This window comes from Eleutherodactylus coqui, chromosome 7, assembly GCF_035609145.1.
Source record: "Eleutherodactylus coqui strain aEleCoq1 chromosome 7, aEleCoq1.hap1, whole genome shotgun sequence".
In the NCBI taxonomy this organism is placed as follows: Eukaryota; Metazoa; Chordata; class Amphibia; order Anura; family Eleutherodactylidae; genus Eleutherodactylus; species Eleutherodactylus coqui.
The window spans coordinates 94,892,759-94,949,609 of NC_089843.1; the positions used below are offsets into that span (position 1 = coordinate 94,892,759).

The following is a 56,851-nucleotide window of genomic DNA, read 5'->3' on the forward strand; positions in this document are numbered from 1 at the left end:
ACTCAGCGCTGAGCCAATAAGGGGGCAGGTCTGACTCACACCCACTGCAGGCCGGCCGCGCGGAACTCCGGCTGCCGGGAGCAGGTAAGTATATATATTTTTTTTATTTTAACACTTTTCTGGATGAATTGCAGGGAAGGGCTTATATATTTAAGCCCTTCCCGACAATTCATCCCACACTCGCCCGCAGCGCATTGCTTTCAATGGAGCGGGCTGTATTGCCGGCTCTATAGAATGCAATGCGCTGGACAGCTCCGGCCCGTTTCTAATGAAACGCGGCTAGGAGCAGATTTTCGGGCGATTTTCGGGCACCGGTCACGCGATTTGCGGATGCGCATCCGTCATGCGATCCGCAAATCGCGCGAAAAAACGCCCGTCTGACTAAGGCCTAAGGGCTGAGTCACACGGGCGCATCGGCGCCCGTGTTATTGCAGGTAGCAGACGGCGGTACCTGAAGACGGCCGTCTCTCTGCAGCGCCGGAGGAAAGAACATGTGACCGGCTTTATTGCTGCAGAGAGACGTCCGTCTTCAGGTACGGCCGTCTTCTAACTGTCAGTCACACGGGCGCATCGGCGCCGGTGTACGGGTGCCGATGCGCCCGTGTGACTGAGCCCTTAGCCTGCTTCCAGACCTCTATCTCAGTATCTGTGTGCTGGTTATGCTGAGAGCTCTGTATGGACAGTGTATCTCCACCACAATGCATATTATTTGTGTTCAGTGGAGTGCTACTAACTTTTGTTCGCAAGCTTTGTAGCATAGAGCAGTATTATCTTTAGCATGAGATACAACAATATTGAACAATAGTCAAATCTAATCCTGTAGTTTTCCTACCAAACTCTGAGAATGATCTCGCTGAGATGGGCTTTTATAGTGCATTGGGAATGTTACATGTAAACACTGCTCCGGTGCTTATGCAGATTTTTAATCACTTTGTAGTAAGAGTTTCTGATTCCTCGGCTCAGCCAGTCCTCACATTTGAGAACTCCTGATTCCTGGGCATGCCTGTGCCTGTCAAGAATTATTAGATCAGACCTGTAACGTCGGGCACAGCACAAAACATTGGTGTGATTCCAATGCAAAAGTATTCTCTTTCCAAGTGCTGCTTGGCTATCTAATTAACGAACGTGTGGGAACTTGAGACCTTTCACATGACAATCATTTTCCAGAATTCTTAAAATTTTCATCTCATTACATCCAATTTAGACAGGATTTACATTGTTACCAGGTTTTAGTTTAAATATACTGGACGACCCTTATGTTCGTGACACAGACTGTTTTTGCTTCAGGCAACATCTAAAATGAATATCTACTGGGAAATGTATCACAATCTTTACACCCGCCTTAGGGCATAAAAAGGTGAGAATTTTGTTCCATTCCATATTTGCACTAAAAACTTGTTAGTTTTTAAGCCTTTTCAAAAGTGGCAAGAAAAAGGTGGAGTTTTGTGGGAAAGATTGGTTACCTGCATAGTTTTACCATGACTTGCTCGCAGTAGGCATAGATCATAATCACCTTTAGGGCTCTTTCCCACGAGCGTATATCTGCCGCATGAGTTACAATAAAATCCTGGGACTATTAGAGGCAACCTCCCAACTGTTGTAAAAAGCAGACTGAGGTCTCTTTCCTGATATACTCTGTGATCTGATGCTTTGGATTCCAATGCATCAAATCACATGGCCGTATTCCTGAGACATAAAAGTGTCCGGCCAGGCCAATAGTCGGGCGTTTTTACATCGAGCTCAAAAGATAGTCTTGGAACTATTTTTTGGGCCAAGAATACGTCGTCCACTGCAGGGGCTCCTAGGGGAACCCATGGCAGGGCCGGAGGTGAGAAGGAATTTAGCAGTGTGGCTGCCAAACTCCTTCCTTCTGATCTCCTCCCCTGTGCAGGCTCACCTCTGCTCTCCCCCCTGCTCGTTCTTTGCAATAGGAGGGGGTGGGATTGGGATGGAGCTAAGCGTCGGCCCATTCAGCCTCCTCCCATTGCTGGCTGTGGACAAGGGGCGGGACATAGGCGGAGCTAAGCTCCCACCCTCTCCCTGCCCCTTGTCCATAGCCATCAATGGGAGGAGGCGGGCTGGGTGGGCGCTTAGCTCTGCCCCCTTCCCACAGCCAGCAATGGAAGGAGGCGGAACAGGCTGATGCTTAGCTCTGCTCCCTCCCATTGCAAAGAACTAGCGGAGAAGAGAGCAGAGGTGAGCCTGCGATGGGGTGGGAGGGGAAAGGGGCGATGGCATGATGACCTCGGCGCATATGCCCCGGGGTCCATGCCGTGTGAGTGGGCATACAAACAATAGATTTGTGCGCTTGTTCACGAACTTCTATCCCCCAGATGATAGCATATATTGGCCGGCCGTGAAAACGCTGGCTGATATACACTCGTGGGAAAGAGCCCTGATTCATATAGTGTATAAATATTACACAACACATTACAACACTTGCTATTCGGTTCTGTCCTCATTGGGGCTCACAATTTTTAAGTTCACCTATTAGCATGTTTTGGAGTGTGGGAGGAAAACAGAATAAACCCATGCAAATTCAATACCAGCCATTGGAGGGGTTTTAACCCAGGAATCGAGTGCTGCAAAGCAACAGTGCAAACCACTGAGCCACCATAATTTCAATTACTGGTGCAACAGCAATCAAAGATGCGCCAAATTTAAAGTGGCATGTGGCACTTAAAGGGGCTGTGCCAATAGCGCGACTCCTATTCATATGCCCTGTTAGGCCAAATAGACCTCATAGAGTGTCGTCCCAGCTTGGAAAACCTTTCTATGACCCAGAATAAAGAGCTACTGAATAAGTGCGGCTCCTGTTTCGGCAGACCTTCTGCTGTCCTGGTAGTATACTACGGCCAAAAATGTCTTGGAGGTAACCGATCATGTGATGTTGTTACCATCAATTAGTGAGTGTCCGTTTATTGGATGTTCCTAGTCATGTATAAAAACCTTTCTGTGACAATGGAGTAGCATGCCTTGGAAGAAGCCAACAATAGTCGAAACTCAAGTTGGATTGATGGAATGACTGCAACATGGACTCGACATTCATCTTGTATGCTGGTTTATTGAGCACTCTTGTGAGTAGTAATAGAAAGAAATGTTGATTTTGTCTGGCTTTGTGTCAGACTATATTGTACTATTCTTCCGTATATGCCTAGCAGAGAAGGGGAGCGGCTGTTAAGGTGGCTCAAGAATTTTGAGACATTGCTTGTAGTGCCTATGAAATCTTCTCAACATTGGAGGAGCGCAAGTACTATGATTGTTAAATCTTAAAGTAGTTGGAATTTCTTAATGCTGCAATCACGGTTTGGTTTTGGTGTATTCATCCATAAGTGTTTTCTCTAGGCGGATGGTTGAAAGCCTATTGTGTTGTTGCTGAGATCCCATATGTTGGCATTAGACATAGCGGATTCTATCATCATTGAGTAAGATTTCTAGGATTCGACAAGGTACTGCTTCCATGGAAGGGGTTGCAGGTACTGAAGTGGATGGATCTGTCTTATCAGATGTAGCTTTAATCAGTTGGAAACAAGCTCCCCGCTATTTGTCATACGCATGGACATCGATTTTTATCTTTCACAGATAGTCAAGCTCATGCTAATGATTACAATCGGACATTCCTTGTTTGACCTCTTCAAGTATTTACAATTTATGACATTCTGTTGACTGGTATTGGTGCACCATTTTGCCTACCTGCAATAGGGACTATGGGGACCTGGAAATCAGACAAACAGTGATGAATTGTCTCTCTACTCCCTACTGTCCATTCCGTACTGGAGATGATAATCCCGCCCACCCAGAAGTAGTCATCTAGACAGCTGAAGGTTTCGGCCTTGCCTTCCCATCTGTTTAGCTGTGTCTAGAAGCTGAAGAATATTTCATAATAGTTTGGTGACAGAAATGTGCCCAATGGGGCACTATATTATAGAAACTCTTCAGGCAGCCCTATATGAGGAGGAGCATGGATGGCCTTATAAGTCTACTCACACACCTTCTAGATGCTCTCCTTAAGGAGAACAATACCCTTCCCGACCCACGTCATAGGCCTCTCACTCAGCCGAGCCAGAATCCTACTGCACACTGAGTGGCAAACACCCCGAAAGAGCTGTCTGTGTATGGATTCTGGCTTGGCTTTCAATTCCCAATCATTGTTATAGGTCTTATCTAAAAAGTCTGACATTGATTTGCAGGAATGCTGCCTTCCAATGGGTGGCGCTGCAGAGGTATTGTTCCATCTTCCCATTTGCAGAAATCTCCTTCACATTGTGCAGAAATGTTCCATGATGAATTTGCAGCGCTTAAAAAAAAATTGCTGTATATTTATTGTTCAATCAGTTTTAGTGAGAGATTTTTTTTAGATAAAATAAACATATCAAGAAGGTCACGCAGGACCTTGTGAAAGAAAAAAAAATATATATCATGTAATAATACATAACTTTTATGATATCCAGATTTAGATTTACTACCTCCATCGAGGAGTTTAAAAGGGGACTTGATGTCTTTCTGGAGAAGAAGTATATTACAGGATATAAATATTAGGTTAAGGGTCAATCCTGGTATATAGGCAGGTAGGAACTATTAGGGGTTGATCCAGGGAACAGTCTGATTGCCATTAGGGAGTCGGGAAGGAATTTTTCCCCCAAAAGGGCTAATTGGCTTCTGGCCTTGGGGTTTTTTGCCTTCCTCTGGATCAACACAGTAGGATAGACAGGCTGGACTAGATGGACAATGTCTTCATTCGGCCTTACATACTATGTTACTATGTTACTATGTATGTTACCTAAGGTAGTACTTGGCCCGACCATAAAATTAACTCCTATCCTTACCAATATAATGAAAGAAGAAAGAGAAGAGAGAAAAAAAAAAGGTGTATGTGTGTGTGGGGGGGGGGGGGGGGGGGGGGGAGTGAAGACGTAAAACAAGAGAGAGAAGGGAGGGGAGAGGGGGAAGCAGGTAGGTTTAGTATTGTTAACCCTGCCCTTCTGATGGCCCACAGATGGGTCCTGCATTCATCATACCTAAGAGAACAAGTCTTGGAACTCTGTAGAGGACTCTATCCAAATTCTATCCATGGCTGCCATACTGACAGGAATGTATCTGTTTCCCTCGCATTCTCTGCACACAACTCCTCCATGTGACCCAGGTGTGACATCTCTTGCTGTCATTCATACATAGAAGGAACATGAGTAGTCCGCCAATGGCGCGGTATGACCACCCTAGCAGCCGCCAGGCAAAATCGTAGTAAAACTCTCTTTTGGGATTTAATTGAGGCTGGGAGTACAGAGAGGAGGGCAAGGTGGGGTGTTATCTATTCTCTTATGTTGTATTAAATTGTATGCGGAAAATACTTTGTCCCAGAAAGGTTTTATCATGCTACAACTCCACCAGACGTGGATCATACTAACTCTATCGGTTCCACAGCGCCAACAAGCTCCGAGACTGAAGGGAATATAGTGTGGAGACAAGTAGGATATCTGTACCACTTTGATAGTATCTTGTAGCTTTTTTCCTTAGCCGCGCAGGCTATAGACAGTTTGTGTGTAAATATAAACACCTTCTGCCAGTCACTCTGGGGGATCGTGACTCCCAAATCCTGTTCCCATGCTTGTTTAAAGCTAGGACCTGTGTGATAAGTCTCCTGGGTCAGAAAGCCATAGATCAGGGACATTGTATGCGCCAGAGGGGACTACAATGAAAACTATTTCTCAAAGGGTGTTAGTGCAGTACCAAAAGAGCAGCCATCTTATTGGGCAGAGAGAAAAGATCGCAGTTGATAATATTCTAACCAGGAGAGATTGAGGTGAACAAATCTTTTCCTGAGCTCCTGAAAGGACGGAACAGAGGGGCCAGTAAGAATGTGGTGAACCCGAGGGTCTTTCTGTCTTTCCCATCCCAGGAAACGATCTTGGGTATTACCTGGCGGAAATGCCGGGTTGCCAAAAAGCGGAGTTAGGGGACTATCCTCTATAGATAGGATATTTTTACGTAATTTTGAATCCCAAAGTCTAATCGTCCCCTTTAGCGGATAGTTTGAGGAGACAGCAGTGGCCCTATCGCTGGGTCTTATCCATGGGAGGAGTCTTATGGGAATCGGGCAGTCGACTTGTTCCAGGAGTACCCATTGCTTATTAGTAGCATGGTATTGCCAATCTAAAAGGTGCGTTAGGACTGCAGTTGTATGATAGAGTCTGAAATTCGGCAAACCTGCCCCATTAGTCTTAGGGTATGATAAAACTCTGATTCCCAGTTACGGTCTCTGTCATCCCCATACAAATTTGATCAGGGCTAATCGTAATCTGTCAAAGAACGATACAGGAGGTATAATAGGAACTGCCTGAAAGATGTACAAAAACCTGGGTAGTATATCCATTTTAAAAGTATTTATTAGAGATGAGCGAACGTACTCGTCCGAGCTTGATACTCGTTCGAGTATTAACGTGTTCGAGATGCTCGTTACTAGACGCGAGCACCACGCGATGTTCGGGTTACTTTCACTTTCATCTCTGAGACGTTAGCGCGCTTTTCTGGCCAATAGAAAGACAGGGAAGGCATTACAACTTCCCCCTGCGACGTTCAAGCCCTATACCACACCCTGCAGTGAGTGGCTGGCGAGATCAGGTGTCACCCGAGTATATAAATCGGCCCCTCCCGCGGCTCGCCACAGATGCATTCTGACAGAGATCAGGGGAAGTGCTGCTGATGCCGAAGCTGCTATAGGGAGAGCGTTAGGAGTGATTTTAGGCTTCAAGAACCCCAACGGTCCTTCTTAGGCCTCATGTCCACGGGGAAAATCAGGCCCGCTACGGATTCTACATGGAGAATCTGCAGCGGGTCCCTCCTGCCCCGCGGACATGAGCGCTGAAAATAGGAATTTAAAAGAATTTACTCATCCGGAGCGGGCGGGGAAAGTCTTCTCTTCCTCACGGCCGGATCTTCTTTTTCGGCCGGCGGATGAACTCGTCACGCCGGCGGCACGTCGCCGACGTGCCGCGCGCATGCGTCGGGCACATCCGCCGAGCCGAAGCAAGAAAGATCCGTCCGTGAGGAAGAGAAGACTTTCCCCACCCGCTCTGGATGAGTAAATTCTTTTAAATTCCTATTTTAGGTCTCCCGCGGATCCGGACGGCTTCCATAGGCTTCAATAGAAGCCTGCGGGAGCCGTCCCTGCGGGAGACCCGCACGAAAATGGAGCATGGTCCAGATTTTTTCATGCTCCATTTTTAAAAAAATCACTTTTATTGACCATCCGCGGGTATTTATCTACCCCGCGGGTGGTCAGTGCATCCCTATGGGGTGCGGATCCGCGGGCAGGAGAAGAGTTAAAATCTGCTGCGGATTTTAATTCTTCTTTTTGCCCGTGGACATGAGCCCTTAGGGCCACATCTGACCGTGTGCAGTACTGTTGAGGCTGCTTTTAGCAGTGTTGCACAATTTTTTTTTTTGTATATCGGGCGTGCAGAGCATTGCGTCCTCAGTCTACAGTCATTGTACAGAGTATAGGGCCAGTACTGGTGAGGCAGGGAAAGAGATATACAGGCAATATAGGCAGTGGGCTTTTTCAAAAAAAATTGGGGAAAAATACTATATTTTGGCTGCCTGTGACCGTCTTCAGTTTACTGCGTGTCTGCTGGGGGTAGTAGTCCTAATTAATACGCAGCTAAGCGTTACAGCAGGCTTGCGCAAAATTGTTTCCTGGCTCTGCTGTCTCCGTTACATCACCGCCGTCATCCCGCTAGAGGGAAACAGTATACATAATACTATACGCTGCCTACAGTATCTATCTGCTGGGGGTAGTCGTCCTAATTAATACGCAGCTAAGCGTTACAGCAGGCTTGCACAAAATTGTTTCCTGGCTCTGCTGTCTCCGTTACATCACCGCCGTCATCCCGCCAGAGGGAAACAGTATACATAATATTATACGCTGCCTATAGTATCTGTCTGCTGGGGGTAGTAGTCCTAATTAATACGCAGCTAAGCGTTTCAGCAGGCTTGCGCAAAATTGTTTCCTCGCTCTGCTGTCTCCGTTACATCACCGCCGTCATCCCGACAGAGGGAAACAGTATACATAATATTATACGCTGCCTATAGTATCTGTCTGCTGGGGGTAGTAGTCCTAATTAATACGCAGCTAAGCGTTTCAGCAGGCTTGCGCAAAATTGTTTCCTCGCTCTGCTGTCTCAGTTACATCACCGCCGTCATCCCGACAGAGGGAAACAGTATACATAATATTATACGCTGCCTACAGTATCTGTCTGCTGTATCAGCTCAGCATTTTCATAAAAATTGAAGCAAAATACTTAAGGCCTACTACTGGCCTTTGGCCACTTGACTGCTTCTGCGCTGTGAATTCCACTAGCTCAGTGATACGCACCTACGTCTCACTACAGGCGTGCGCAAAATTGTTTCCTGGCTCTGCTGTGCGTTCCATAAGGGAAGTCAGCCTCCAACCACAGGCCAATAAGCGGCACATTTAATTACAGCGTTCTGTTTCTGCACTACTGGTAATACAGCATGCTGAGGGGTAGGGGTAGACCTAGAGGACGTGGACGCGGGCGAGGACGCGGAGGCCCAAGTCAGGGTGTGGGCACAGGCCGAGCTCCTGATCCAGGTGTATCGCAGCCGACTGCTGCGGGATTAGGAGAGAGGCACGTTTCTGGCGTCCCCACATTCATCTCACAATTAATGGGTCCACGCGGTAGACCTTTATTAGAAAATGAGCAGTGTGAGCAGGTCCTGTCGTGGATGGCAGAAAGTGCATCCAGCAATCTATCGACCACCCAGAATTCTGCGCCGTCCACTGCTGCAACTCTGAATCCTCTGGCTGCTGCTCCTCCTTCCTCCCAGCCTCCTCACTCCATTACAATGACACATTCTGAGGAGCAGGCAGACTCCCAGGAACTCTTCTCGGGCCCCTGCCCAGAATGGGCAGCAATGGTTCCGAATCCTCTCCCACTGGAGGAGTTTGTCGTGACCGATGCCCAACCTTTGGAAAGTTCCCGGGGTCCGGGGGATGAGGCTGGGGACTTCCGGCAACTGTCTCAAGAGCTTTCAGTGGGTGAGGAGGACGATGACGATGAGACACAGTTGTCTATCACTCAGGTAGTAGTAATTGGAGTAAGTCCGAGGGAGGAGCGCACAGAGGATTCGGAGGAAGAGCAGCAGGACGATGAGGTGACTGACCCCACCTGGTTTGCTACGCCTACTGAGGACAGGTCTTCAGAGGGGGAGGCAAGTGCAGCAGCAGGGCAGGTTGGAAGAGGCAGTGCGATGGCCAGGGGTAGAGGCAGGGCCAGACCGAATAATCCACCAACTGTTTTCCAAAGCGCCCCCTCGCGCCATGCCAGCCTGCAGAGGCCGAGGTGCTCAAAGGTCTGGCAGTTTTTCACTGAGAGTGCAGACGACTGACGAACAGTGGTGTGCAACCTTTGTCGCGCCAAGATCAGCCGGGGAGCCACCACCACCAGCCTCACCACCACCACCATGCGCAGACATATGATGGCCAAGCACCCCGCAAGGTGGGACGAAGGCCGTTCAGCGCCTCCGGTTTGCACCCCTGCCTCTCCCCCTGTGCCCCAACCTGCCACTGAGATCCAACCCCCCTCTCAGGACACAGGCACTACAGTCTCCTGGCCTGCACCCACACCCTCAACTCCGCTGACTTCGGCCCCATCCACCAATGTCTCTCAGCGCACCGTCCAGCCGTCGCTAGCGCAAGTGTTGGAGCGCAAGCGCAAGTACGCCACCACGCACCGGCACGCTCAAGCGTTAAACGTGCACATTGCCAAATTTATCAGCCTGGAGATGCTGCCGTATAGGGTTGTGGAAACGGAGGCTTTCAAAGGTATGATTTCGGCGGCGGCAGCCCCGCGCTACTCAGTTCCCAGTCGCCACTACTTTTCCCGATGTGCCGTCCCAGCCCTGCACGACCACGTCTCCCGCAACATTGTACGCGCCCTCACCAACGCGGTTACTGCCAAGGTCCACTTAACAACGGACACGTGGACAAGCACAGGCGGGCAGGGCCACTATATCTCCCTGACGGCACATTGGGTGAATTTAGTGGAGGCTGGGACAGAGTCAGAGCCTGGGACCGCTCACGTCCTACCCACCCCCAGAATTGCGGGCCCCAGCTTGGTGGTGGTATCTACGGCGGTGTATGCTTCCTCCACTAAACCACCCTCCTCCTCCTCCTCCTCCTCCTACGCAACCTCTGTCTCGCAATCAAGATGTGTCAGCAGCACGTCGCCAGCAGTCGGTGTCGCGCGGCACGGCAGCACAGCGGTGGGCAAGCGTCAGCAGACCGTGCTGAAACTACTCAGCTTAGGAGAGAAGAGGCACACGGCCCACGAACTGCTGCAGGGTCTGACAGAGCAGACCGACCGCTGGCTTGTGCCGCTGAGCCTCTAACTGGGCATGGTCGTGTGTGACAATGGCCGTAACCTGGTGGCGGCTCTGCAGCTCGGCAGCCTCACGCACGTGCCATGCCTGGCCCACGTCTTTAATTTGGTGGTTCAGCGCTTTCTGAAAAGCTACCCATGCTTGTCAGACCTGCTCGGAAAGGTGCGCTGGCTCTGCGCACATTTCTGCAAGTCCCACACCGACGCTGCCACCCTGCGCACCCTGCAACATCAGTTTCATCTGCCAGTGCACCGACTGCTGTGCGACGTGCCCACACGGTGGAACTCTACGCTCCACATGTTGGCCAGGCTCTATGAGCAGTGTAGAGCTATATTGGAATACCAACTCCAACATGGGCGGCGCAGTGGGAGTCAGCCTCCTCAATTCTTTACAGAAGAGTGGGCCTGGTTGGCAGACATCTGCCAGGTCCTTGGAAACTTTGAGGAGTCTACCCAGATGGTGATCGGCGATGCTGCAATCATTAGCGTCACCATTCCTCTGCTATGCCTCTTGAGAAGTTCCCTGCAAAGCATAAAGGCAGACGCTTTGCGCTCGGAAACAGAGGCGGGGGAAGACAGTATGTCGCTGGATAGTCAGAGCACCCTCCTGTCTATATCTCAGCGCGTTGAGGAGGAGGAGGAGGAGCATGAGGAGGATGAGGAGGAGGGGGAAGAGACAACTTGGCCCACTGCTGAGGGTACCCATGCTGCTTGCCTGTCATCCTTTCAGCGTGTATGGCCTGAGGAGGAGGAGGAGGAGGAGGAGGATCCTGAAAGTGATCTTCCTAGTGAGGACAGCCATGTGTTGCATACAGGTACCCTGGCACACATGGCTGACTTCATGTTAGGATGCCTTTCTCGTGACCCTCGCGTTACACGCATTCTGGCCACTACGGATTACTGGGTGTACACACTGCTCGACCCACGGTATAAGGAGAACCTTTCCCCTCTCATACCCGAAGAGGAAAGGGGTTCGAGAGTGATGCTATACCACAGGACCCTGGCAGACAAACTGATGGTAAAATTCCCATCTGACAGCACTAGTGGCCGAAGGCGCAGTTTCCGAGGGCCAGGTAGCAGGGGAGGCGCGGAGATCAGGCAGCATGTACAGCACAGGCAGGGGAACACTCTCTAAGGCCTTTTACAGCTTTCTGGCTCCCCAGCAAGACTGTGTCACCGCTCCCCAGTCAAAGCTGAGTCGGCGGGAGCACTGTAAAAGGATGGTAAGGGAGTACGTAGCCGATCGCACGACCGTCCTCGGTGACGCCTCTGCCGCCTACAACTACTGGGTGTCGAAGCTGGACACGTGGCCTGAACTCGCGCTGTATGCCCTGGAGGTGCTTGCTTGTCCTGTGGCTAGCGTCTTGTCAGAGAGGGTGTTTAGTGCGGCTGGGGGAATCATCACAGATAAGCGTACCCGCCTGTCAACCGACAGTGCCGACAAGGCTTACACTCATCAAGATGAACAAAGCCTGGATTTCCCCAGACGTCTCTTCTCCACCAGCGGACAGCAGCAATACCTAAACAATACGTAGGCTGCACCCGCGGATGGAAGCATTGTTCTCTATCACCATCAAAAACGTGGATCTTTTAGCTTCATCAATCTGTGTATAATATTCATCCTACTCCTCCTGCTCCTCCTCCTGAAACCTCATGTAATCACACCGAATGGGCAATTTTTCTTAGGCCCACAAGGCTCAGTCATATAATTTTTGTAAACAATTTTTATACGTTTCAATGCTCATTAAAGCGTTGAAACTTGGACTTGAACCAATTTTTATTTTAACTGGGCTGCCTCCAGGCCTAGTTACAAATTAAGCCACATTAACCAAAGTGATTAATGGGTTTCACCTGCCCTCTTGGTTGGGCATGGGCAATTTTTCTGACGTACATTAGTACTGTTGGTACACCAATTTTTGGGGGCCCTCGCCTACAGTGTAATCCAATAAATTTTTTGCCCACCTGCATTAAAGCTGACGTTACATAAGCTGTGCTGGGCACTGCAATGGGATATATTTATGTACTGCCGGTGGCTTCCTGGCACCCACCCATGCTGTCGGTCCACACGGAGTTGTAACTGCATGTGTCCACTTCTAAAGAACCCCAGTCAGAGTGGGGCATGCAGTGTGGGCCGAAGCCCACCTGCATTAAACATGAGATTACCTCAGCTGTGATGGGCAATGCAATGGGATACATTTATGTACCGCCGGTGGCTTCCTGGCACCCACCCATGCTGTCGGTCCACAGGGACTTCACAATAGGGAGCTGTACCTGCCTGTGTCTATGAATTAAAAACCCCGGTCAGGTTGGGGCATGCAGTGTGGGCCGAAGCCCACCTGCATTTAATCTGACGTTAGCTCTGCTGTCCAGGGCACTGCAATGGGATACATTTATGTACAGCCGGTGGGTTCCAGGGAGCCACCCATGCTGTGGGTGCACACGGAATTCCCATTGCGGAGTTGTACCTGCCTGTGACTATTTATAAAAAAACGCGGTCTGACTGGGGCATGCAGACACCTTGACAGAATGAATAGTGTGTGGCACATAGGTTCCCCATTGCTATGCCCACGTGTGCAGCTCCTGATGGCGGTGGCACAGGATTATATTTCTCATTGCTTCTGTACAGCATTGTGGGCTATCGCCCCGCCCCTTTTAAAGAGGGTCGCTGCCTAGCCGTGCCAACCCTCTGCAGTGTGTGCCTGCGGTTCCTCCTCATGGCAGACGCACTTATAAATAGACATGAGGGTGGTGTGGCATGAGGGCAGCTGAAGGCTGCGCAGGGACACTTTGGTGTGCGCTGTGGACACTGGGTCGTGCAGGGGGGGTTGGGCAGCATGTAACCCAGGAGAGGTGGCAGCGGAGTGTCATGCAAGCAGTGATTGTGCTTTGTTGGAGGTAGTGTGGTGCTTAGCTAAGGTATGCATTGCTAATGAGGGCTTTTCAGAAGTAAAAATTGTTGGGGGGGGGGGCACTCTTGCCGCTATTGTGGCTTAATAGTGGGACCTGTGAACTTGAGATGCAGCCCAACATGTAGCCCCTCGCCTGCCCTATCCGTTGCTGTGTCGTTCCCATCACTTTCTTGAATTTCCCAGGTTTTCACAAACGAAAACCTTAGCGAGCATCGGCGATATACAAAAATGCTCGGGTCACCCATTGACTTCAATGGGGTTCGTTACTCGAAACGAACCCTCAAGCATCGCGAAAATTTCGTCCCGAGTAACGAGCACCCGAGCATTTTGGTGCTCGCTCATCTCTAGTATTCATCCGTCCAAACCACGACAGGTCTTTAGTGGCATACGAGGAGAGGTCTTTTAATGTGTGCTCCAAGAGGGCCAGATAATTCAAGGGAAACAATTTGGAGCGGTCTGTTGGTATAAGTACTCCCAAGTATTTAATGGTCTTCTGTTGCCCCTTAAAAGGGAAATGTTCTGTGATATGTTTTTCCTCTGCTTGTATCAGTGATATGTTTAGAGCTTCTGTTTTTGAATAATTTATTTTAAAGTTGGATAGATGGCCAAACCGCTCAAACTCTTGTATCAGGGAAGGCAGGGTGATACGGGGCTGGGTGATGTAGAGTAAAAGGTCATCAACATATATAGAGCTGTCTTATATTGGACTCCCTCTATTTGCAGGCCCTGGATATCAGAATTTTTCCTGATTGCAGTTGCAAGGTGTTCCATCACCAACACATAAAGTAATGGGGATAGGGGACAGCCCTGTCTGGTGCCGTTTTTAATAGGAATAGAGGAAGACAATCTGCCATTCACTCTGATCCTAGCTGTAGGGCAGGTGTAGAGGGCAAGAATTCTAGCTAAAAATTTGGGACCCAACCCTATTTGTTTAAGAGTCTCTCAATCATTGATCACCCTCACTGTAAGAAAGCTTTTTTCTAATATCTAATTTGTGTCTCCCTTTCTAGTCTTTCGTTGTGCAAAGGACAATAGGGCTGATCCCTCTGCACTGTGACAGCCCTTCAGATATTTGTAGACCGCTATTAAGTCTCCTCTCAGCCTTCTTTTTTGCAAGCTAAACATTCCCTGATCCTTTAACCATTCCTCATGGGACATGATTTGCAGACCGCTCAGCATCTTGGTAATGCTTCTCTGAACTTGCTCCAGTTTGTCTATGTCTTTTTTAAAGTGGGGTGCCGAGAACTGGATACAGTATTCCAGATGAGGTCTGACTATATGCAATACATTGCGAATTAAAAGAAAACTTTTAATTGTACTTTTTGTGCACAAGGGGCCTATTTATATGTGCGTGCAAGACACACCTACCCTGATCTAAAAGGCTTATGAGGTCCACATGTTTTCTGTTTTTCATGGAATTGTGCAGTATATTGTGCACTTGCGCACTTCCCAATATGCAGAAAGAAAGAGCATGTTCTATTTTTTTGCATCCATGACAATGAATTCATTAACATCAATGGGTTTTAATCTCTACACATTGCGAGCATATATTTTATGCATACAAAAACACATGCAAATATAGTCATCTGAAGGAGCCCTAAGGTAGCATGTACAAAACCATACTGTAGGTACATTTTAGCATCCACATTATTAATAAGTGTCCCAACCTGACCACGGGTCTAATGACCCGAACGCCCAGCATTATAGAACCCTGTGATGCTCTGAATTTGGGTCAGTACACCAGTGGCCAGACCAGGACACTCGACTGCAGTACAGTTGTGTGATTGTGGCCAAGTCACATTAGTGCTCCTCTCAAAGTTGTCTGCAACCTTATTTCCCATAGAGATATATTATAGTTACTGTGATTACAACATGTCCAAATGTCGCCATTTGCTCCAGCATTAAACCATAACTCCAATATTAACGAACTGCTAACTTATCACTGAGACATGTCAGAAGACAGCTTCATTAAAGCAGAGCCGCCTAAGGGTTTATAGAAAGCAGTTTAGGTGCTGTCAAGCTATAAGCTAAAGTACCAGCTCGCCTCACCTTGAAGATCGCTCATCCTTGGCTGACGGCTAGTCCCCTCAATACACATGCATGATTGGATCAGTTGAGCATTCCCTTTGGAAGAAATGAACAAACAACCTGCTACCAGATACCTCAAAAATTCAATATGCCCAATCCATGTACCACTTCTTCCTGTATCAGCCTTTGGGGAAACAAGGGCATGTTGACAGCTGACATGCTGGATCCTTTGTACTCCAAGGATAGAACTGCTAACAGGTTGTTTCTATATCAGATTGTTGACGGATCCTACTAAAGTGGAAAGTATCATATACTGTGTTTTGTTTGTTTTTTAATAATGAAACATATACTTTGTTTTTGTTTTCAGAGCGTTTATACAATTATACAATTTATTTTACATGATTTTTTCAGCAGGCATATTGCCTTGGCTGCTGACCAGGAAACCACAGTTTAGAAATGTGCATTATAGCAACCACGTGGACATAAGAAACCTCTTCCATTGACTTCTATGGAATAGTATTGTGGGCATGCACTGTGACATGTGCAGAGGTTACTGTATAGAGAGAGGAGTTGGGTCCATTACCTATCGTCAATAGTTTATCCTGTGTTATCTTTCTCCAGATATACACTCCTTGTCAAAAAAAAATCCCTCCCCTAGAAGGAATTGTCGGAACCGAGTGAAACTTTCTATATGTGATTGTAACGTTGATATCAGTAAGTGATTACAATATCAGAGCTAAAGGAGAATTCATTGTGGAAAACTAAACTCTTAAAGGGAGACTTTAGTACCCTGTTGTACCACCTCAATATTTGATATGGGTGGGCATGGAAGTATGCAGGTTCTGTATGGTATCCTGCGGCATATCAGTCCACATATGCTGTAACTGAGCCATTAGCTTGTACAAACTCATAGGCAGTCGAAGTTGGCGTCCCAGATGGTTCCATGCATGTTCTATCGGTGATAATTCTGGTGAACGGACAGCCACAGAAGTCTGACAATCTTGTGGGGACATTCCTGTAACACCCTTGTGTGGGCGTCTGAGTATTATCCTGCTGGAAAATGCCTCTTGGAAGCTGATATGAGAGGAACACGTATCTATCTGCAGGATATCCTGAACATATTAGTGAGCGGTCATTATCCCTCGTACCACTAATAGGGATGACCAACTATCAAACGCAATGGCCCCTGGGAGCATCACACCAGCAGTAGGGGCAGTGTGCCGCTCCACAGCAATTGATCGAGGTGCTCCCCTTAGGTCTGTAGACATGAACATAGCCATCATCAGTGCCCAAAAAAAACCTGGATTTGTCGCTGAAGTTCCACTCTGTAGCAGTCCAGTTTTGTCGTTCACTACACCACTGCAAGCGGAGGCACGTGTCAAAGGCAGTACGTTTAATGGGAGCCATGAGATCGAATGTTCTCTTGCCAAGCATCTGGAAATGGTTCTGACAGACATACGGGCCTGTAATGATGGTGCCACTTGTTTCTGGATGGCGGACAACAAAACAGTTGGAGCTGCTCGTGATTTTCGGATAATCCACTTCTGGTGGTCTGTATAGATGTCCTGAGCCCGGTCACCTTCTGTGCCCACACCCATCCACTGGTTCCAACACCTCCTAACAGTCTGGTCAGAACGGACCAGGTGGCAGGCAATTGATCAATACAATCATCCAGCTTCTTGCACTCCAATACGGTATGCCCCTTCTCAGTCTCTAGTAATGGGGTGAAATCTCTTCAATAATATCATAGATGTGTCTACTGGTCAACAAGCTCTACAGAAGGAGTAAAAGAGGTCTCTACACACAAGGAGCCTCTGAGAGCCTTTTCATAGGCCAAGGGGGGAACCACTTTTAGGGCCTCAGGTGACAAGACTGTTCATCTAATTACTCCACAACTCTAATCATTTGTATATCTGCCTGAGATGTAACTGCATGCCGAGTTTTGCAACCAAAGCACAACTCCTTCTAGATGCTTGACTGTTTTTTTTTACAAAGGGTGTAGTAATAGAAATGTTACCTGTCATTTTAATACTGTCTGTGATGATAATGGAATGGCTGCTGAAAACTTCTCTCTACAGGACAGGAAGCGTCAGCCTGTTGTAGTCTTTGTGGGCAGCGTAAAAACATCAAGGTTTGAAGGTTTTTAATATCATATAATAAAAACAATAATAATATGTGTGACACAGAAAGGTTTAAAAAAAATCACCAAAAAAGTAAAAAAAATATGCTTAACATAAAAGCTTGATTTAAACAAAAAGATGATGCCCTTTAAATCAGCAGGATCTGCCAATCTGATGTACATGGCCAGCTCTAGAGATGTACCAGAAGTAAATAGAAGCAGTAGTATCCATTAGTGACCTTTGTCTAACAATGACTGTATCTGTGGTGAAGCAATGTACAAATCTCTACAAAGGCTTAGCAATATAATTCTGTAACTGTGCATGTCTATGAAAATAACGGAGAAACAATTTACACGAGGTTTGGCTCAAAGTTTACAGATCGGATCTTCATAGCGACATATTTCAGGGAATACCACCATCCGTGCCATGTGTACCAAATAATCCCGTCATCTGTCTGAGACGTGTACGGTCCTTTGTAGTACAAACCATTTAGGTTGGTAGAGTGACACCTGGTGGAAGTATGACAGAAGCAATTCAATGCAGCGGCAAGGAAAGAGACATGATACAAAGAGTCAGTGATATAAAGGCTTAGTATTTATTACGGTACATATTGATGTAATCATGGAGAGTAAATCAACAAGTGTCATATTTGTGTTTTAGATTGTTTCCTATATTCAGTAATGTGTGCTGGCTCTTTAAAGCAGGCCTGTCAGGTACTGGAATTGTTCTTCCCATAAAATAACAATTTTGGAGCATCTTTGAGCTCAAAATTTTTGTTCTTTGGTTAGGCTAACTTCACACGGGCGCATAAATCGTGCAAGATTTGTGCGTTGCAAGACACACAAATCCGGCAGTAATATAAATCCCATTCTTTTGAATGGCGTCATGCACGAGTGATGTTTTCCTGCATGGCACCGCGATGCGATCCAGTAAACAAATCGCAGCATCTTCTATTCTTCTGCGTGCTTTTGCATTGTTTTCAATGGGGCCGGCGTCAGCATCGCACCATGTGCTAGGCACACGTGATGCGATGTCTCCCCATTGAAAACAACGGAAGACACTGTCAGCCGTGGTGGAGAATTGCTACATTCCCAAAGTGATGCGAGTCTATTAACCCCTTCATGACCAAGGACATAAGGGTGCGTCCTGTAGCGTCGGGGTATGTATGAAGAGAGGTCGCGGGGCGACCTCTCTTTATACAGCGCAGGCACCAGCTGTTTATTACAGCTGACACCCGCAAGCTATAGCTGCAATTGGCTGGGCGGCCGATCGCGGCTATTAACCCTTTAAATTCCGTTGTCAATTCTGACAGCGGCATTTAAATCCCTGGAACAATGTTCGGGGGTCCCGTACGACCCCCCGCGGTGAGATTGGGGGAGCCGTGCAGGTGTCATGGCAGCCGGGGGCCTTCTGAAAGGCCCCAGGGCTGCCTTAACAGACTGCCTATCTAGCCATCCCTGTGGGGTGGCTTGATAGACTGCCTGTCAAATGGCAGTATGACGTAATGCTATAGATGCAGGAGCGATCAAAGCATCGTATGTTGTCATCCCCCAGGGGAGCTTAAAAGAAAAGTGAAAATAAGATCAATGAAGTTTTATTAATTGTAAAAAAAACTAAAGTTATAAAAGTTTAAATCACCCCCCCTTTTGCTATATCTATAATTAAAAAATCTAAATTATAAACTAAAAATACATATTTGGTTTTGCCGCATCCGTAAAACTCCGATCTATCAAAGTAGTGCATTATTTTTCCTGCACGGTGAACGTCGTCCGAAAAAAAAATAAAGAACGCCAGAAATGCACTTTTTCAGTTACCCTGTCTCCCAGGAAAAACGCTATAAAAAGCGATCAAAAAGTCATATATATTCCAAATTTGTACTAACGTAAACTACAGGACATCCTGCAAAAAATGAGCCCTAATACAACTTTGTCGACAGAAAAATAAAAAAAGTTATTGTGCACAGAAGATGGCGGCAGAAAATCATTGAAAAAAAATTAAATGTCTTTGAAAAAAGAGTAGTATAGTAAAACAAAATACTATACAAATTTGGTATATTTGTAATCGCACCAACTCATAGAATAAAGATATCATGTCATTTTTGTTGCAGTTTGTGGGCCGTAGAAACAAGATGCACTGAAAGATGGCGGAATGTCATTTTTTTTGGTCATTTTACTCCACTTAGAATTTTTTAAAAGTTTTTCAGTACATTATATGGTACAGTAAATGGCACCATTGAAAAATACAGCTCATCACGCAAAAAACAAGCCCTCATACAGCGACCTTGATGACTAAATAAAGGAGTTATGATTTTTTTGAAGGGGGGAGGAAAAAACAAAAATGGAAAAAGAAAAAGGGGCCGCGTCACTAAGGGGTTAAACATAAAAACGCCTTGCATAGAGAATTTGCAAGGTGGCATATCGTGCTCGTCCAAGTGAAGTTAGCCTCAGTCCTTCTGTAAAGTTGTGAATAAATTGACAGCTGGGTGTTACGAATTGGCAGTGTCCAATAATAAGAGTACCAGGATATTTATGGACATATCCGTTTAACAAGGTAAATAGTCATGCCCAGTTGTCAATTTATTCATACATTTCTAAGAGGAACCACAAAGGAACAGCACCAAATTTAACTTCGAGTTGCTAATAAAAGATTTCAGAAGTTTGTTCAGTAGAGGACAGAGGTGGGCTGGACAAAGAGCCATCACATGAGTTCACTGACAGAATTTCACTGTGAGAGGCATTCTGCAGCTTGTAGTATACTGTGAGGCATAGATACTGCAGAAGTCAAACGATGAAAAATGTTTAATAAACCTCTACTGTAAAACACATGTTTACAAGTAAAAATAAATACTCCAAAGGCAACAATAGCGTTAAAAGAAGATTTGTACAGAATTCAACAAGGCAGCAGGATGAAAGGACCACAACAAGGACCAGCAAAAATCAATGATGTGAACAACAGTATTAGCATTGTCACTGAGCAAGACTTTACTTTAGGACTTTATCATTCATATAAGTCATATGTGGACCCGCGTCAAAATCCACATGTATTACTGCGGTCTTTAGTCTGCTTCAGTTGAAGAGGTAAAATCCAATCTGAAAATCCATAGCATAAATTGGCATGCTGCGGATTAAAAATCTGCACAGAAGTTCAATTTACGCTGTGGATTTTCCCCATAGCATGTAGATGAGATTTCTCAAAATGTCATCCACATTGCTTGTACTGTAAAATATTGCAGATGTTCCACAGCCAATTCCGCTGCAGTATTTCCACAACGTGTGAACATGCCCCAAGACTTGAGTTGCAGTGTAGCGTGTCAGAACACATGCTATATCACAACACTGAACCAGTTAGTACATCCTACAGGAATACAAGACGGGTAATCCATAAAGGCTGAACAGTTTAGGGTTGTAAGGCAAGGACTAGATCTGCAACTCCTCAATAAAGTCAAACCTAAATAATGAGCTTGTACATGGATCAGATGCTGTAACCAAGTATTTACACCAAGAGATCTGGCCCATCTGGGTTGTCCTCACTAGAGGCATTGATATAGACAATTATGTTTATCACATGTCCCATAGATTAAAACTCTGTTTTTAGTGCAAAGGTGTTACCTGTTATACCACCATCCACCCTTGTCCTCCACTGCACAATTCTCTTCATAGTTGTCATTGTCCTGATCCCATGTGGTGAACTTCATACCATTGTGGTTTGCCCACCACTGTACTTCAGGATTAAAGCCTCCGGTCAGAGAGTCTCCGGCGGTACCCGAATAGTCGCCACAGCTTATCTGGTAAGCACTCTAGGGTTGATGGAAAATAAGCGTTGAGAGAGGAAAAACACTCTTGTAGAATGAATTCTTCAATAATCTTCTAATGAATATCTCCAGCAGCCTACTCCCAAGTAAATGTGTCCTATGACTCTGTAACATTCCTGATAATATCTGTAAGATGTTGCTGTGTGAGAACGGTCATGGGAAAGATCCTTAAAATACTGTAAACCACAGTTGGTGGTAGTGATGTGTTCATAGAACTGGTTTTATGGTGAACCTGGTTGTAGTTTTTACATCTAGGCTGCATATTATGCTACTAAAATAATGGGGCAAAAATGGCATATATGTGCCACAAGTAGGACCTGCTATTGTTGGGAAATAGTACACTCTGCCCTAGAAAATAGAAGGTTCTTGGCTTTACTAGAATCTTAATCCAAAATCCTGTAAATTTTTCTAACATTGTAGTTTACAGCAATTAGAACACACAAAAAAATGTGTAAACTTGGTCATGGGGTGGGAAACTTGTTTGTAGGCTCCTGTATTACCTCTTCATCGCCAACTCTGAAGCTTTTATAATCAGCGTATCTTCTTTGGCCTTCAAAATCCAAAAGGTCTATTCTGAGTATGTAGTCATCTAATAGAGTAAAAACAAAGTAAGAACATCAGTGACTGATCATTCATAGTTCATTTGTCAGGAAGCTTTTACCGCTTGTACATAGTGTTGGCACATTACTGCGTAAGAACCCTTGTGAGACGTGTTTGCTGCCATTGTTTGCTGTTTTTGTCCACTGAGCTCAAGAAGAAAAAGACAAAAGTGCCTTCCCAGAACACATCGCAATTTAAAAGAAAGCAAAATGCAGGGTCCTAAAATACAATCAGGCAAATAAAAAAATGGAACACAAAGATGTCATTAGTGTAATATTATGGCTGATCAGTGTATAGCCTAAAGACGGGTGAAGTGAAAAATACTGATTATCTCATGACCACAGATGGGATACATTGGGCAGAAAGTGAACAGTCAAAGTTGATGTGCTCCAAACACGAAAAATGTCCAAAGGTAAGGATCTTAGTGACTGATAAGAGCTAAGCTGTAATGCATGGACAACTGGGTCAGAGCATCGAAAAAATAGCAGTTTTTGTGAGGTGTTCCTATTATGTATGTGGGGTACTCCGATGTGCAGATGGAATAAGAGACGGAGCACAGCATCCAAAATGTAGTTATAAAAATACCCCCATGCGTCCCTTAATTTGGAGGGACAATAACTACTTTTGGCCCAAGTCCCTCTCTCTCTCTTTGCACCCTGAATGTCCCTCTTTTTGACCTAGGAAACAGCTTTGCATTAATACATTTACTACAGTATATTGCTCCATAACTTATCTATATGGTTCCTAACTGCATAATAAACCCCAATTTGTATATTATTCCACCATATGATGCAATTTAGATCTTAAAAATGTCTACATTTTTGTGCTAATATTTAATTGCAAAATATCAAAATGATATGCATGGAAAATGGAACTCTTACACAGAAAAACAAAAGTGCCCCTGTCCAAAAAGTTGTGAGGTATGAATAACGTTTGCTTGGTAGCTGAATAGTGGTATACTTATAGGGATTTAGTCATCAAATTCATGTTGCCAAAACTTGGGCAGCATGAACTCGATACAGGGATGCCTCTTGATCCTGTGATTCTTTTATTCTGAAATGCTGCAGTGTTTAACAATAGATACACTTTTAAGTTTGACTCAAATAGCTCCAAGTAGGAAGAGAGTTTTCAGGCTTCATGATGCCGGCAGGAAATGGCCGCCATGGACTACCCCATGACTCGGACCTCAGCTCCGAGTCAAACTTTAAAGTGTATTTATTCTGAAACACTGTAGCATTTCAGGGCAAAACGCTCATGGGATCAACAGGCATCCCCGTATCGGGTTCATGTTGCCCGTTGTTTGTGCAGCATGAACCTGATAATAGAATCCCGTTAAGCTGAACAAATGGTTTAGGATGCAGGTGCCCCCTCCATTGTTCTCTACTTGCAGGAAAAGGATAATAACAAATGATTTAGGTTCAGACACTACAAGTTGTCAGCTTGTAGACACAATCCTTTCCTCAACACGGGGCACCGAGTTATATCCTCTGCCAACTCCCCTTCCTGCAGGATGGCATCCAGGAACGCCATTCTAGCTGTCCTTAACTACCACAGGAGCGGCGACACCATTGACACATTGGTTCACCAGCTCCTACTGAAACACTCCAGTTGGCGTCTGCACTCTGTAGGTGCCTGGGATAAGCAAAACAGTACAGAGCTAAACAATATAACATGTTCACATATTAAATGCCATGACATCAATAACATTACCTTATAGTGCAGAACATAATAGTGCAATATTGTAAGGATGCAAATTTGTGTCCCTTGTAGTTCATCTCTCTTACAGCCATACAGTGACCACACAGTACCAAATAGTGCCTAACTATAGTTTTATTAAAGTACCCAGATCGAAAATGGCTTAACTCCTTCATGCTCCAGGATGGGTATGTACATCTTACCCTGTTTCCCTGAAAATAATCCCTACCCTGATTTTTCAGATTTTTGGGTAGGCCCTAGCTGCATTACATAAGAAAAAAACAAAACAATACATTACCTTGAAGGCTCGGTCCACGTCCCTCCCGCTGCTCTCTGGAGCTCCAGCATGCTTCCTGCAGTCATCGGCCACCCACAGAGGATCGCTTCCTTTTTACGGGATTCATAAATCCTATCTCCAGGAAGCGATAGTTCTGATTGGTTCTCAAGCACTACTTAGCCAATCAATGCAGTGCTCGAGGAACCAATGTGATGGCTGTGATTGGTTCATCAAGCACTGCATTGATTGGCTGAGCAGCGCTCGAAACCAATCACTGCCATCGCATTAGGTAGGTGAGATTTATGAAATGGCCAATCAATGCCAAGGCTCAAGGATGTGGACCGAGCCTGCTAGGTAAGTATAATAAGACATCTCCCAAAAAGAAGATTAGTGCCTCTTGGGGTAAAAATTTATATAAGACATGGTCTTATTTTCGGGGAAACACGGTATGTGTCGAGGTTAATGTGGCGCAGACTTAGAAGCTAAGCCTGCTCTGACAGCTGATGTGTGGCCACAACATGCTGCTGTCAATTATGACAGTGGGATTTGAATGCCATGATTGGCCTCCCCCTTAAAATGAAATTGCAAGGTGCTGTCTGGGTATAATGGCAGGCAGAAATCTTGTGAAGGCCCCCAGAAATGCGATGTATTTCTGCCTATTAAAGGGGTTGTCCCGCGCCGAAACGGGTTTGTTTTTTTTTTAACCCCCCCCCCCCCCCCGTTCGGCGCGAGACAACCCTGATGCAGGGGTTAAAAAAACAAACAGCACAGTGCTTACCTGAATCCCGGCGGTCCGGCGTCTTCATACTCACCTGCTGGAGATGGCCGCCGGGGTCTGCTCCCTCCGTGGACCGCAGCTCTTCTGTGCGGTCCACTGCCGATTCCAGCCTCCTGATTGGCTGGAATCGGCACGTGACGGGGCGGAGCTACACGGAGCCGGCATTCTGCACGAGCGGCCCCATTGAAGACCGCAGAAGACCCGGACTGCGCAAGCGCGGCTAATTTGGCCATCGGAGGCCGAAAATTAGTCGGCACCATGGAGACGAGGACGCCAGCAACGGAGCAGGTAAGTATAAAACTTTTTATAACTTCTGTATGGCTCATAATTAATGCACAATGTACATTACAAAGTGCATTAATATGGCCATACAGAAGTGTATAGACCCACTTGCTGCCGCGGGACAACCCCTTTAAGACCTGCCTGATGCATGTCTTAGTAGATTGCCTGCAGAAACACCATATACTTCAATTCAGAAGTATTGCATTATAAGCGATCAAATGATTAAAAAAAAAAGAAAATTAAGTGAAATATTTTTTTAATGTAAAAAAAATAAAAGTTTATCCCCCCCCCTTCCTGTATTTATAATAAGAAAATAAAAATAATAGACCAAAACGTATTTGGTATTGCCGTGTCCATAAAAGTCTGAGCTATCAAAATAATGCATTATTTCTCTCTCACAGTGAACATTATCAGAAAAAAATACACAACACTGGAATTGCACTTTTTTGGTCACCCTATTTTCAGGAAGAAATGTAATGAAATCAAAAATTCATATGTACTGCACTCCAAAATGTTACCAATGAAAATCACAGGTCATCCTGCAAAAAATGAGTCATCACATAAACCCCTCCAATGCAAAAATATAAAAGCTATATTATTCAGAAGATGGTCACAGAAAATACTTTTTCTTCTAAAGTCATTTTTTAAAGGTACCGTAGTACAGGAAAAAAACTGAATAAATTGTTGTGGTATTGTCGCAATTGTACTGGCCTACAGAATAAAGTTTTTCTGTCATTTGTGTATACACTGTGAAGATAAGGTAAAGTTCCCTGGTGCAAGCACCGAGTCATGACTGACTCCTAGGGTGACGTCACATCCTGACGTTTTCTTGGCAGGCTGTTTTTGTGGGGTGGTTTGCCATTGCCTTTCCCAGTCATCTTCCCCCAGCAAGCTGGGTACTTATTTTACCGACCTCAGAAGGATGGAGCCGGCTACCTGAACCACAGATGAGACCACCCCCCAAATATGGCAAAATTGCATTTTTTTCCCTCATCAGTAGGACATAACTCACAGAAAAAAGCCAAAAATGCACCATCTGATAAACTGCAGGGCAGACTCAATCACCATTTACCCCTGGTAGAATGCAGAAGGCCAGATTGCAATATGAGCAAGCTTAATGTGCGGTGCAGACCAGCATACAGCCACCCAGCTCAACCCAGCCCAGAATAGGAGGGGTGACTGCTAACAAACATAGCCTGCACATGTGAACTGATACCAAAGATGTCAGCCATAGATTAGTGTGACACAGGACACAGGATTACAACCCCTACTGGCAAAGCCGTGGATTGCCCTGTATCACCAGTGCACCACACTGGCATGACACCCCGGGCTCACTTGGCATCTATAGCAAACTGCATACAAAATAAAGCACACACTGATAAATGTGGGTGTTAGCCTGCATTTTGGCCAAGACACATAAGCTGACGGGCTCCTGCAAGCCCACCACACGTCCGTCAGGACCTACGCTATCCAACTATTAACTAAATAAAAATCACAGATGAGAAAAAAAAATCTAAAAAGACATAACTCACAGAAAAAAAGGCAAAAAAGCACGATCTGATAAACTTTAGGGCAGGCTCAATCACCATTAACCATCTTTTTTTCCCTCATCACTGCACCACGAAAATCAAGCCCTCATACAGCGACGTCAATGGAAAAATAAAAGAGTTATGATTTTTGGAAAGTGGGGAGGAGAAACCAAAAATGGAAAAAAATGGCGGTGTCCTTAAGGGGTTGAAAGGAGTGCATCCCATATCGCTGTTTCCACCATTTCTCTCATTTCTGCTGAGTAGCGACAATAGATTTGTGAACCAGCATATTTCATGGTCATAGAGGTTGCAGGATACATAGTATAACCTGACGCACGCTGCTGACTGGCAGATCATCTGCCCTCCCCGCAAGAGCAGAGGCCACAATCAGGGATTTTCCTTGTCTTATCTACAGAACCTGTAAAACACGTGCATCTTGGGCCTGCACCTCATTGTAGTAGCCATGTACTGCATATATGAAAGAGAACATGGGCTGCATTTAGTATGCCAAGTAGATGGGTTTGCAGGTTTTTACAGCAGCGATGGCTATTTTATTATAGCCTTTCTGGAATTATGGATTACTCACGTGTGAGATTGAATTCCCCCTATCTCCTTCCAGACGTCACCTTTGCTTTATGTCCCAGTCACATTTCACAGCAGAGGATGGGACATAGAAGGCACATTAATAGAGGGACAACTTCCTCAGTCTAAATTGAAATCAACTGACATTCACGCACTACAGACCCTAACGATAATATGGTATGTAAATATTCGGGATACCAAGACTGAAGTATTTAAATGAAGCTCCAATTTGAAACCAAATATATTACATTGGGTAACTGCCTCAATAGCAAATGTTACTGTAATTGAATGTTGGTATTGAAATTGTTTCACTTACAAATGGTGATTATAAATTTCATGGTTGTGAGAAATTAGAATTTCCAACCATGCATATAGGTAGTTGTTAATTGCCATCTGCATTCTGCCTATGTACTACAGAAGCAAAGTGATTTTATCAGCTTCTCTATGTGAAAGAACCGGTTGTAAAGACCAGATTAAAGATATCCAATGCACATGGTAGATACCTATGCAGAAGGGTAGAACAAAGAGGTCATAAAGAGCTGCAATACCTTCATTTGTATGAGTACTAATTTCCATAGACGGATAACACAGAGTATGGTAAACAATTTAAAGGGCATTTAGACACAAAAGATGATTGCTCAAAAGACGGCTTTTGAGCGATCATTTTTGCCTAAACTACTACTTGGTACTAATGCCTATTAGTGCCAATTAGTAGCGTGTGAGCTGTATTCAGGGAACAGACCACCCACTGTTCTCTGAATACATTCTCTTTGTTCTGCCGGCGAGGCTGACAGCTGAGACAATGTAATCAGCTGTTATCAGCTCTCCCCGGGCAGAACACAGCCGAACTGAAATCCATAGTTCTGCAAAAACTGAAAGATGGGCACATTTACACCCAACGATTATCGCTCAAAGGATGGCTTTTGAGTGAATTTTGAGCGATAATCGTTGTGTCTAAATGGGCCTTTAAAGTGGTTGTGCTACATTGTACAACCTCTCTGAGAATTAGGGGTAGGGGGCTGTTCTTCTCCCAGCAATCAGCTGATTTTGCTGAAGGAAGCCATGGCCAGTTACACATTTTCAATGTGGATAAATGTAGTACTACAAGACGGGCATTCACATGAATACCAGGATGGCACGAGGTCTGTCCAAACAGAAGGGGACTCTGCTCTATGAGGTTTGTATGCCCTAGAAGGACATATGAACAGGGGTTGTGTTTTTCACACAATGTCTTTAACATCTAAAAAATCTATGACGTAACGGTATGTTGTAGACCACACAGTGTTTTTTAGGGAGCTGTAGAGCTGAGCATGCTCCATACCTGGTAGCTGTGTAATACAACTGATAGATAGCCGCAATGGCCGTGATCATAGGTAGCTCCAATTGTGGCAATTTAATTGCCTAACCCCTTTCATCAATGCTGACTGTAATGTCTAAGCAGCTGACCAGAGGGGTGGGTTCTTGGGATGCTGATGAGTTACAATCGCAGCATGGGGACTATGACTCCCAGGCCTGCCAAGCATTTCAGTCCATTAACCCCTGCCTGTTGCAGGTATTAAAAGTCTACTAGTAAAAGCATAATATACTTTAATATAGAAGTATTGCAGTATTTTGTACATGTGATCAGGAAATCGTAAGTTCAATTCCTTCTGGGGATTAAATAAAAATATAAAAATAAGTTTTATAAAATATTTTTAAGTATTTAATATTAAAAGTTCAAACCCATCTTCTTTTTCAGTATATGCTTTAAAAAAAACCCATAATGGTTATTGTTGCGTCCTTAGAATTCCAAACTATTAAAGTATCACATTATCTATGTTGCACGATGGACGTCGTAAAAAAATAAAAATAAAAAAATAGAAAATGCCTTGTTTTTACCATCCTGTTACAAAAATCTGGAAGCAATAAAAACTGCATGAAGTCCCAACAATATAATAAAAACGTTGCAGGTCCCTGCGCATGGCCACAAAGATGTTTTTTTTAAATAAAGGTTTGTTTTAGAATTGGTAAAACTTAAAATGAAAAGATATAAAATTTGTATCCCTGCAATCGTACTGACCCACAGGATAAAGGGAACAGGTCTATTTTAATGCAATGCGCATGCCATAAAAGCAAAAACCCCAAAACAATGGTACAATTTTATTTTAGTTCTATTTCATTCCAATTAAAATTTTTTACAATATATTTTATGGTAGATTAAATGGCACCACTGAAAAACACACTTGTCCTGCAAAAAATAAGCCCTCATACGGCTGCGTATGTCGACGGAAAAATAAAAAAACCTGTGGATATTGAAAGGTGGGAATAAAAAAATGAAAACGAAAAACTGAAAAATGTCAGGTCTTTGAGGGGTTTAGAAACCTATATTGATGAAGTGCAGGATATGTAATGGAATATAGAACAAATGTACCTTGTTTGGTCAGGTAATGCAAGTTGTCATTTCCAAGCCAGTATTCTCCTTTTGCTGTAGTGAAATCACCAAAGCCTTGCTTGTAGTCCGTCCAGTTCCTCAATGAGAACACACACACAGGGTTATTCAATATAATGTCCAAGTTACATCAAAGTTTTTATGTCACTGTGCTTGTTTGCTTCAGTATAGATTTTAGATAGTTTCACAGTTTCACATTTTTCTACATGTTCCTTTTATAATACAAAGACTTTTTATCATGTTTTGCATTCTGTTTAAAAGGGTATTCCCATCACTCAGATGTACCATAACATTCTGATCAGCAGGAATGCAACCTCTGAGGCCTTTGCCGATGCTGAGAACAAAAGAATAGTAGTTGTTTCACCTGCACAGCAGTGCTCCTGACCCCCGGCTGTGCTGAGAATGGAGGACCTTTGTTAAGGCCCATTTAGACACAACGATTATCGCTCAAAATATGTATTTCGAGCAACGTTTGAGTGATAATCGTTGTGTCATTTACAGCGCAAGGTGATTGCTCAAACTTTGAGTGATCACCTTGCACTGCGAGTGGAGGATGCAGAAAACAAGCGGGGCCGCTTGCCTTCAGCATACAGCTGTTCCCCACTCTGAGCGCCTGACTGTTATACAGCCGAGTGCTTTGAGAAGAGGATGCAGAAGACAAGCAGGGTGGCCCCCGCTTGTCTTCTGCATTCAGCAGTTCCCCGCTCGGAGCACCCGGCTATTATATATCTTGGGGCCCCCCAGCTTCTCTTAACCCCCTAATGCAGAGGCGTAACTTGAAGCTCCTGGGCCCCATTGCAAAACCTGTAACAGGGCCCCAACTATAATGCTTTATTCATAGTACTGGGCTTCTGATATGCAGAAGAGAGGCCTTATGGGCCCCCTAAGGCTCCTGGGCCGGGGTGCAACCACATCCCCTATAGTTACGCCAGTGCCTCAAACTGTAAATGCGCAAAGTGGTTCAAGAGGGATACAAAGTAATGCGTCTGGATGGACATCCATTGCAATCTGTCAATAATGAATTTCATTTGTACAAAAAAACACATTATGGGCCTTATTTAAAATGAGATGAATGTTATTGATAATTTTCCTTGCCTACGTCATAAAATCCCCTTAAATGACCTGTATTTTAGTCACAATAAAGTTCTAATTTTAAAAAGACAGAATGGAGAAAAATGTTCTGATTACCGATAAAAGTTCTGACTTCCATCGGAGCGTCTTTGGACGACTGTCCATCCACCTCCCTCGGACATGTCACAAAAAACAGAAAATGAGGTATTACTCTGCAAGGGCACAATTTTATAGAATCCACTTCGTCTATGTCCATCATTGTAGATCTCTCCACAGTCTGTTATGAAAACAATAAATAGACAATAATTCAATGAAATTACCTTCACTCACTCAGATACAGGGAGAGAACTGTAAAAACTAGTTCAAAGAAAAAGTAGAGCAGTTATCCATAATAGTCAGCTACCACCTTTCGGAGGTCCTTCAAGTATTGAAAATCACAGCCTGATTGGTAGCTTTGGAAAATACTTAAATTGCAGTAATCAAAGGAATATTCCCATCTTTATGGCATAATGGTGGAACCCACGTTTTGCAACCTGAACCTATCTCCAGAGTTCCCTAATGCCCTTCCCGCCTGGAGGAGAATGAATAGAGAGGCTGCTGAGCTTAGATGTTTCCATGACTCTCATAAAAGTGAATGGATAGAGCTGACACATTCATAGCCATCAGTCCATTCAGTCTGCACCTAACTGTCACCTCACCAGGTGGGAGAGGGATGGTGGAGAACCCCATAGTGGGGATAGGTGCTGTCCCAACAATAGTAACTGCATCTTTCAGATATTTATGGCATATTATTGGGATATTCCGTAAATGACTGAAATGGGAATATCCATTTAAATCTCCCCCACTGTGTATAAAGTTTATGCTATGTCAGCGCTATGTTCATATATTATTTCTAAGCACATTTTTTAACTCTCAGTGGTGATGCCTGCAAGTATGATATGTCAATAAGGACCAGAAGAACATCTGCGCTAGATAGGCAAGAGACTGAAGTGGCGAGTACTGCTTGTTCTTTTTACTGATGAGGGGCAAACACCCTGAAACAGCTGTCTGTGTATGGATTCTGGCTTAGTTTTCAATTCCCAGTCATTGTTACAAGGTTTGAATAAAGAGTCTAACATTAATTTGCAGGAAGCTGCCCTCCAATAGGTGGCACTGTGGAGGTATTAATCCATCTCCCTTATTTGCATTTTACTTTATATGCACTTTCATGTCAATGACCATTTTGTCAGACTGACCCTCTGCTGCCATCTGTCCCACGGCAACAAAATTTAGTGGAAAGGTTCAAACTATATTGCCATTACGCCATCCATCCACTTCTAGCATTGTGTGCCAACATATAAGATAGGAGGCATTTGTTTCAAATGACCATCGTAAATATAATACATTAAGAAAATAGTACTATACTAAAAGAACATCACATGAATTCATATTTTCACTTTGGAGTTAAATGAGAGCATGACCTGAATATGTTCTTTGCTGTCCTAGGTCGATAACTACCATCTCATCTCCTCGGTCCATGAATTGAAGCTCCTTTTCTTGCAGCAGATTCTCAATTTTTATTTGTTGTAATTTGGTTTGGTGCTCAAGAAGTCTCACTTGGGCCTTCAACCTAAGCTGTTCTTGAAGACACTCTTCCAAGGCCTTAAAAATCAGAAAAGGTGACCCATGTGCATATGTTTATATAATAAGTAAAAGACTAAAATAACCCAGAATTCGACTAATTTAATAATAGTAAGGGTTAAATGAGTGCAGGGTTAGTTTGATGCCATTTATACACGTGAGTAAAATAACTTATGGTGAAGCACGTTACACTTTTTTTAAATTCAGTCTATGAATTGGAAGCTGTGCGACTAACAATGTATGGATGTTCTGGTAGATGTCAGGAACGTACAAAAAAAATTATGCTCCAAGGAGTTGTTTTGAATTTAAATTTATAGGTGTAAATAAAATGATGATATATGGAAGGGATTACAATATTGGAGCAAATGGATAATTTATTGGGGAAGACTGTACAAATTAAAGGAAGCTCTAGAGCCCTGTTGGGCCGCCTCTAGCCTGGATACATGATGGGATATGGTCAGGCATAGAGGCATACCGGTTCCACATGCTATCCTGCAGCATATTTGCCCATAGATGTTGCAAATAAGCCTCTAGATCTTGCACACTCATAGGCTGCCAAAGCTGGTGTGCCAGCGGGTCCCATAAATGCTTGATTGGTGATAAATCGGCGGACAAGGAAGTGTGGCAGCTTGACTCAGGCTTTCCTGACAAACCCTTGCTGCGTGTGGATGAGCATTATCCTGCCTGTTGGAAGCCATGCCATGAGAGGCAGCACATGTGGCTGCAAGATTTTCTGCACATATCATTGGGTTGTTAATGTCTATCAATCACTACTATGGGTGGAAAAAAACGATATGCATAGCTTCAGCACTTCTCATTAAAAAAAATTAATCTTTATTAGAATATATTCATTAAAAGGTAAAAACGCTCACATGTGTGAACAGTACCTACGTCTTTCTTCCAAAAAACTAAGCTATGATTAAGGTTTAGCTATGATTTAAGGTTGTTGCCAAAACGCGTAAGCCCATGTGAGCGTTTTTACCTTTTAATGGATATAGTCTAATAAAGATTAACTTTTTTATGTGGAAGTGCTAGAGCTATATACATTGCTTTCTCCACACTACATTCCTGAGAAATTGGCTTGGCACTGTTCGCCGTGCACTCTCCTTATTGGAGGTTGGATGTTTGGCATAACGCTGTGAATCAAGATTTTTGGTGTTGAGGTAATAATGGCAGGACACGTGATTGGCGCTGTAACACCAAATTTCCAAAGACAAAGCACCTGGAAATAGTGTGGACAGAGACAGGGGTCTGTAATAAAGGTGCCACCTGTCAGAATCGGCGGCTCTCAGGATCTCCGTGCCTGCACCGCCGGTCCTATCACCTAGGCTGCGGCGCTGGGGAGCCCCGGTCTTTGTGAGCTCCCCTGGCTGCCGTAATCCTGGACGCCGGCTCTGGGCACATGCAGCCTAGGTAGCCGGGCTGCTGGGGACGCGGCGGGTGCCGTCCCGCACTGTGTCTCCGTTGCCATGACAACCGGGCACGCATGCTCTGTCTCCGCCTGTCTTTAGCAGGTGCCGGGGGCTGTTCTCCCAGTGTCCTGTGATTAGGTCCTGCTGCTGTCAGGCTCCCTGCCCCAATCAGCTGCTGGGGCGGGAGTTCTGACAGCATTTAAATGTCTCAGTTTCCTTCTGACCTCACCAGTGTATGTTTGGTCTCCAGCTACACCCGCGTTACCTTGAATTGATACCCTGTTTTGACTTGCTTGCTTTGGACCTGACTTCGACTTCGCCTGACCCCTTGTACCACGTTCTCTCCTGTTACCAACCCGGATTGCCTGACCTGCTTTTGTGTTTGTTTGTTTTCCTGTATTTGTCTGTGAGTCTGACTCCTGCCTTGCATCCTTAGTGAGCCTAGGGACTGTCGCCCAGTTGTCGCCCTAGGGCCTAGCCTAGGGGGGCGAGTAGGTAGGGACAGAGGTTGCGGGTAGAACTAGGGACTTCCACCTGCCTGGACTCAAGTCGTGACACTACCTGTATCTGGATGGTGGACAACGACACTGCTGGATTGGCTTGTGTTTGTCAGCAGATCAAATGACCCTCTCTAAGGACCCCTGCACACGGGCGGAAATTCCGCGGTAGGATTTCCCGCAGAATTTCCGCCTGTGGAAGCTGCCATAGAATTGTGTTACAAAACACAATCCTAGGCAGACGGCCGCGATTTGTCTGTGCGAAATCACGCACAGAGAACAAATCGCGGCATCCTCTATCTCTGTGCGGGTCTCGCAGAGCCCCGCACAGAAATGTGACTCCCCAGCCGCCGGCTCCAGTCTGCGCATGCGTCAGCCGGCCGGCAGCCGGAACATCAAAGAGATGGAGCCGTGGGAGTAGGTGAGGGCCGCACTGGTCTTTGCAGGGGCTCAGGTCGGGTCCCGCTGCGAGAATTCTGCAGACGGCCTAATGGTGGTGTTAGGTTGTGCTATGTGCTGGCTGGGATCTGTTGTACCACATAGGTTTCTAGCAGCACAGCCCCACAGGTGTTGAATGATTAAGCTGGCTGGGTATGGTGTTCTCCTGCTAGCCAATTACCACTGGTCTGGTTGCAGATAAATATCCTCCCTCTGCTAGAGGAAGCTGGTATCCCTTCATTTTAGGATTTGCAGGTTTTGCATGTCTATACTTGTGTTATGTGTTTGAACAGGGGATAGTCCAGTATTTGTGCAGGTGGCCAGACATTAGGTGTGGATAGCCCTGTTTGGTGTATATGGTGTGAACAGTGTCAAGTTCTGTATGTCTGAGCAAGTTGCTAGACATGGGGAGTGAACTGTCCTGTTCTACGTGGTTGTGTGTCGGTTATGCTAACACTAGTGTGTTGCTGTGTGAATGGTGTCCTGTGCTGCCTGTTTAGTGTCTTGCTAGAGTAGGGACTGCAAGACACAAGGAGCCTTGTCGCGGCCTTGCAGCTTAAGTTCATTGGCCAATGTGCAAACTAATCTCTCACTTTTATATTCAGCTTTACCATCTGCTTTAGTGTGCAAGGTTATGGGGTAAGTGAGTTTGTGCATTTAATGTGTCTGTTTCGCCTTGGTGCAAGTATCACACTTTCAGGGAGAGCAGGGCCGAGGTTCCAGTGTGGTACCGCCTTCATAGAGGCGATCGCCCACCTTATTAGATAGGGACCTGTCATCTTCTCTGCAGCACAGGGTCACTTGTCCTAAAACCCATGTTTCCGGTTTACGTTTGTGTGGGCCTGGTTCTTAGTTGCCCACACGAATGTAACAGTGGTTTGTTTGGGCCGTCCAGAGCCTTTTTGCCATGTATGCATACCCTCATGTAACCACTGATCCCAACACTTCCTAACAGTTTGGGCAGAAAGGCCTAGATGGATGGCGATTCGTTGAAACATCTCTCCTGCTTCCCTCATTCCAATAATGAACCCCCCTCTCCCTCAAAGTCTGTTAACTATGCAAAATATCTTTGAGTGCATTGTAGAGGCATGTCTAGCAATCATTGATCTGTCAATAAAAGTTACACTACACAAAAGTAGGCTCTAAGAAACTTTTTAAAGGGCAACAGGGTCAACACTTTTTAATGGCCTCTGTTGGCAAAACCCAGTTTATAATCATACCACAACTGTAATAATTTACATATCTGCCGGACACATAACTGCATGCAGAGTTTTTCAGCAGGCTAACATTTCTAACTGGGTGCAGTATTTTTTATGTCAATGAGTGTATTTAAGAAATGTTTGGACAAAATCCATAGTCTTTATATGACAGATAACATTCCTACATGAGTTTTTTACTATTTTGAAGAGGACCTGTCCTCCTGATCTCAGCGGGGCCAGCTGCATAACTTTACAGCTGTGGTCTCACTGACACTATCTTCGGCTTTCTGTTTCTTCCTTTATTTCTCCATACTCCCCCCTGTTTCCTCATATGGGCTTTCCTTAAATTTGACTCCAGGCACTTTGAATGTTTTGCGTAGTGTGTCCTCGCTGCTCACTACTAATCAGTGACATCAGATTTGATTGACGGTGGATGGTGGGGATTTAGGTTTTTACCTAAGGCAAGTTCTGAAAGTGTGAACCAAGCCATATGGCTCAGAAATATAAGAGTTATGTATCTCAGAATGTGGTAATAAAATTAACATATTATTTACAGCACATGGCATATAGCATAAAAAAAGAACAACCCCCCCCCCCCCCACAAAGGCAATGTTAAAATTGAGGCTTCCCCCCCAAAAATAAATTATGTAGCTATCCCACCAGAATATAGAAGTGAACTAGTGTTTCCTTGTTTAGGAATTTCTTTCTGTCTGAAACTCTTAGCCTCTTTTGCCTTATAAGGTCATGTGATCTCAATTCTGCCCAGCTTAGATCTACTTGGAGTTATGGACTCATATCCCAGTCAGATTCTCAGTTAGTGTGATGGTATTACATGATCCCTACCATAGAATCTGTGTATAGGGGGATAAAGTTACTCATTACAATCACACAGCTACTGTCATACAGTTATGATAGAGGAGATTGCGGCTTATCCGTCTAACTGTACACATATGGTAACGGATCTCAGTGCTAAAGAGCTGGCTGCTTACTTCAAAAAGAAAATTAATGACATCCGTCAGGAAATAACTTCCCAATCCTAGACTAGCCCCTAGTCTTGTCAGCACTGCATTTAGCTCCTGCTCACTGTCTGTACTCAGACCAACAACAGAGGAAGAAGTCTCCAAATTGCTCTTCTCTGCTCGCCCCACCACCTGTGCTAGCGACCCTTTCCCCTCACATCTCCTCAGATCCCTCCCCCCAGTGGTTATCTCCCACCTCACCACTATATTCAACCCCTCTCTGACCTCTGGCATCTTTCCCTCTTTTTTCAAACATGCCATCATATCCCCACTGCTAAAGAAGCCAACTCTTGACGCGACTGATGTTGCCAACTACCGACCCATCTCTAACCTTCCCTTCATCTCCAAACTACTAGAACGCCTAGTTTACTCCCGCCTTGTAAGCTATCGGAGAACTCTCTCCTCGACCCCCTACAGTCTGGCTTCCGACCCCAACACTCGACAGAAACTGCCCTTACAAGGGTATCCAACGACCTACTGACAGCCAAATCGAGAGGCGATTACTTTCTACTGATCCTACTCGACCTCTCCGCAGCATTTGACACTGTTAACCACAAACTGTTCCTCAGTATGCTTCGCTCCATTGGCCTAAAAGACACTGCTCTCTCCTGGTTCTCCTCCTACCTATCTGACCGCTCTTTCAGTGTCTCCTTTGCTGGCTCTACCTCCCCTCCTCTTCCCCTTACTGTTGGAGTACCGAGGGCTCGGTCCTCGGCCCCCTCCTTTTCTCTATCTACACAGCTCCTATTGGACAAACCATCAGGAGATTTGGCCTCCAATACCACCTCTATGCTGACGACACCCAGCTATACACCTCTTCCCGTGACATCTCTGCAACATTTCTCCAAAACATCACCGACTGTCTGTCCGCTGTCTCTAATACTATGTCCTCTCTCTACCTAAAATTAATCTTTTCTAAAACTGACTTACTGGTATTTCCACCCTCCACTAACCGACCTCATCCTGACATCTCCATCTCAGTGTGGCACCACCATAACTCCCAGACAGCATGCCCGCTGCCTTGGGGTCATACTCGATTCCGATCTCTCATTTAGCCCCTACATCCAATCTCACCTGAACATGTCAGCTGCACCTCAAGAATATTGCAAGAATCCGCTCTTTTCTCACCATGGACACTCTAAAAACGCTTATTACGCTTATTGCTGCCCTCATCCACTCTCGACTCGACTATTGCAACTCGTTGCTGATCAGCCTCCCCTGCACCAGACTCTACCCCTCCAATCCATCCTGAATGCAGCAGCCAGGCTCATCTTCTTGTCCAGCTGCTACTCGGACGCCTCTGCCCTGTGCCAATCACTGCACTGGCTGCCCGTTAAATACAGAATTCAATTTAAACTCACTACCTTCATTCACAAAGCCCTCCACAGCGCAGCGCCACCCTATATTGCCTCCCTCATCTCAATCCATCACCTAGCCCGGGCCCTCCGCTCTGCTAACGAAACTAGACTGCGCGCCCCTCCAACTCAAACTTTTCATTCACGCATCCAAGACTTCTCCAGAGCAGCACCAGTCCTCTGGAACGCACTACCAAAGGCTACCCAGGCAATCCAGGACTCGAAAAACTTCAGGTGTGCTCTAAAAACGCACCTCATCAGGGAGGTATACCGCATATACCCTAAACAAACTCCTCTGTAAGCCGCCTGATAACATGCTCCCTGACTTATTGATTGCAATCCCTGATAGCCGTCATAAACCGCCCCTGCAGTCATAACGATTTTGCCGTCACACGTCTAAATGTCTAACTATTGTCTATATGTATAGCATCCCTCACTCTCCACCCCGCCATACGTGGCACATCTCCAGCCCTTTACCTTCTGTATCACCCCATTACTTGTAGCATGTAAGCGCGTTGGAGCAGGACCCTCACCCCTATTGTTTCCATCAACTGATTACTATGTAACCGTGGTTCTGTAATGTTTGTACTTTTGTCTTTCTGTATCCCCTGTCTATGTAAGTGCTGCGGAATATGTTGGCGCTATACAAAAAAGATTATTATTATTATTATATGGTCTGTAGCTTATGTAGGAGAATACATATGGTAATGATAATTAAACTGTCCACCCAACAGGCAGAATAGTATAACCTTAGCTAATGTTCTGTTGATGTATGAAAGGAAAAATCTCACTCTAAAGATAGTGTCTGATAAGTATCAGACGGGGGATGGAGGGTGCCACTTCATGGAAGGGACTGGAATACAAAGAGGAGACCTCCAGGGTGTGACAGGCAATGAGGGGAGGGTGGCAGGGGTAAAGAAAAATGTGTTTTCACTAGAGTGTCCCTTTAAAAATGTCAGCAATTGTCTCTTATTCTGTTATATTGAAGCCAATCCTTGCAGTTGTAGAAGTTTTCTCCTCATAACATGCAGGGCTGCCAGTCCTTGACTGCCAATCTTACCATACAGATTTATGCATACAAGATAAAATCAACGTCACAAAGAATTTGTATTTAAACTTTGTGATTTATGCTATTCACGGTTGAAAACAGACTACAGAAAAAATATTTACAGTTTTGAAAAAAGCTACTTAAAACAAGAAGTTCTCAGGAATACAGAGCAGATGTGCTGATGGTATAAAGCCAAAAAGACGGAGAATGAGGTAGAACATGAAATTTTCTGTGCCAACAAACTATTTAAATATAGGTGCCACGTGGAACAGGAAAGTTGTTCTTAACTTTTTCTATTAACTATTGAAATACTGAATGTCCAAGGCAATATGAAAGATTTTCTAATTTTGCAACAGATTGGGGATGGGAGATAAATCACATGTGCAGCAGGTTTCCAAAACATTTCTATCCTTTGAGATATCTTTCAGTATATTGCCAGCATCCCAACTGAGACCGTTAAAGTGCACATACTGCCTTTTATCTCTGTGGGGCGCAGTCTTCTGAAAAGAGCAAGCTGGCTGTGCATGTACTGACATTGCCAGGGGACACCGCAGGAACTGGCAACAGGGGGAGTATGAGAAGAGGCTCCCCAGACTTCATGTCACCTAAACTATAAGCACCGTAACTTAGTTTATGGTGCTTATAGTTGATGACAAAAGAAATCACCGAGAACGGCCATATACTTACTGATATACCGATACAAGAGGGCAGGCATATGCACCCCTTATCCCGCAATATGCAGAGAGCCAGACTGGTAAATGGAAGAGCAAGTTACACATGTGCTGATGAGTCAGCCCTCACAAACCCTCCTTATACTGAGGGTGGTGGCTGTTTAGTGTTCATTCCTGCACATAAGAGGGTGTCGGGCCACATACTACAGTTAGTGCACCATCAAGGCATATGATCTATTAGTGATGCCATATTTCAATCCAGCAGATTGCCCTGCACCCCACAGTTAAACCACACTGGCATTGGCACCCTGGGCTTCCCTAGCCTTCAAAGCTGCACTGCATGTTAATGATAAATACTAGAGATGAGCGAGTATACTCGCTAGGGCACATTACTCGAGCGAGTAGTGCCTTAGCCGAGTATCACCCCGCTCGTCTCTAAAGATTCGGGGGCCGGCGGCAGGCGGCGAGCGGTGGGGGAGAGCAGGGAGGAACAGAGGGGAGATCTCTCTCTCCCTCTCTTCCCCCAGCTCCCCGCCGCAACTCACCTGTCACCCGGTCCCCGAATCTTTAGAGACGAGCGGGAGATACTCGGCTAAGGCACTACTCTCAAGTAATGTGCCTTAGCGAGTATACTCGCTCATCTCTAATATATACTGATAGATGCGAGGTAACAGCTGATATTTTGGCCAAAATACATGAGCACACAACTCACATCACGGGTCCTCGCTTATTGTAGGTACCTTCACTAACATTAGTTAAAATCACAGAAAGGTTATTATCAAACAGAGAAAAAAAGAAATCACAGAGAGCGGCCATATACTTACTGATATACCAATAGAAGAGGGCAGGCATATGCACCACTTATCTCCCAACATGCAGAGAGCCGCTCTCTCTGATTTTTTTGTCTCTTTGACATTTCCCTTTCTGTGGTTTTAATTACAGTTAATGACAGGTTTAATGTAGAGCTAGTTGGATAAAGGCCACACTTATATGGGCAGCTTTAGGATTTTCCAGGCAAATACTATTAAGATATGTCCTCAGTAGTTGTTCATCTGCTGAAAGCAGTCGACCAAACACTGATCAGTCAAGGTCAGGATCCCAAGTGGCTGACCCTAACCAATCTACTATAGAATAAGTCATTAAATATATTTTCCCCAGAAAACCCCTTTAACACCAGCCGACTTTCAGGTTTTCATATTTGTTTTTTTCATCCTAACCTTTCCAGAGCCGTAACATTTTTATTTTTTCATTGAGACAACTACCTGAGGGCTTGTTTTTTGTGGGATGGTTTGTATTTTTTTTTAATGTACCATATAATGCATTGGAAACCTTGTAAAAATGTTTAAGTATTTTGAAATAGAAGAAAAAAAAATAGAATTGCAACATAATAAGAGGGGTTTGCTTTGCATGGTATGGTACAAATGACATGTTACACACAAAGGCCCTTTACACACAACGATTATTGTTTGAATGACTGAACAGCTGAACGAATTAACAACTTTTTGCATACAAATGCTGAGCATTTAAACATACAGATAATCGTTTCAAATCTTCTTCATTTCCCTCATTAGCTAAAGTAAAAACACTAAATGTCATTTGCTCATGTGGGCATGTGTTTATGTGAGGAATCTCTGGCCAGCAGGGTTTTAATTAGTGTGAAGATAAGCCATTGTCTACTGACGCATGAGTAAACAAGTAGCCATTGTGTTTTAGCACAGCGAACAATCACCCCTCCCCTCAAGTATTTCATAAGACTGAACAAATGCCATTTAAACGAAAAGTGAACTACCTAACGACTATTTTTTATGCAGGCTGGAACTCAGCGATAAACGACAAGTGAATGAATAGTGCACAACGGCTTCACATTTACACGTACCACTTATTGCTCACTTTTGTACGTTTGAACACATTTTGAGCGATAATTGTTGCGTGTAAAAGAGCTTATTCAATATGATTACAGCAATATCATGTTTATACATTGTTTTATATTTAGTTTAACAAAGCTGTAGGGCATCATAAATCAAATATCAGGGGTAGATATTATCTATCTCATATAACCCATGCATATAATAAAAAGTCCCTCATATAATACATATCAAACATAAGAAACGCAAACTTTGCAGGACTTGTAAAATTATATATATTTATTAAATATAGAAACTTCCTATATCCAAAAAAACATTAAATCAAATAGACCTATTTCCCACACTATGGTGAAACTTTGAAGAGCTTTATACTCTTTAGGGCGCCTTCACACTGGTGTGAAAATCACGCGTTGAGGGACGTGCAACTCTCGCACAGGTATGAAACCCATTCTCTTGAATGGGTTCATTCACATTAGCGATGTATTCCTGGCATCGCACAGCAATGCTATGTGGGAAACACATTGCAGCATGTCCTATCTTTCTGTGAGATTGCCCATTGTTTTCAATGGGGCTGGCATCAGCAGCGCTGGCCACATTGGAAGCAGTGGGAGAACTCCTCGATCCTCTGCCACAGATGTGACAGACACAGCAGGGGATTCCCTTTATCCCCGCAGTGATGCAAGGCTGTTTTCACTTTAGAACGCCTCGCATCACTGGGGCTTTCACATGGTGGTAAGTGTGATATCGGGCCATGAGTCACGGCTTGATATTGCCCTCGCCAGTGTGGAGGAGCCCTGACAGGTATTTAAAACCCTTTGCATTATCTGGGACATGCACTTTGCTTTTCCCTCTTAGATAGGGGTTATACTAGAAATGCATTGAACGCTGTTGCCCTGGATATACCTAAGGATACACATCTATTTGGATTTGTGTTATGCTCTCAGGGACTTATATCATTATGTGGGGATTCTTTGATTTAATGTGTTTTTATACTTGTGAGTATGTGTATGTCTTTTCATTTAGGATATATGATGTTTCCATATTTAATAAAAATATATGTTGCTACAAGTCCTGCACTCCAGTTTGCCTTTCTTCTGTTTGATGTTGTTTTAGGCTTTACTACTTTAAAAATTTTTTAAAAAACTCTAAGAAATGCTTTCTATTGCCATATGCTGAAACCCATTCTGTCAATGGCACTGTGCGGAGGCTTGTTTTTTATGTGGGGTGAACTGTAGTTTTTATTGCTCCCATTTTGGGGTACAGAAGATGTTTTCATCACTTTTATTTAATTTTTGGGGGAAGTCAAGGTGACTATAAAAAGGCACTTCTAGTATTATGTATTATTTTATAGAGTTCACTATGCAGGATAAATAATTCAATATTTAAACAGATCAGATGTTAATGGATGCACATATGCTAATATTTCTTGTGTCTCTACTGGAGGAAAAGGTGCAAAGTCTTCAGGAGAAAATAGCTACATTGAAACTCATTAAGGAAGGTGAGGATTTCCTTAACAGAGTAGAAGTAACTCTTCAGAATGTTGAAGGAAAAGAAATGTTCAGTTTATCTGCAGAAGCAGAATAATGGAAGCATGTGACCCAAAGAAGCAGGAGGATCAGGAGTCAACCAGCACCCATACTGTTCGGGAACCATTACCAGGCTTTCACGCAGGGGGGGGGGGGGGGCTGGTACTGGTTCCTGCGCAGAAGGAGAAAGAGGTACAGCAAGAAATGACTCTACCCATAAAGGACAGAGCAGAGGAGAAAGAGGAACAGCCAGAAGTGACTCTACCCACAAAGAACAGAGCAGAGGAGAAAGGGGTACAGCCAGAAATGACTTCACCCACAAAGAACAGAACAGAGCAGAGGAGAAAGAGGTAGAGCAAGAAATGACTTCACCCACAAAGAATAGAGCAGAGGAGAAAGAGGTAGAGCAAGAAATTACTTTACCCACAAAGAACAGAGCAGAGGAGAAAGAGGTAGAGCAAGAAATGACTTCACCCACAACGAACAGAGCAGAGGAGAAAGAGGTACAGCAAGAAATAACTCTACCCATAAAGAACAGAGCAGAGGAGAAAGACTTGTTTGGCCTGATGGAGGGCGATATTGTAGATTTTAAGCATAAATTTGAAGTGGATGAAGTCCACCAGCTGTTTGGATTGTCACAGCTGTTCAGCACATCTGGAGCACTGCCAGATGAAGCGCGTTTGGGGTATGAGCCAGGGTTGTCGTGGTCTGCAGTTTATGGTTCTGGTCACGTGTGGTGCCGCTTCATCTAGGACATGTCTGACGGTGGTGGAGTAATATTCAGCAGCTAGGTTGGGGCATGAGAGGAGAGAGATGGGGAACAAGGAGGACTGTAGGGTCTTGGCGAACTGTTGGGTGTAGACGGTCTAGAGGTTCCTGGAGGTGCAATAGATGGGGGGGTCTGGGGTGATCTTAGAGTGCCTAATGGAGAGGGTGAGGAGATTGTGGTCCGAGAGTGGGAGGGGGTAGTTAGTAAAGTGGGAGGAAGAGCAGAGACGGAGGAAGATTAGGTCGAGAATATTACCATCTCTGTGAGTGGGGGAGTCTGAGAGTTGTGATAGGCCGAGTTGTGATCAGCAAGTTATTTCCTATCTTGTGGACTGAAGATGACTTGATTTTGTGTGACAACTAGAGATGAGCGAGTATACTCGCTAAAGGCAATTGCTCGAGTGAGCATTGCCCTTAGCGAGTACCTGCCCGCTCAAGACAAAAGGTTCAGGTGCCGGCGGCGGGCAGGGAGCTGTGGGGGAAAGTGGGGTGGAATGGAATGGAGATCTCTCCCTCCCCCTCTCCCCCCCCCCCCCCCCCCGCACCCTCCTGCTGACTGCCGCTACTCACCGCTCCCCCGCACCGGCACCCGAACCTTTCGTCTCGAGCGGGCAGGTACTCGCTAAGGGCAATGCTCGCTCGAGCAATTGCCTTTAGCGAGTATACTCGCTCATCTCTAGTGACAACCCCTTTGAGTTCATATTAACACTAGTTTGCCCATTAAAGTTTACTGGCCCATTGGTGTATATGTTAGAATGTGCCTACATACAGAGCCTGCTAGTGTCCACAAAAGCAAGACAAAATGATCCCAACCATAATGCATACCACTATTAGCCATAATTAGCACCAGTATAAACAACAATGAGACGCATTTACTAATACTGTCTAGCAGTGCAAACTTAGACGGGCTTAAAATTCACCAAATTTATCACAGTAGTTCATGCTGAATGATGAATCTGGTGCATCTTTAGAATGCCTAGTCTAAGTTTATGCCACCGTTTAGTTTTTCGAATTAAAATTTTGGCATACAAGGTTACATTACGGCAATGCCCCTTTCTTGTGAAGCCAACCCCCTTTCAGACGCGACACATCAAGTGTCTAAAATACATAATTACCTTGTTACAAAGCATGTAAGTCAATTTTCTGTTGCATTTTCAATAGAAAATCTGCCCAACTGTCTTTCTAATGTTCTTCATACACACAAAACTTACCATTGATGGAAGAATAAGGAGTGTGATGATGAATACAACATTATAAGAGAAACCGGAATTATCCATTGTGACAAATCTAGGAAGATAACAAAATATAATATTAAAGTATTAAACCAATTAGTAAGTTGAATCATTCATACACTTATCTTAAAAAAACAGCATATAACCAAATGCATTTGTGGAAGTAACAGAGTATAGGGCATGTAGCATTGCCATTGAAATAGTTGTGTATTATGGCTTATTTTTATGCCCAGTTACTTGCTGTAAAGTAAGTCTCTGGACCTGCAATTCACAGTTCAGAGCAACATAGCCGCACCCAGAGTTGTTGTTGTTACACATTGCTCCTGGGACATGTAGTTCTATAGGTTACCAGGAGCATACTTCCACGGGTGTGGGATGATTGAGCTGGCAGGGTATGTAGATTGCTCCACTAAGCCAATAACCACCGGTCTGTGCAGATAAGTCCGAGCACACTTTGCTAGAAGTTGCTGGACATTTATCCATTTACGCATATCATTTCCTCTGGGTACTTGGTGTTATGCATACTGCTAGTTTGAGTAGTCTCCCCCCACCTTACCTGAAGATGGTTTGGACGCCTGATCTCCCTGTTTTCATGTTCTGCGGCCTCCTTCTCTTCCCCTTTTATCAGGTGCAGCTTCCAAATATCTGACGTGGTCAGATGATTGATATTTTACACTAGTTTCCTTTTACGTCAGATTGGCATCTGACACTCTCATTGCGGTGTGGGGACACTTGCTTCTGTTTATCTATGCATGCATGAGGTACTGAGTGGGGTTTCCTTCTGTCTGTGAGGTGAGCAGCCTTTAGGTGTGAAAAAAGTCATGTTTTTGTATGTCTGGAGGTGTGGACTACACTCGGTGTGAACAAGGTCCTGCTCAGTGTGTATTATGTGACAGTTGGTGCTTAGGTTCCAGCATGGGGCCATCTATAATGGGCCGATCACCCCGCTTGTAGGCAGGGTCCCCCCTGTGTTGTAGTTGTCTTGTTAGTGTAGGGACTCACAAGACAATGAGGACCCTTGATGTGGGCTTGTGAGCTTATGTGTTTTGGCCAAAAAGCAAACCAATATCTTGTACTTATTTACTTATAGATATTTTCATCTGTCTGGTTGTTTAGCACATTTGGTAAGTATTTGGCCATTTGCTGTGGTGTTGGGTCTGATGTTCCTATTTTCCCTGTAGGTGTTTGTGTACACTTCTGGATAATGTATGTTTGGTGTTGGTGTCAACTCCCCTTTTTCCCTTTCAGCCCTTATTTAGGTTGTATTTGTTTAGGTCGTTGTCCCCAACAGTCTGAAAGAACGTAACAGTTGTAATGAAAATGTAATAACTGTATGGTTTTGGCATCTATATGGTTAATTTCTTAAAAGGGAATAAAAACCCTTTGAACTGGCCAGGAATTTTTATTGCAGGTATTGGACTATGAGGGCCAGAGCATAGGGGTTATCATTTGGGCTTAAAAGCTTTAGAAGAGGGGCAAGTGGACATCTCCTCTTTCAAACTGCAGAGCCATAGTGAAATGAATTAAAGCGCTATGTTATTTCATTTATGGTACCTCCCCTTATCACCTCCTGAGCATTCACAAATACTGCATTTATCAGCAGGCATTATGGGAAATTCAATTTTCCTGCAATTTTCGCCAAAAAAATCCGTTTGGACTAACTCGATTTCATTTTGCAAAAATCAGAAGATGAGCAACACTAAGCATTAGCTGGTATATGGAATCTGCAAAAGGAAGCAAAGCATTTGTACAAAAAACTTTAATGTTGGCGTTAAGAGTTGATAGGGTGGGGCTGGAGAGTGACAGCTGAAGCATGCAAATAAGGAAGATGAAACAATACTTCTGCAGCACCACCTATTGGATGGGAGCATTCCTGCAAATCAATGTCCGACCCTTTATACAGGTCTATGCAATAATGAGTGGAAATTGAAAATCAAGCCAGAATCCATACAAAGACAGCTTTTTCTGGGTTTTTGCCCCTCATCAGTGTGCAGTAGAACCTGGCATGGCATTGATTTGAAAGAATGTTGCCATCCAATGGGTGGCGCTGCAGAGGTATTGTTTCATCTTTCTTATTTGCATATATGTCCCAGAGGAGCATGCACGACCTTATAAGTCTCCTCATTCACCATCTAGGTGTTCTCCTTAAGGAGTGACGGTACCCCTCTCGACTCACAGCTAAAACAGTGACAGTTCATTTATCATATGGATTTGGGGAAACACTTTGCAAGATATAGACACATTATTATATGGGTTCAAGGTGCCCATGTAACATGCATCATTTCTGTGAGAGAAAGCTGATTGTGAAAGCAGTTGAGTAACTCCAAAACTGTGTTTACTCAGGTCTCATTATGTAATGTTACAGCTGAGATCAGAAACCATTAATTGTGACCAATGAGCAATAATAAGAGACATCTGGAAAGGCAAATGCTTATTTAGAGTAATGAAAATCCCTCCTTATAAATCGTGTCGCATGCATTAAACATTCTGCCCTCGCCCATGAGAAATGGTTGCTATGTTGGTCTGGTATCCAACAGAGGAACGGCAGCACCTGGGCCAAATCATATGGGCGTAGATTTGTCCAAACACACATGATTCCTATTAAAGCTAATTATGCAATAGTTAGCTTCAGACATCACTGTTAGACACAGTTTGCTTCTTCTACTTGGTTTCTGTTCATTTACAGCTCAAGTAGCTAACAAATGCACTGTGACTTCATGTCAAAAAGACAGGTTGCTAATTGGAAAGTTTCCATAAAAGTTACTCTGTTTAATGGTTGATCAAGTTTCAGCCTGTATTTGATTTAATTAAATGAAGTCATTTATTTGCAATTCGAGATGTGTAAAAAAAAGTATGACATCTTATTGCGGAGAATTTTGAAATAAATTTGAATTAAAGCATGAAAACTGAATATTATTTAGTTACAGAAATACTTATGACATCCTGTCTGAGTTTACATTTGAATCTCCATCATTTGTATGCTTTATAGCGTAAGTGTGCCCATACTTGTGGTGGTGTTTATTTACTAGTCCAGGATAGAATGTACTGCGAGGCTTGTATAGGTAAAGCACGTTGTTTGTGTTTTTCACCTGTAAAAGCAGTAAGCCCGAAAACGACATTGCAATACGGCAGCAGTTTGCGATAAAACCGCATAAATTTTTTCCTCTTGGTGGCTACATGGCACATTACACTATATATAACGGTATCCAAATTCTGAAAAGCATTTTAAAAGGTGATAGATTGGGTACTCAATCCAATTCATAGATATCTAAATTGGTCATATGTTATGCTTATGGGACTAGTGGATCCTTAAGGGATATACTGGATATTTACTGATAACCATTTGAGTAATAAAGTCAACCGCTACAAAACAGTATTAGATATGACTGTAGAGAGCTCGTAGGCCACAGCACTGGAGACTACCTCGAAGAATGACAACAGCTACAAGACAGAGCGTAGGATAATAAAAAGTACATAAACAGCTGAAGTCAATATACAGTAGCAGGGTGAGCGAAGACTTGAGGGTGTGTTCCCACATGGTGTCGGTAGCTCAGTTTTACTGCATTTCCAGGGCATCTGTACTGTGCTTTTGATGTGCATGATAATTACACACCAAAAACGCTGTCAAAAAACGCACGTTTTGCTGTGAAATGACCTGGCTTAGTGATGTGCTTCACCTGTAGAAGCCAATTGATAGAAAACAGTATTGCAAAACCACAACATGCAAATGAGAAGATGGAATAATACCTCTACAGCGCCACATATTGGAAGGCAGTATTCCTACAAGTCAATATCAGACTTTTCTTTCAAAGTATTTTTATTGCTTTTTCATTAACAAAACTCGTACAGTTGTAACACATAAGGGAAGACTTGATGTTACTGTACAACTCGCGCATGTGAAAAGAGGCCTTCAATGTTTTCAAATTTTCTTATACAGAATCAACCAATAAAACTTCTTGAACTAAATATTTTTCCTATGTGTATTATTTCTTATAATTAACATTGACATTAACAAAGGGAGGGTGGGTACAAACCGACATGGAAAGGAAGACAAGGGAAGAGGGGGGGGGGTTGTGAGGGGGGGGGGGGGGGGCATCCCGAATCTATCTTTAGCTTTACCAGTAGTTATATGTATATCACACATTCATTTGCATTTACCTGTGTCCAGCCATCTCGAAAACCTGGGTGTATTTCGTGTGTCTATCCATGTTGCCCAAGTGCGATAGAACTTATCATATCCCGTCGGGTCTCAATATCAGACTTTTTAACAATGACTGGAAGTTACAAGTCAAAGCCAGAGCCTTCTCCATAAGGAGCTGATAACCATGCACAGACAGACTGTTTCAGGACAATTGACCTTCATCCGTGTGCAGCAGGTTTCTGGCTTGGCTAATGAGAGGCCTACAGATGCGGATCAGAAAGGGTATCATTTCTCCTTAGGGAGAACATCTAGAAGGTGTGAGGACACTTATAAGGCAATCCATGCTCCTCTGGGAAACAAATGGGAAGTTCCATCTCCCTAAGGAGAAACGATATTGCTGTAGAGGCATTGTTCGAGCTTTGCATTTGCATATTTCCAAGAGGAGCATGGATGGCCTTCTAAGTTTCCCCACACCTTCTAAGAGCTCTCGTTAAGGAGAAAGGATACCCTTCCTGACCCCAAACCACAAGATTTCACAGGAGAATGCAAGTAGCTTTCTCGCAGCATTTTGGATGCACAATTCACATCATAAATGCTTTACTTTCATTGACTCCATTAACCCCCGCATTATGCGCTCGTAATACGCAATGAAATTACGCTCCTGTGAACCTGCCCTAAAGGGGCAGAAGACTTTTGGAAAACATTGAAATAAAGACTACTGGAGAAAACAGCACAAATAGCCTTGATGGTGGAGTGGCTGTATTAGAATACCTAAACTTTCAAACAATCTTCTGGAATAAGCTACTATGTGTGTGTATGTCACCAGTGGTGTTTCGACGCAGGATTCAGAATATGAAGCAGCAGGTGGAGTAACCAAAGTTTACAATATTTACTGTTAAACACGGAATAAGGAATGATAATAGCAATAGCAATAATGGTTACGTACTTGAATCTTTTTACTTAGAATCAGCTGTCGCTAACTGTAGCTAACTAGGTCTTAAGGTTAATACTTTGTGTGCCGTAGGAAATAATTCTGGAAGAACAATGCCAATGACACTTGACTATTATCAGCACCATTTCATACAATGTTCGGTTATGGAATATATAGCACAGTGGTACAGCTTCCCCTCAGGGGTTAACACTCCAATACAGTATCTTACTTTAACAGTGACAGGTGCCCTAATTAGTTCTGCCCAATGTACCCTCTTGAGGGTCTTTTGTGTAACATTCTGGAAATTCTCATGCTATGACATGTAGAGGGTTAATTATCCTACCACAAGTTTCCTTTCTTTTTACTTCTCCCAACGTGGTACACATACCACAATTGATTATTTTTGGGGAGAACGTCATGGCTTTGAAGCTACTAGAGGATGCTGGTATTGGAGTAATTACATGGTCTGACCATACACAAATTTCCATCCAACTTAAAACAAATTTTACCCCGCCCAGACAATGCCATTGGAGGCTCAATGAGATTTTAATTAGGAAACCACAACACTTGAATAAACTTAAAAAGCTCCTTGCAGACTATTTTAGTATTAACTTTGGTACAATATCGTCCATGACCACTTTATGGGAGGCACACAAGACTATTATGAGGGGTCATTGTATTTCTTTAAGTTCCTATATAAACATGATCTTTGCCATTGGAAAGAAACTTTTAGCTTTCAGTTACGATCATTGATGATAAGAATAATCTCTGTGCAATCCAGATGTACCCTGAGGAAGATTGTGGATGACAGGGCTAAACCTAGGGATCTTGCAGTACACAACACAGAAAAACCATTGTTTTACTTTAGAGAGTGATATTATAAACAGGGAAATAAAGTGCATACCCCGCTAGCTAGACAACTACGAAAGCGGTGGACTACGATATGGAGCGGTGGACCCCTCAAGTTATTAAAGGGACTAAGTGGTAACTTTCTTTATGATCCTGCAGCGATTTCAGGTAGGTTTCATCAGTTTGTTTCTTAACTATATTCCCTCCCTGACTCCCTACCCATGAAAGCAGAAGCTAGAGAAGTCTTATTGTCGAGCTTTGACCCTGAGGCAACCCCATATTTCCCACCTCAAACTTCATGTCCTCCTTCGCGAATTTAATGTTCTATCAGGCTATAAAGTAAACATAACTAAAACTGAGGCTCTGCCTATAAACCTACCTCGGACTCAACCAGACGGCCTCAAAGCGAATTATAGTTATCGCTGGCAGAATCAAATATTTAGGAATCCTAGCAACAATCTCTTATTCCTCTTTATAATCCAATAATTTCCTTACTTTGTTTAGAGAGATAAAGTGACTTCTGTCTAAGTGTATTTCCCTTCCTCTATGCTAGAGAGAATCTTGTTCCATTAAAATGTGTCTATTATCTAAAGTAATGTACCTATTTGAGACCGTACCGGGGCCCGTCCCACTTGGAGAGCTTAGGGATATTTTTACCGCCTCTCTTTGCTTTATATGGGCCAATAAACCCATAAAATAGCAAAAATTGTCCTTATTGCTAATAAGAGTAGAGATGGTTTGGCATTCCCTGACATCACAAAATACTATTGGGCAGCGCAGCTCTGACGTATTCTGGCCTGGTCCAATCTTAGGGCATTTACTAGGTGCATGGAGGTGAAAAAGCTGCAGATGGCACCAATGCATCCTAATTTTCTCCTCTGGTCTACTTCTCATATTAAATTGAAAACCTCCCTTCTTGCACTTACGGCCTTTACTAGAAATATTTGTCTCATCTCTTCAAGGAAGTTCCCCCTTTGTTCGAGACATTTGTCTATGACCTCCTTCTTGTTTACTCCTCTGTTTCCTGATGGCCTGACCAGTGTAATATCTAAATTGTGGTATGATAAGAGTCTATTTCAGTTTGTTGATATAGTGGGTTATAGCACACACAAGCTCTTTCCCAATAATTTACTGAAAGAAGCCTTTGCCCTCCCTTCATTCACCCATACTACCTCCAGATCCAACATTATATGCATCCTTTATTCATATGACCTTCAGTTTCTTTGACGATGGTCTTTGAAAAAAACTCTATTAAGCCAGCTCTTCTAAGGGTCTAATATCCGAGATAGATAGATAGATAGATAGATAGATAGATAGATAGATAGATAGATACTGCTCAATGACCCTTTTACAGATCAGGTGATCAAGCATTCATACAGGACCTGATTCAACGCTCTCCCAAGACCTGGAATCTAATATGGAGGAAGGCAAGTAAAACTTCCTTATGTTCTTCCTTATGATACTTCCTTATATCTCCCATACACAGCACATGAAGATGAGAAGATCCTGCTCATCTATCTCTCTGTAGCATGCCCTCAATAACAGCAGCATGGAGGACATTATACAGCAGTGCTGAGTAGTATGAATGTGAATTCAGCACTGTGGTGAGATAAAACATTTACTTAAAGCTGCAGCAGAGTCTCTTTGCCTCTATCTCTGTCCAGCAGCTTCCTCCTCCTACACCTACTCCCTCCATAGACTTCTAAGATTAGAATGTAACCTGATTTCTCAATGTGCTGACCTCTATTAGTAAATTTAGAGAAAGTGATCTGTGCAAGGAAAGGAGGAAAGGGGTCTGATAGGTGGAGAAAGTAGCATTTTTTTGTTATAAAATATAATACAAAGTTTCTTATCCGTACTTGTACTCTTGATTTAGAGAAAAAAAAGTTTAGTTACTATAACACCTGGACAGAAGACCGCAGACATGGACTTCACATACAGTAGTCTCCTTTCCCAAGTATGAGCAGTGTCTCCCCATAGTCAGCCCTAGGAGTTGCAGCAGAGCTGTATTATGTAAAACCGTATAGTTGAATGAGCAGTAATATGAAGCATGTACCAACACAAGTAGGTAAGATAAACGCAAGAATATGACAGGAAAAAAAAGAATGATGGTAACCAGATGATGGCACACATGGAACGTGATGATGATATCAGATAATGAAGCAAATAGCGGATGTTGAACAGGTAATAGCAAACTGATAATAACTGGCCCTAATGGCCCGTTTACACATAACAATTATCGTTTAAAATTCGTTCAAACGAATTGATATCCCATCCTCACAATATTTTATCAATATTAGATTGGTGGGTCTCCATTGCCCAGGACCCCCGCCAATAGGCAGTTCGCTACACTGAGCTGCTTTATGAAGGAAGCAGACAGCTTAATTTCCACTGCAGTGGCCCAATTTATGGAAATTATATTTTCCTTCATCTACCTTGTTCCTTGATAAAGGAAAAAGTAATTTTCAAGTTGAGTTTCACTCATTATCTGACAGACACCTACTGCATCACCGATACAGCGGCACTGCTAGAAGAGCTTACCCAGCAACAGCGGCGATGGGAAGCAACCATGTGCAGGTACATTTATACTAACGATCTCTCCAATTAGGTGGTATTGCACTTTGTGCAGTTAGCACTTATGTTTGCTAGATCTGTATGGAGATTCAGATAATAATGATTTGCATTAGGTGTCTAGTGGATACATATAGTGAAGCGGCTGTTTCTGTTAACAGCTACTAATACCTTAACTAGTTCTGAGGATAAGTCATCACTTTTTTAGAGTTGATGTATTATTAACTCTTGTATGGTATACACAGAAATAACATCCATGCATCTATTTTATTGTTAGAGATGTAAGTACGCAACCAGCATAATACTATTGTAAGATAAATGCCAAAATCATTAAAATAATTCCCAAGGGTGAAGCCTTGAGAACTAGAAAACATGCTGGCAAGTCACAATCCATTCATGACAAATGTACAAAACAGAGCTGTGATGGAAAAGAGCATATTAGCTTACCTATCTGCCAGACTTTACAGACGTCTCTTTCTCTACTCCGTTCTCGTCTTGGTTTTTCCAAGTTCTGTTCGATGCGCTGCTCAGTTGAGCAACAAACAGAGTAACAGATTTGCTATGAGTCAGGGGCCAAGAATGTTTCGGATTATCCAAATTTACAGGGAATACAATAAAAGCATAATGTGAGTGGAGCATTCCAAAATACAGGACAAGAACAAGTAACTGAATCAAATAGTAAAGCAAGTGAAGAATGCATGAAATGTGCAGAGGAGGGGTTTCAGCATTACGTAAATTAAATGCAATCTTGATAGAATTTGGATATTGTGGGGAGTTTATACGGTGGTCATTCTGTAGTCCTGTACTTTTAACCCCTTAGACCATCTTATAAATACTCTTATCTAAAATTCCACGTTCTAGTAGTTACATAAGTTGAAAAAACACATAGGTCCATCAAGTTCAATCATTGTGATCCATTATACATCGTGGCAGTGGTGCTTTGAAGAGAACCTGTCACCTTTCTCCAGATAATGTGTGAGTATTTTGCAGAATTTCTGGGTTTTTTATTTCAGAAAATTAGCAATTTATACTATTTAAAATATGAAAAACAAACATGACATTTTCTTGTGCTATTTAAAGGGGTTGCATGATGAATGGTCTGGTCTTCCTTTTCCCACATAAACAGCACTACTCCTGTTCCCAGATTGTGTTGGTATTGCAGCTCAGCACCCTCCTACTATTACCATGCAATATTACTGCATTCAACATAATGTCCCCATAATGTATCTGAATAACCACTGAAAGTACCACTGTGGAAACTGTTTAAGTAAAACATGTGAAACAAAATATTAGTCATTAGTAAATGAAAGCCAGCTTTTTACTACTTAGCCCTGTTCTAATGCTTCACAGTTTTCAAAAAGTGTCCAAATTGGAGCACGTCATATAAATCATCTTTTTGATACGGTTTGCAGCAGAATTTTAGCGGCTTTGTGCAGTGTCCCGTAGGTTGAGAAGCTGGGAGGCGAAAGGTGCTGGCTTCTCATGGCGGCACTTACCACGCTCCCTCCCAGCCAGGGCAGTGCTGGGCCTCTTCCAGACACCCCTAGGATAGGGATGCCCAATAAACTTGAGAACAGGGATAATAGATGTCAAGGGAAGGCCACTGTTCCTTTACCCACCGGAGCCGCAGACAGAAGTATTGTACCTCAGGTCCCTGGGAACGATCAGGGCCTGGCAAAACTTTACTGGAACAACTTCTTGCATACAAGGCACTAATCACAATGATTTGCAGTAAAGGTATTAGACAGACTTGAGAGTACCTCCACCCGGTAATCCCAGACTTCAGGACGGCAGGATTTGACAAATAAATGGGTGCACCTCTACGCGGTGATCCCAGACTGGAGGACGGCCGTGTAAGAAAGACATGAATAAAGAGTACCTCTGCACTAGGCCTTGGAACTGGCATCTGCTTCTTGCTCACACTCTCTCTCTTCAATTGGGGCTCACTCCTCTCTCATCTCTGGAACATACACTGTCAGGAAATCTCTCTTCTTCCTCCATTCTTCACCACATGAGGGTTGAAGGCACCCTGGCATTCTGAAGCCTCAGGAACCCAGAAGAATCTCTGACTGCTTTCCCGCTCTCACACACTCACATTTATAGCCTCATTCATACCTCGTGACAGGACATAAATTGATAATTTACAGGCAATCTCCAGGCTTTTGCAAACACATAACCCATCATACGCTGCAGCTGTGCAATACATATAATAGAATCACTAGACAGATTTGCACAGCGCACCAACACAAGACATTACATGTATGACATTTATGGAGGGGGCCAGGAATGTATGTACTGGGCCACTACACTTTGCTTAGTAAATCTCCCTCAGTGCGTGCAGAATACACCTGGTCTACAATGATGAGACCAACAAAGTTATGTAACCTGCACAGTAAATACAAGTTGATAAACTGCCATTTGACATTCAGTAGTTCTAATACAATCACTAAAAAAACATCACCATAAAGTCATGAAGTGATGATGGTCCGTATAGTTAAGTCTATGTCATGTTTGTCATATTTTTCTTCTGCAAGCCCATAACTGACCAAGTCATCCAAGTGTGTGAATGTCATGAATTCTGTTATACCTCCTTAACATGCTTTAGTATTTTCATAAGCGTAATGAAGTTTGCAGGGCATTAAAAAGGTAATTAAAAGTGATTAATATTGGCATACTTACGTGTTTATACCGTCCTTTTGAATTTGATGATATACCGATAGTTATGTGTGCAGCGTGCGGTTATGATAAATATATCCTTGGTCTTCGTTCCTTCACGAGGAAAACACGCAGTAACAGACCCACCAAATGAACTGTTCCTAGACCATAATATGGAGATACTGTATATGGAATAGTCTGAGGGCTCAGGCATCCTGTTATGCAATGTTTGTCTGAAGCAGCCAAGAGAGATGGAATAACAGGATCCAAGATAATTAAAACACTTTTGAGAATTGAGGCCTCCTAGTGTTGTGAAACGCGATCATAAAGGGAATGGAGTCAGCGCGTGCTTAAAAGTCTTTTCTGTGCTCCACCTAAAGGTCTTAAAAAAATGATTGTAGTCAAATCTGTAACTTTGCTGACACCCAATCCTTAAAGTGAACCTGTCACTATGGGCAGCATGGACCCCCGACAGATATGCCCATTCGGTCCATGTATGTTATATTATGAAACGCTGATGTGTTTCAGAGAAAACATACTTAGAAGT

At 43.8% G+C, this 56,851-nt stretch overlaps 1 protein-coding gene across 2 annotated transcripts; it reads right to left on the minus strand.

The window, feature by feature from the left end:
• Window positions 1-16,255: 16,255 nt before the first annotated feature.
• On the minus strand, window positions 16,256-56,491 carry FGL1 (fibrinogen like 1). Of its 2 annotated transcripts, XM_066573405.1 has the most exons (9): window positions 56,329-56,491; window positions 54,097-54,208; window positions 45,137-45,212; window positions 31,968-32,148; window positions 30,625-30,784; window positions 29,419-29,516; window positions 21,766-21,854; window positions 21,063-21,250; window positions 16,256-17,963 (listed from the first exon to the last, which is right to left on the minus strand). In XM_066573405.1, the coding sequence occupies exons 3-9, from the start codon at window positions 45,200-45,202 to the stop codon at window positions 17,804-17,806; spliced, it is 942 nt and encodes a 313-aa protein (XP_066429502.1). In that variant the 5' UTR covers window positions 45,203-45,212; window positions 54,097-54,208; window positions 56,329-56,491; the 3' UTR covers window positions 16,256-17,803. The 2 variants fall into 2 exon arrangements, with proteins under 2 accessions (XP_066429502.1, XP_066429503.1); XM_066573406.1 differs by lacking the exon at window positions 54,097-54,208.
• Window positions 56,492-56,851: the final 360 nt, after the last annotated feature.

Excerpts from the sequence above, each read along its gene's own strand:
- FGL1 (XM_066573406.1), bottom strand. The coding sequence starts at position 45,202 with ATGGATAATTCCGGTTTCTCTTATAATGTTGTATTCATCATCACACTC. Across the intron at positions 30,785-31,967 it reads ACAGCAAAGAACATATTCAG|ACTGTGGAGAGATCTACAAT; the intron begins GTCATGCTCTCA and ends TTTTCATAACAG. Across the intron at positions 17,964-21,062 it reads GGTGGATGGTGGTATAACAG|GTGTCACTCTACCAACCTAA; the intron begins GTAACACCTTTG and ends TACTTCCACCAG.